The following is a 72,089-nucleotide window of genomic DNA, read 5'->3' on the forward strand; positions in this document are numbered from 1 at the left end:
AACTATATTGGGTTATCTTGTACACTATAAATACACCTCTTGTAATCTTTACTAATCAAGGAATACAAATCTCTATTGCAATGTCAACAGACTGATGCTCTTTTTCAAGGCAACAGACCAGAATCTGGGACTTGCCATAACACAAATCTTGATGTCCCACCTAAAAATGAGAAAAACCGAAGAAAGCGTTCAGTTTCAGATATATTAAAGTTCATTCCCTCACTTCAGGGGGTAGAAGACACTTCACAATTTTGTAAGAGGAGGAAAATCTCAAAATCAAATTCTAGGCATCCTCCTGCTTCACAAGCACTCAGACCATCAAAATTGATGAGTAAACCTGAGGGATTTACATATGGGAATCTTTTAGCTGAAGCAAATAAAGGGAGTGCACCTTCTAATGTATATTTTACAACTCTTCTTCATGTGGTCAGGCACTGCTCTCTCTGTATCAAGCATGCTCGACTTACTAGTCAGATGGATGCTCTTGACATTCCATATGTTGAAGAAGTGGGCCTGCGAACACCATCCTTGAATTTGTGGTTCAGGCTACCTTTTGCCAGAGAGGATTTATGGCAACACATTTGCTTGCGACTTGGGAGACCTGGAAGCTTGTATTGGGATGTCAAGATATATGATCAACACTTTAGGGACTTGTGGGAACTTCAGAAGGGAAGTACGAATACAGCATGGGGTTCAGGTGTTCGTGTTGCCAACAATACATCTGATATAGATTCCCATATACACTATGATTCAGAGGGTGTTATCCTTGGTTATAGGTCTGTTGAGGACGATAGCATTAAAAAATTAGTTGCTGATTTACAAAGACTTTCTAATGCTCGTTTGTTTGCTCTTAAGGAATGCGGAGACTTTTTGGAGTAAGAGCAGATGATAGACAGGAAGCAATCAGTGCAAACTCCGACAACATAACATCTGCTGTAGACAAAGGTGCTGCTGAGGTTGCCGAGAAGATATCAGAACAAATGAGGCAATTTAGAATAGAAGCTGTTGGTCTTATGAGTTTATGGTTTAGTTTTGTTTCTGGGGTGGTGGCTCGCTTTGTTGTTGAGTGGGAATCAGGAAAAGATGGATGCACAATGCATGTTTCTCCAGAACAGCTTTGGCCACATACAAAGGTTTGTCCCCCCCATACAAAGAACAGGACACTGGCATACAAGGAATATTAAATTTAAGTACTCCCCCCCCCCCCCTCCCGCGGCGGGAAAAAAGCTTGGTTTTCTCACAAGTGCTTCAAATATTTACTACTCATATAGATACTCATGATTGTGATTCCTTTTGTATTGTTTAGTTCCAAGGTATTGCTACTGACCCTGGCCTTCAAAGGCACCAAGGGGGTGAGGGTGTCAATTGAGTCTTCTGGATATGAGCATGTTCGCCAACCCATCTATTGGTCAAAGTTATGAACGAAGAAGTTGTAACCTTCTTTTGATTGCCCTTTGTCTTTTTTCCAAAATTCTTTTAAGTTAAGTGAAAAAAGGATATTCAAAATAATTGGAAGTGACTTACCATTATGCCATATATATATATATATATATATTTGTTGGGAAAGAGCAGGTCCAACTTCGTCAGGTTTTCGAGTTTGAAGAAGACCAAACACCACCAGAGACCAGCAATCAATCTCATTCTCGAAAATTAAGAAAACGACATAATGATGTGTCATTTTCAAATTATTTCAAAAACCCTTTTTTACCCCACTTAAAGAATTTTTTGGAATAAGACAAGGGGCAATCAAGAGAAGGTTACAACTTCTCAGTTCACCACTTTGGTTACAATAAGAAGCGCCCTATATATATATAATATAATATAATATAGTAGTATTGTATGATCTTGCTTTTTGGGCCCCATGTTAAAGAAGTTGAGAGCCTTTCTGTTAAAAACTTTATGTTTAGGAATTATAGTGTCTGTTCACTGGTGCCTAAAATATTTAGTTGCCTTCCTGTCTCTGTCCAAAGCCAATCATTGAAATTATGTAATGCAACTGATGTACGTTGCCATGTATGGCCTATAGTCCAAAATACTTGGTAGGATTGAAGGCTAGCTAATAACCTCAGAGTTGTATTCAGACACCATGATTTCTTTCAAGGCAATGTTTTAGCAGTCAAGATTGTTGGTGGAATATTCACCATTGATTTTCCTTTTCTTGATTCATTGATATTATCTGTAATAATTCCATCAACAAATTTTCATTAACTGCTCAGCAGGGCCAGCAGCACTATTATTATTAAGCAATTTCCCCCTGTTTCCTACAGTTTCTGGAAGATTTCGTTAATGGAGCTGAGGTGGCATCCCTTTTGGACTGCAGGACCATTATTTTCTCTGCTAGCAGCTGCAACTCGACCTGCGCGGGCTGGTCCTGCTACTGGTGCCCCTGGTGTAACTGCTGCACACTCTGCTATACCAAGGCAGAATGGTTTCATACCAACTCAGGGAGTGATGCCAAGCAGTTCATCTTCAAATATGTTACTCAAGCTGCATCTGCTCCGATCCTGTCGGGAATCCCATTACAAGTAAAACAGTTGTAGGTCCTCTTGGGAGTCACAACCTTCATGCAACGGCAATATTGTTGGCTGTTGCTGGGAAAGGTGGTCCTGGAATCGTTCCTAGCTCACTGTTGCCCCTTTGATGTCTCCGTTGTACTGCGTTGCGTGGTCCCTACTGGATACGCATAATATAATCTACCGTAAACACTTTGCAGTTGACATGTGCTGTTTTGCTGGAGATCAGGTTTGGCTACAGCCGGCAACACCACCAAAGGGTGGGCCTGAGATTGGAGGGGGGGGGGGGGGGGGTTTCTTTCCAATGTCCAAAGTTTCGGCCTTTCATTATGGAGCATGTAGCTCAGGAATTGAATGGCTTCTTAGAACCTAATTTCTCTGCTAGCCAACAGACAGTTGGAATTACAAACTCTAGCAATCCAAATCAAAGTCCAGGTTCACAGCTTTCAGCAACCAACGGAAGCCGGGTTAATATTACAGGTTCTGGTGTAATATCTAGATCGACTCCAATGGCGGGGAACCAGCATCTGGTATAACCCGTGTAGGCAATGCACTTTTGGCGTCTCAAAATTTAGCGTCTATCTATCGGCTCAGGATTACCTATACGTAGATCACCTGGCACAAGTGTCCCTATTCATATGAGAGGAGAATTCAACACAGCTTTCATCGGGCTTGGGGATGATGGAAGGTATGGTGGTGGATGGGTTCCCCTTGTTGCTCTTACTTAAAAAGGTTTTAAGAGGCATTCTCCAGTACTTTGGAGTACTATGGCTCTTTGCACAATTACCGAAGGAGATCCTGGGTTCAATTCTAAAAGAAAATGAAGGATCGCTTTTAAATTTGGACCAGGAACAGCCAGCCTTGCGCTTCTTTGTGGGGTAAGATCTATATCTTCTCTTTTGATTTGTTAGTGGAGTATGATGCATGCTGTATCCTCTTGTTGAAATCTACTTGACATGATAGTGAAAAATCCTATCATTTTATTAATTACTTCCTGTAGATTACAGATCCTCTGTAATTGATTTACCCTGCTGCCATAATGTTATTACTGTTGGGTGAAGGTAGTGGGTGTTGGGGAAAAAGAAATCTGCAGTGTATATTATTGGTGCCAAATCTAGCTGCATTGACGAGTCCGAGATGTTTCTTCTGTGCCCTTCCACTTAACTACTAAAAAGGTCATAAAGATGCTTGAGGTACAGCTCAAGCAGCCAATGTTCCAGGTTTCAGGTTTTGACCCTGGATGAAACCGAAACTTCCCAAGTTTTGACCAAAATCTGGGATTTTCTGGGCCAAAATCAAAACCTAGGCTTTGAGGCCCAAAAAATGGGTTTTTGACCTTTTTTTGTGCTGCATTGCTTCCTATTTTTATCATTTTATACACCTATGCCATGAATTAGTTTCACAAAAAAACCACCCAAAATGGTACTTGTGGTTTGGACCAAAGTTTGCTAGTGTACACTGAATTCTGCTTTACATAATTTAGCTATTGGAAATGCTAACATGCAATTAAAACAATCAAAACATACATTTGGTTAGAGAAATACAACACTCACCACTCAATACCACTTGGAGTTTCTTGGCGGTTCTAATCCATGAGCTGCGTATGACTGAAGATTTCATTGACCCTCCTCCGAATGCCAGCACATATGTACCCCATGACATATTTGTGCGTAGATGTTCTGATAGTCCATGACAACCCACCTATAAGTCTCATCATCAACATACCAGAGGTATCCAAGCCTAGTAATATAGTATTGAATTTGAATGATCAAAACAGTAACCAATAACAAGATCTTTTACTCAAAGGAAGATTCAGATTAGGGAGATTTTAAATATCACAAAATCAAGTGGTTGGATGGGGTTGGAAGTAAGGTCGAGTGTAGGGAATAGGAATGGGAAGTTTTGCTGAAAATCTGACCTCAATTGGATGGTTAGATCAGCAATTATGGGTGATTCCTAGAGGTGATAGGAATAGGTGTAAAACAGTAATTTAGGGACTGAAATAGGATTTGAGGGTTGAAACTAGGTTGCTGATTTCAGACATGAAACAATCTAAAATCAGTAGCCTAAACGATTCATGAAATCAGAATAGGATTCAACTATGGGATGGCCAAAATCATAGCTATAATGGAGGGTAGGGGTAGAAGAGAAAATCTGAAATATCTTAAGATCCAACTATTCTGAAGCAATTTAATTTTCTTTGACTCCTGTTTTCCAGTCTCAGAGATCCTTGATTTTCAAATTACTTTTAAGGTTAGTCATTGGACCTCTCTCATCTTTTGATGGGATCCTATTCCCTATATTTGTGTTTGATTCCAAGAGTTTGGCTCTCATCTGAGAGAGTTGAGTTTTTCGGTTAATTTTGGGTTGTTTGTGTGAGTTGGGTTTGCTTGGGGTCCTATCTGGGAGGGTTTAGGGTTCTTCCTACCTAACCCCCCATCAGATTGCCCTTGAATTTGATGTGAGGAATGGTAATAGTGGAGGTTTATTACATTGATCATGATGGTGGACACTTGAAGTCAACTCACTCAATGTCCTGGAGAGCCATTTCTACTACCGAAAATAATTGTTCTACTCAAGCCACAGCAACAAAGCCATGCCAATGCTCAAGAGGAACTAGCCCCCACTGAAATATCTGAGATATGTGACTACTTCAGTCGCTGTGTTGCTTCAGAACCCTATCATGCATCTCGAGTTGCATCCTTCATTACCCTTCTCACTTTACCCATTTCAGTTCTCCGGGGATTCTTGAAATTGATTGCTTGAAAAAAAGGATTAGCGCAGGCACAGGGTGTAGATATTAGGATTCGGCTAGCACCCCCCTGCGATTAAGACACCTGCCCATGTGATAATCTAATGGTGTTAATACATTTAACCTATTATTTTAATCTAACCCTTCCATCAACCTCTAACCCACTCGCCCATATCTCATTAGACCCGACCCGTTTTTCAGAGCGACAAACCCTATTCTAAAGCTCTCACCTCATCTCCACTGGTTGAGCGAGCGGCAGCGAGTGGTGACGAAAGGCGACGAAACCAACCGGCGACGAAAGGTAATGTAACTTCTCTCTCCTTCTCTCTCTCTCTCTCTCTCTCTCTCTCTCTCTCTCTCTCTGTCTCTCTCTCTCGGATTTGGCTGTCCCTCATTTTTGTTCTTGAAAAACCCTAATGAGGGTGATATTTGGGTCATTGCTAAGTACCCTCTCACGGGATCGTGAAATATTAATTAATGTTGGCGATGGATGTTTCTGTAAGGTGGTTTTGTTCATCCGACGTTGTATTTGTAGGTGATCGATTTTAATGATTCTCTAGTCATCATAAAAGAGATGGGGAAGGAATCATCCTCATCAGATGTTGGAGGATGTAGGCTTGTATTTTCCTATTGGTTCAAGATCTGAGATCAGTATGTTCATCTACGATGAAGAATCTGATAGATTCAGAAAGGTAAAAATTGGGAACATTTTAATTTTTCAGTCTTCTTTCTTCAAATGGTAGTTGACTTAAAACTGTTACTGCTGATTATTAGACATCAGGGGAAATGCCCAGAAATTGTTACAACAAAGCTGAAGAAAGATTGATTTCTCTTCCCAGTTCATTCTTTCCCAATGTTTGTTTGGTTTTCTGAAAGTGGTTATACAATTGAAAGAGAAAATAAAATGTCTAGATTTAAAGCTGGGATTTCCACACTGTTGGAAGTAATACTGAGGAAGAGTATATGCCGATTTCTTGAAGTTAAGCTCTTTTTAGTGGATTTGCTATCGGTTTTCGCATCGGCAATTCGATTTTCCGGCATTTTTTATTGGGGATCTACTGCTGCAGTTTCCGACAGGTACTCTCCAAGGTCTTCAATGGATGCAAGGCATGATAGATAGCTACGTAGGTAGTCCATGATTTTCGTCGCCACTCCCCGCCGCTCGCCCAACTAGTGAAGATGTGGTGAGAGCTCTGGAATAAGGTTTGTCGCTCAACGAAATGGAACTCTTATCTTCTCTCTTATTTTCGATTTGGATTTCAAAATCTGAAAAACGGGTCGGGTTTAATAGGATATGGGCGGGTGAGAGAGGTGGATGGGAGGGGTGGATTAAAATAATAGGTTAAATGTATTAACACCGTTAGATTATCACATGGCCAGGTGTTCTAATCACAGGGGGGTGCTGGATGCTCCAGCTCCCGCCACTGCAGGATAGGAGCCGAATCCGAGATATTACCCCTGCACAGAAGCTCCGCATTGAATTGTGTCTTGAGAATCATTCTGGGTCAGCCATAGACGAGAAGCATGAGAATTCTTCACTAGCAAAACGCAACATCCATTATGACCGACCTCATAATTCTGTTGATTTTGGGCTCACAGTGGTTCTTGATTCTGCTCACATACCCCACATAAATGCTGCTGGTGGAGCTGCTTGGTTGCCATATTGTGTTTCTGTGAGATTGAGATATTCATTTGGGGAGAATCCCCATGTATCTTTTCAGAGAATGGAGGGGAGCCATGGAGGCCGTGCTTGCTGGTTGCAAAGGGAAGAGTGGAAGAGGTGCAAACAGATGGTTGCTCGTACAGTGGAGGCGAATGGAAAGTCGGCAGGAGATGCTACTCAGGGAAGGTTGAGAGGAGTTGCAGATAGTGTGCAAAGAGTACTTCAATCGTGCCTTCAAGGGCTGAGGGGATGGCAGTACAGCTAGCTCTGGGGCAACATAACTGATGTTTATCTCACAGTGAGATTTAAGCATTTGGATCTCAGCAGCAGATGAAACTGGCTTTGGGCTGCTCACTTCACTGACGTGTGCCAGATGAAACCTCGTTGATTGGGCCAATGAGTGTTTGAGACTTTGAGTAGATGGTATTTGGTTGTTTGGAGAGCATGAGGAATAATCATGACCCCAAAGTCCCGTATCTACGTATCAATTGGTAGTGGTATCTAATGTTGGTATGACAATTATTTTCTCCACCAGTTCTCCGCCCGGCCTAGTTCTCCAAATGTCTGTAATATAAGACGGTGGATCCCACCTGAGCAGAGTGTTCAGGTAGGAATAGAGTGGTGAGGTGTTCATTGCGTGCTCCCTTTATTACATGCAATAGGGGAACAGGGACGGACTGGAAACTGGAAGGGATAATCCTATACCTGGTAAAATTTAAAAAAAAAATTTGTCCGATCCTGAACCGATACGGCCTGATAAACGTGACAGTATCGCTATCGTCGGAGACAGATACGGTCCTATAACCTGCAACGTGACACAGCTAGGTGATGGATTCTATGGTGAGTGGGGGTGATCCTGTACTCGACATTTCCACTTTCCAGAGCTTCAACAAGAGCAATGAGCAACGGAGAGTTCAAAGCCCATTAACAACCTGGGTTTATCGAAAACTATTGACTATGTGGTATGTACAGTCAGTCTTTCTATATATATTTTCCTTATGAAGGGACCTTTCTTAGTTTCTTTGTTCTCTGATTCTCTCTCTTCCAAAACTTAAGAGACAAATAAGGGGGGAGACTAAAGCTTTCTTTCTTTCTCCTATATTTTGCTGGGTGTTGACGAGCCAACGGTTGATACCCGCCATTTCGCTCCCATAGTGGTGAGATTCGGGGGAATTAAGAGATGCCCATGGTTTGATTTTTGTTTTACGTATCGGTGGTATTGGTTAAAAAGGTATTTTACTTTGCCTTTTCAGCATATTTGGACCTAAGGATGTCAATCAGGTCGTTTGGATCAATTTCAGCTTGGTTTCACCGATTTCGGTGTGAGAATGAGTGGGTCCTAAACACGATCCAATAAGGGTGCACTGGTTTTGATTTCTCTTAACGGTTTATTATTGGTTTGGTTTCTGCTAACCATTTATTAGTTGGTTATTTTAGTTTCAGTCCAGTTTTTATGTTTGATTTGTTTTCATCGGTTCAGGCTAGGTTTTGACACCCCTATTTGGATCAGATCCAAATCGTATCAATATCGAAACTGATACCATGCACTAAAACCCTGGATGAGGTGGAGATGGTGTTAACATGCATTATGGTAAAGTGTATGGGCTCTGGTTGTCTAGACTAGGGTCCAACCCAGCCCACAACTGAATTTTTATCGTCTACGGTTCCCTGCCTGGTACGGTTCCTACAGTCCTCTAACAAGAGGGGGTGGACCCCACCAGGGCAGAGTGTTCGATCAAGGGGTGGAATGATCATTTTGCCCCCCTTTGTTAGAGAATTGTAGAAACTATACCGGGCAGGGAACTGTAGGCGATAAAGGTCCGCCCATAACTAGTGAAATTGGATACTTTTGGGCATATATAATTTAGTATAAAAAAAATTAAAAATTACAATAAATTATTTGACATATATTATAATATTGTATCATCTTCTAACATGCTAATTGAAATCATTGCTGTGAGACACACTGAATGAAGATGGGTGGAGATGGAATTTCAAGACAATATTCTTCTTCTATTAAGCTCCCTCATTTCCTTTGTTGTTATCTTCTACATCCTTTGCTGGATCAGAGGTAGCAATTTGATCTTGATGAGCCAAGTCATAAGTTGTATGAACAGCAACAAACAAATAGTAAACCAGCATTACAATTGTACAGATACCAAACCTCACAAAAGCCTCGAAGCCAAGAGAACCCATCAGGAACAAGTTCATTGCTATAGACAAGGAAGGCAGCCAAGGAACAAGAGGAACTCCCCAGACTTTGGGAGTCCTCTGCTGAGGCACAAACAATTGAATCCCCATTGTCCCCAAAAACCAGAATGGAACAGTTATGGTGTAACCAAACCAACCATTAGGCCTTAAGCCCCAATAAGCTGAAGTACCCATTGAAGAAGCAATAATGATTAACAGAAAAGCTACCAGCTTGAAGAGGTTTCTTTGAGGAGTAATTCCTCTCACATAGTATCTCCTCACTAAGAGTGCGACTGCCATCATCGCGAATATAAAGAGTGTACTGATGGATACCATGCTTGACAGGATACCCAAGCTGGAGAAGAAAGCAATACAGGCACTTAAAATTGTGATAAAGAGAGTAGCATTGATGGGTGTACCTGTTTTAGGGTGGACAAGAGCAAACCATGGTGGGATCATGTGAGCCCTAGCAATGTGAGTAGTATAGCGCGCCTCACCAAGTGCTCTCATCAATAAAACAGTAGTCATTCCCTTAAGTGCACCTAGAGATACTAAATAGTTTGCCCATTTCATCCCCACACTCTGAAATGCAACAGAGTAGGCTGCATTTGGGTCTATATCTGTGTACTTCTGCATCATACTCAATGACAGGGCCATCAAGCAGTAAATTACTGTGATTATTGACATGGATCCGAGCAGACCCAATGGAATATCTTTCGATGGGTTTTTGGTTTCTTCAGCCATGGTGGCAACGTTATCGAATCCACCATAGGCAAAATAAACGATTGCAGCTGCTTGGAAGACTCCATTTGCTCCGTAAGGTAAGAAAGGTGTCAAGTTGGAAGAGTTAGAATGAACAAATCCTGCAATTATCACAAATAGTATCACAACTGTGTTTAATGCTGTTGAAACCCAATTGAAGACTGATGTCTTCTTAGTGCTTAACATTGCAAGTGTTGCAGAGATAAAAAGCACTGCTACTGCAATTGGGTCCAAAAGGTTGAAATTATTTGCTAAATGAGGTGTTTGTATCCGTAATGAGTTGGGAGGACGGTTCAGAAGTGTTGCAAAATAAGAAGTCCAAGCCCTGGCTACAGCTGCAGCACCAACAATGCTCTTCAAGAGTATGTTTCCTGCAGTAATGTAAGCAACAAAATCTCCTAATTCTACTCTCAGGTAAGCAAACGATCCTCCAGCTACCGGAATTTCAATTGCAAATTCTGTGTAGCAGAAGACAGAGAGCATTGCTGAAAGACCTGAAACAACATAAGACAGTACTATGGCAGGGCCTGCTTGATAATGAGCTTCTTGGCCTGTTAGGACAAAGATACCAGCACCAATGACAGCACCAAACCCAAACCATGTGAGATCCCACCAGTTTAGGCACCTTTTCATGTCATTCTCGCTTTGTTTCCGGACCTCCCCAATCTCACTGGCATCATCAGATCGGCTGATGAGTCGGTCCTTGAACCGAAAACATGTTTGTGAGAGTGCTGTTGTATAGTTGTCCCAGCTTTGAAAGGATTGTTCAGGAAAGAAATCTTGCTTGCTCCACCTCCAATAACTCCTTGGCTGGTTATCATCATTGCGCAATCCCTTTGCTGAACCCATCCGAAAGAAAGTACTTTGATCTTTCTGATCTTCAACTTAGTTTTTGGCTCAGTATATAGTTGAAGCAATTGATTGAACTGAAGTCTTAAACTTGAATGTTACTTTATATAGAATCTTCTGTGAAGGATTGATATATATTTTTTTTCAATTATTGAATGTTACTATGTACATATTCTTTTATGTATTATTGATGATTGAATATATACGACAAAAGGTTTCGTGCACGGCCATGCAACATTCATTCACGGTCAAGTACAGACCTTTGCCATTGGACAAGAGAAGATCAAAATGATGAATATATATTTATATATAACTCCAAGAAAAAGATCTTGATTAAATTTAACGATCAAGACAAAAGAAGAGGGAACTTTTTGTTTCTACTTAGAGTGGGCACATGATATGCTATTGGATATTTGTTAGAAGATTTGTCAGGTGAATGGGCACTTAGATTTGTCGGATTAGTTGTGGATTCTAATGATTTTCTATCAAATCTCTGTTGTAACTTGTCTTTATAAGCATTTATATATTCATATTGAAGAAATGTTGGATGAATCATGCTTTCTCATCCTTAATGGAGCCTTCTCAAGATCCAACCCCAACCTATGACAACAAGAAATGGAAGAATAAGGAATGACATCAACCAAGAGGATTTGGGCTTTGCAGATCCCAAGAGGTGGACAAGTCCTAGAGACTTGATTCTCTCACTCATTCACTCACTCTCTCTTATCAAAAAAATATCTCTCTCTCTCTCTCTCTCCCTCCCTCTCTCCAACCAACTCCAACTTCAAAAAACATAAAGGGAAGAAAAAGAAAGGAATGACATCAACTAAGAGGATTTGGGCTTTGAAGATCCCAAGAGGTGGATAAGTCCCAGAGACTCGATTCTCTCACACTTTTTTTTTTTGTGGGTGAAATCTCTCACACAAACTCTCTCTCTCTCTCTCTCTCTCTCTCTCTCTCTCTCTCTCTAGCCTCCTCAACAACCAACCCCAACCTCAAAAAAATAAAGGGAAAAAAAAAAGGAATGGCATCAACCAAGAGGATTTGGGTTTTGTAGATCCGAAGAGGTGGATATGATCGAGCCTCATCATTTTTTATCTTAGATGAATCTATACGACTCTTGACCGGATTTTTCAAAAATTTTTACTCGACTCGGATGACTTGTCCAAATCAAACCCAATTTTCTAACTATGATTGAAACCCAACAAAATAAGGCATTTACAGCTGTTTTCCTTTGGCCCGCCAACCAAGGGAAAAATAACCCTCTTATGGCCCTGGTATCTATTACGTGGAAGCCAAATTGATGCTTAAAATTGGATGATATTGTAGAGATTTTTTGTTCCTCTATATATGCAACAGAGATTCAAATAAGCAGAATTGGAAACATTATCAGCCTAGAAACCCAGTTTGGATTGATTGATTCGGATTGGTAGAAATCATGATCAAGCTGGGCTGATCCCCAATTTTCTAAACCGTTATATGCAACCAAGCATGTTAGAAAAGAGCCACCGAAAAGAGATTTCTTACTGACAACCCTCATGTCAAATACTTAATACGTCTAGTTATTTGTCCTTTTAATATAACATACAACTTTTTTTAATGAAAGTAATGTATACTCGAAAAATATACATGACAATGACATCTTTTAATACTGACATTGATGATATATTATTATGAAATTATTTTTAAAAACCCTTTTATACCCTTTCAATAAGAACTTATGGAAATAAGATAAGAGTCGATTAAAAGAAAGTGTGACAGTTCTAAATAAACGTATAAGACAATCTTGTCAATAGAAAACAAAGGACAGTGGATAAGTAGAATTTTTGAGAGCAAAGAACTGAGCTATTTCTCATTGAGAAGGAACAAAAGTCTGCATCTTTGAAATGCATGAATCATGATATATCCAGAGTTTTAATATTGGTTTCATAATAGCTGTATCATCCAGTCTGTATTAATATTGGTCATGACCAATACCTATTCCTAACCGATACGTATCAATGGTATCGGTTAAAAAGGTAGTTTCTTTGCATTTTCACCCTGTTAGGACCCAATCCATATCATATCGGCATCAGCAACCAATACTATGCAATAAAACCCTGGATAAATTTATAAAATATCAAAGAGTAGATGATTTGAAGAATTTGCTTAGGAGTGATATGTCATCAGGAGAAGGTGGAGGTGGTGTTAACATGCTTCATTGTAAAGTCTATGGGCTTTGGTTGTCTAAACCTGTGTCCAACCCAGCCCATAACTAAGTAAATTTGGAACGGTAAAAGTATGGTACATGATACATTTGGGCATATATAATTTGGTATAAAAATTGAAAATTACAATGAATTATTTGGCATATTATACAACATATTAATATGTTTATACATTACTATAAAATACAAGTACACCCTAAAAATGGAAAGAAAAAAAATTAATAGTACTACAGAAAAATGCAGCAAAATAAAGCCTAGGAATATATGAAACACATGAAAGAAATTTTTATTTTCTTAAGTTCTGTATAACCATGATTAAAACACAAATTTACTACCTATGATCCAGCCTTCACTTGGACAAAGGTGTGCCATGAAGGCATGAACCAAATTAAAGAGAAAAAACAAAAGGAAACAAGGGAAGTTATGTTTTCAGTTACTAGCCAGAGAGGTAAGCATGTTTTACTAGCACAACTCAGATGACATTCAATAACCCATGGAATGAATGAAGAATGACAAAACTCCAACACAACCAACCACACCCCCCCCCCCCCCACCCCCAACCCCCAACCCCTCCAAAGAAAAAATATTAAAAGATTGAAATCTTTATCCTCTGCAATGGTAAGGTTGCTCCATTGTGACCAAGTGGTCACAGACTCACGGGTTTGTCCCTAGAAACAGCATCTTTGCGAAAGCAGGGGTAAGGCTGCGTACATTATAACACTCTCCTCAGCCCCGTAGTTGCAGAAGCCTCGTGCACTGGGTATGCCTTTTTTTTTTTTTTTTTAAACCTTATCCTCTGAGTTCAATCAATTAAGGTTTCAGGTAACTTCTACTTCCATCAACATTGGCTGGGAGAAACATCCCCTAAGCAATTATAAGGTTAACACAGATGGTACCCCACACATCCTGGGTCATCTGCCATTGGTGGCCTGATAAGAGATTCAGATGGCATTGTAATTCAAGCATTTTCCTGCTTTTTTGGCAACACTACAACACTTAAATGCTGAATTATGGGCTATTTGACATGCTCTTCAAATTGCATGGCAAAGAAATATTACTGAATTTTGTCTCCCCCTACTGACTTTTTGAGAATCCTAAACAATGATGTACAATATAAGGACTACTTATTCTCCTGAAGGCCTTTAGGGCAATTTTTGTGTATATAGTTTCATTAATCTTCCTTAGTTTAGTGACCCCCAAAAAAATAGATGGTTACCTGTAGAGATCATGCTGCCCAAGGTCAACAGTATAGCTTTAATTTAAACACGCTCATACACTAAAACAACAGAGATGGATGCCACTGAACTGTTGAGAGGTTCACATATTCTCTACTGAAAATCACATGAATTTAACAGATCCATGGAACAAGAACAAAGTATCACATAAAAACAGAATGATATCATATATTAGATGCAGAAAATCATGTTAGTAACCGATACAGTGACCAAGAAGAGTCTCACATTAAAACCCAAAATTATACAGTTCGAATCTTCTAATGTCTCCTTAAGTGGCCTTCAAATGTCTCATATGCCCAATAATGCCAGGGATGTGATGGCATTGAACGCCAGAAAGGTTTCATATATTCCTTGCTTAAAATTACATGATGTATACTGACCATTGAACAATAAATATGTTACACAAAACCCACAAGGATATTCATATATTCCATTCTAAAATCAGTAAGACAATGTAATAAATGACAACTGATTAATAAGCCCTAGTCTCACTTTGCAATTTTCTAGTACATACTCAATGGAAGAGGAAGGATGTTCTAGTTTCAATTGGAAATAAGACAGGATGACAATAAATAACTCTTCAATAGACAATTATTTGACAGGTCAAGGTTGTTTCACCAACTAAAATCTTATAAAATTCTATCAAAAAGGAACTCAAATTTGGTATAAATGATTTCCCAGGTGTAAACCATTGAACCATGGTTGGATCTTGAGCCTGTTGAAATGTTTGGAGTTGTTTAAGTGTAATGCCGTGAACAAATCAACAAGGCTCCATACAAAGGTTGGAAGGTTCTTTTGCTACAAAACAGTAATGTAGAAAATCATCAACTTTTGCTTAATAGAAGTTTCAGTCTTTCAATTAAAGATACGCAGGGAAGTTAGATGATCCCCAAGTTTTTCAAGGGACAGACAAATAGTTAATACAGTTTCCTCTGAAGCAAGGATGTCCAAGAAATTTCCCGTTTAAAGGAACAGACAAGGTAAAAAAGTGCTAACTCAAGAATGACAGTCAATTATTTCCAACTAAAATGAAGTACGCTTACCTGCGTCAACTAGATCCAAGAACAAAAGGATTGCTCAAAATCAACACCTTCAGAATTCCACAATCAAAGCTACCAGAAAATATAGAAAAGAAACTTGCTTGAATTATGAAGACAACTACTTCGATGAATGCATGCTACTCCAAGGGAATTTAGCAGTCCCAGCATTGGAGTCACCACCACCACCACGACCACCACGACTTCCTTTATTGGTTGGTTGCTTCTCAGGCTTAAATCTGTTGTCGCCCTTGCCATCAAGCCAATGAGATTTCCCTTCCTTTTCCTCAACAATGCTCGACTTTGACTGCTTATTCATTCTTTGCCTCTCCTCTTCAATTACACGCATCGGAAAGAGATCTGGAGAGATGGATAATGGATTCTTTAGGGTTACATAGGCTTTCTTGTAATCTGGTTTTGCAATCAGTAGTCCGCCTCTCTTCTTCTTCTTCCCTTCCATGTTTAGGGTTTGGACCTTCTCAACTTCAAAGCCATACAATGATTCAAGAACTCTCTTGATTTCGATCTTTTTATACACATAGAGGTAAACAAAGAAGAAGCAATAATAAATAAATATATTTTAATAGTTAAGTTCAAATATAAGAGGAAAACAATTGATAGCACATTAGATCACCTTTGAAGCTGAAGGGATAGTTTTGAGTGCAATTTCTTTGATGTTGCTGAAAGTTGAGGGCATGAGAAGCTTAATGGGGAGATTAGCAAAATGGATGACCCGTCTTCCCAACCTGCTGCCCATGTTGCTTCCTTCCTTGTCGATGATCTGAATACTGCATATGAGAGTTATTGGTAAGAGTTAGATGGGAGAGTAATATGACATATCCACCTTCTGTTCCTCAAATAATGTAAAAAGGAAAAGAAAGTCAGTATACATAGGCATTCTGTGGTAGGTATAGATTCCATGTCTATAAATTATGTACCTAAGAGGGAGTCAGCTCAAAACTCAATATGGAGTTGCCACATCATCAATCTCAATCCCACTACTCTTCCTACCTTTCCTTCTATGAATTACTCGTCTGTTTCCTACTTTTCTCTTCACAACTCTCCATGGTGATCTACTTCCCCTTCCTCTCTACAAACCTCCATCCAACTCTTCCCATGTTCCTGTTTTACCTCACCTCCCTGCTAATGTTGATCTACTGCACATCCACCTTTTCCTCACTCGAGTTCTTTCTTTTCCCTGAACAAATAGAATAAAAAACTACCTTCCTGATGCAGCCGGCAGAAGAAGAAAAAGGAAATAGGCTAATCGATTTAAGTGTTAGGCCTATTTTGTTTGCGTTACAGCAGCTTCTAGAGATTTTCAGTAATTTTTGTTTTCTGGTCTTGTAACTGAGTGCCCGCTTGATAACCTTACGGGTGTTTCTGTTCTGGTTATGTGCTGGGAAACAGCAGAACAGTTTTTTCATTTTCTGTGCTGAGAAACCGTTTTTGACCCGCTTGGTAAACCTGTTCTGGAAACATTTCCAAAAGACAATTGGAACACCATTGGTGCTTAATAAAATCTGTTTCTGGGAACATGTAATGTGACCAGTTTTAATAATATTTGTCTTGAATAATGTACTTTAGATAATAAAGGTTAAAATAAACATTGTAATTAAACGTTTTATGGTCCAATAAAAGTCTACAACAAAGCAAGATGCCAAATATGCTCAAATGGGGTTCTAATTTCTTCCTTTGTTTAAATCAAGCTTCTAAACAACATCAAGGATATCTTTAAATATCCTTGACCTTTGCTCTGCGTCTTGAATTTCTCCAGTTAACATTCTTTGTCGGATCGTACTGTATCACAGGGTTTTACTACTCAATCCCTGCCTCTTATCAAAAAAAAAGTGATACATTCCCTGCCATGCATCTATTGGCTCAAATCTTACCTTCTTGAATGTGCTTAGAACCCAAGCATATAAAAGTTTAAAACTATGCTTGAAGCCTAAAACCTAAGCTGCTTATAAGACTCTTGTTATAAAAGCCCAAAGCAAAGCCCAAAGCAAAGCCCAAATCTCAGTTTGTTTGAGGGAGGGAGGGGTTGTGATAAATAAAGGTATTATCAATGCATGTTGCGACTAACTAGCCAGAGATCCCAAATGTTGTTAATAGATTGTGAGGCTTGCACCTATTTTCTGGACATCTTTGGTTTACGGTAATGAAAGGATGTATTCAGTAAATTGGGGGAAAAACTGCATTTCCTTGAAAGCAACACTACTTTAGGTTTAGTTGAAGAGGATTTCTTTCCACGAGATGATTGTGGAGTCCTCTCTCACATGAACTACCTATGACAATCCAAAGTCTTCCACGGGCAAGTCTTAGTAGATTCCAAACATTAGTAGATGGATATTCCATGTTTGAAACTGGGACCCAAATTTAACAGTCCCCACAGATCCACATTAAAGATCCATTTTCATGAACTGTACTGATCACTGGTTTCCCAGGGCAATACAGTGGAATTATGGACTTGTGGTGACTTTGATCCCCAAGCCAACCCTGTTTTGCACTAGGCTAGCTGGTCTAGGTTTCGTAGCTGTACTTATGGTGAAGAAATTAGAATGGGAGGTACAGTATAGAATTATTTGAATTTAAATGCTTGAAACACAACATGTATTGTACACTTTGACCATCACATCTTGTTACACTGTACAACCCCATTGAACATAGAGTACATGTGGTCATAGCCAAAGAAAGACATGGAATGTACATTTCTTGTTCTTATACTGTGAAAAATTCCAGTTGTTTCTTGTTATTAAATGTTCTTTGTTTTACTCCTTATTCCAACCCCAATCTACTTTCATGGATTTCCACATAGCTTCTGTGATCTTTTCTTTCTAAATGTATTTCTTGTCTAATAGTAAGGATCTAAGTTAAAAGAAATGGAAATGAAGAAGAAACTCTGTAGATTTTATACACAGTTCATACAGTTACTTCTTCTTCAGTCATTACTAGGACCTAACTTCAATACAGTGGAAAAAAAATTTTAGCAAAAAGTTAACAGAAGGAATTTTGCAGAGTTTGTTTATACAAAGTTATTACAGGATCTCTTCAATCATTTTTGGGAAAATTCTTGATGGAAATCCATAGAGTTCATCAATGATCTCATATAGAAGTTGGTCAACTATTTGTAGACCAAATTCGATACCTATCTCTTCGAACTCCTCCAACTTTGAAATCTCTTTGGAATTCTAGTTTGAACCCACCAATTCTCTTCTGCTAACTTGTAAATCTCTCCCCACTGCTCCACATATTCCTGAGTGTAGCAAACAGCTTTCTCTGATTTGCTATCTTTCCTGAGCACACACACCCCACCCCATGCTGTCCTACACCTGAGCATACACACACAGCCCAATTCCTTGCTGCCCTACACCTGAGCACACACACCCCACCCCATGCTGCCCTACACCTGAGAGCACACACAGCCCCATCCCTTGCTGCCCCATACACCTGAGCACACACACCCCCACCCCTTGCTGCCCTACAACTGAGCATACACCATACCCTTTGCTGCCCTACACCTGAGCACACAGACCCAGCCCCATCCCTTGCTGCCCCTACACCTGAGCACACCTCCAAATGATGTCAAACATTTGCATAGTACTACATATATTGAGCCAAGCATTAATGAAAAGCAGAATCTTTTCATGTTAAAGGGTACAATTATTCCTACCTGCCCTACACCTGAGGCCCTCAATCCTAGTTCTATGATTAGAGATTATTTCATTACATTAACTTAGATCATTAGTAAACTAGATACAGCAGGTCTAATACTGCATTAGCATGGAAATGGTGAGCGGAAAGTTACTTAAATGTACATGGTGAACCCCATTTCAGAGCTGTATTTCACAAAGGGTGGGCATTTTAAGAGCACTTAGAATAAAGATTCACCTCATTATAGTAACTCATGTTCAGATTCTAGTATAATGTTTTATCAACTTCCGCACAATTGAATTGCAGTATTTTCTTCCATTATAGGATTTGGAACCAAATACTAAGAAGAATAGGAAGCAAGCTACTCATAAAAATGGAACTTCATAACTTATCAATGATAACCATGATAGTATGATACAAAGACTAAAATTCTCAATGATTACAAAACGGCTCAGCATGAGAGAGAGAGAGAGAGAGATCTACCACAGCATATTGTCTACTGAAAACCATGAAAGCTGCAATTCACAGCATATAGAGAGAGATCTACCCTATACCTGAGCACACACCCCCACCCCTTGCTGCCCTACACCTGAGCACACACACCCACCCCTTGCTAAGAAAATAGGAGCCAAACAAGTTCTTTTCACACAGAATAAAATCCAGAATTAAGGAGAAAACAGATAATAGCATATCAGGTGGTAAGCAGGGAATGAAATGAGGTCGAGTTCAGTTACTGGGAAGGGGGAAGACATGCTGAAAAACTGGACCTAATTGGATGGTCAGATTTGCAGATATAGGTGAGAGATAATCAGTAAAATCAACATCAATTCAGAAAAACAAAAGGGAAAATGGGTTCTAGTCCAAATAACCCGAGATTTTTTAGATCTAGGGTTCAACGATGAGTGTAAGGAGAAGGGGAATGGGGTTTTTTTAACACATTTCGAGCCAATACTGGTTTCCACTGTCATTGTTGAACCCTAAGAGTTCCCTTACATGAAAATCACACCTTCTATGGTCGACGATCAGACCAGATCAGAGAGAGCCAGAGGCCGAGATAGAGAGAGAGACAGAGGACGAGATAGAGAGAGAGACAGATAGAGAGAGAGAGAGTGAGAGCGAGAGTACCTGGATGAGACTCTTCGACCTGGTTCTGCAGTAGTCATTGAAGGAGACGATGAGAACTTTTCGTTGAAGCGGTTATGGCTGGCCGTGAGGACGAAGAGAGTATATGAGAAGGCTCCTTTTTTTCTTTCACTCACGGTGTACCTGAACTCACGCTTGATAACATTGCCAGAAACAGTTTCGGGTGTTCTTTTATGCTGAGAAACACACCAGAGCACAAAAACTGCTTGATAACCACTGTTCTTTATAAATTGTTTTCTGGAGCATAAATCAAAATTTCTTCTCTCCAGAAGACATTTTACAGAACATGTCTTACATGTTCTGCTTGCTCAGCACAAATTGATTAAAAACTGTGCCCAATACTTTTAACCCAACCCCACCCCAAAACCTAACACTATTCTTCAACGAAGGAACTCTCTCGCTCTCGCTCTGTCACTCCCTCGATCTCTCACTCTCTCAATCTCTCGCTCTCTGTGGGTTCTCCTACAGATCAATCTCACAACTTCACGAAGGTCTCGTTCTCTCGCTCTCTCGCTGCCTGGAACTCTCTGGGGGTTCTCCTACAGATCAAAAGGGATCTCGGTGGCACAAAAAGAGCTTCTTCACGCACTCTTCTCCCTGGTCTCACTGTCTCGTCTCGCTCTCTCGCTCTGTCGTGCTCTGGGGGTTCTCGATTTGAACGGATTTCGATGGTTTTCTGCAACTCTCAAGGTAACTCTCTGTCTTTTCCATCATGCACTCTCTCTTGCTCACTCTCTCTTTCCCTCTCTGTCGCTCCCTGTTCAAGATCTTAGGGCTTTTTTTTCTTCTCATTTTCTGTTTTTTTTTATGAGATCTGTAGTGTAAATAATAAAGATAATTCATCAATTTTTAGACTAAAAAAACTGATGTTTATAGCTTTGGGGTTCTGGTGCTTGAAGTGTTGAATGGGAAAAGACCCACTGTGGCTTCGTTCATTGAGAAAGGACTGAATATTCATTGAGAAAGAGTGAAAGACCCACTGCCCACAAGTAATGATAGAGTTGATTCCCTGGTTTACTGGTGGTATCTCTTACATATTCTAACCAGTAGTCTCCAAAGTAATTTCCATTATCCATCTCTGGATACACAGAATCAGTAGTTTTTAACTTTTCCCAGTATTTGAATGTTAAATTAGTATCTTATCACTTTCCAAAAGAGTAATACATCAGAGCTATGCATATCTACTTTGCCTACCTGGGTTGCCTATATATATTTGTCAACAAACTAGCTGTCCCTTTCTCTATAAAAGCAAATTGACTCCTCCCAAAGTCTATAACAATTAATGTATCTAAACAATGTCTCTAATTTATTGCTTAACCAAATCCTCCAACAAATTGTGGTATCCTTGGTCAAGCAAGAAACAGAGACTATGCTAAAGATTAAGAAAGGTCTTTCTAATAAACCTGAAAAAGATGAGGTGGAAAACAGAACATATTCCAAGAATATGGAGAGAACACAAGAGGTTGCAGTGGACTCTTACAAATGGAGTTGAATCAGAATTTGACCCCAGAAGATTAAGGAAAAGGAAAATCTTTTTAGTGAAATGGAAAATTATTTCCTAGAATTTGAGAGAAATGGGTCCCGATGAAAAGTAGACAACATTCAAGGATTTGAGGAGTCTTTTGAAGGCTCAGAAAGGACAGGTACACAAAACAAAGCTTCCTAATATCTCCTGTGTTGATGCCTGGTTTGGTAATTAAGCTTAGTCTGTTATATTCAGAAACAACGAAGATGCCTTCTTGTGGGTTAGAAGGCACTCATAGACTCATATCTGAATTTTGAAGTCATTCTGGGATATATTGGTCTACTGGGTGCATGGTAGAGATGGAACTATATTGTGAAGTGAGATGAACTTTAAATGGTAGAGATGGAACTGTATTGTTACTGTGTCAATTAACAATTTCAAGAAGTTGTCTTTTTTTTTCTTTGTTTGGATCTTGTGCTTTATGCACTGTCACCTTGAAGACTGACTTAGTCCTTGTTATATTTTAGTATAGTGGAAACTCATGGATAGATGTGACTTCTATAGCTTGTTATTTTGCTAGGTTATGTTGGTATTTCAGATGTCATAAGATAGATTCCATTTTATTCATATTTGTAATGAGAGAGAGAGATGACTCTTTTATCTTGAATTTCATTAATCTACATTTTACCAAGTGGATAGATGTGACTTCTGTAGCTTGTTTGCTGTTTATTTTTGCATCAAGTGGATTTCCTCCTCTTCTTCTTCTTCTTTGTTTGCTGTTTTTCTGCAGTCAAAGTCTGGGGTTTGTTCCCTCATTGGAAGTCTGAACCCTTTTAAGTAAATAATGGGATTAGTTGAGGTCAACCATGCATATTTGTTTTTTTTATTTTTGTTTTAATATAACTTATATATAATGATAACCAATTGTTATATTTTTTATTTATTTATTTAGGTTTTCAAATGGCATCTAGTTCAAATCCTGCCCCAATGTTTATCAACTGGACTGTAGTTGAGACCGAAAAATTCATTACTTTAATGGTTGATAATATGAGGAATGGTCAAAAGACAAACACAAACTTTACCAAGACTGGTTGGAGTAATTAACATCAAAGCTGGATTTGAAGCTGCATTTCGATGTTCTTTTATTAAGGACTAACTCCGTAATAAAATGTACAAATTACGGGGTGATTATGATAGCTTCAAGAAACTGCTAGATACAACAGGATTTGGTTGGGACCATCAGACTAGGACTGCTACTGCTAAAGATTCCGTTTGGGAACGAGCTATACAGGTAATAAACGAAGTTTTTTTTTTTTTAGTTATATATTATATATCTAATTAAAGTTAAAAAGTTAGGTGTACTAAATCCATGGTTGTTTACCAAGAGGCAAACCCAACTTGGTCTAAATTTCGAAAGAGTGGTCTTCCATGGTGGCCTAAGTTGGAAGAGCTTTTTTCGGAACATCGTGCTCGGGGAGATAGAGGGGGAGTCAAATGACAGTGAACATTCCTCCTAGGGTCATCGATGAGCCTGAGGATGTTATTCCTCAAACCCAAATAGATTTTCCAAACTATGGAGGTTTGGATGACATAGAATCAAGTGATGGAGAGGAAGAAGTGACTCATACTGTAACCAAAAAGAGGAACCTGAATAGAACACCTCAAGATCGAAGGAAGAAGGGTACCGGCAAATCATTGATTGCTTGTACTGCAGATTTTACTGGGTATCTTAATTGGAAATTGGAAAATACTGTTTATTTTAAGCTTTGTTGTACACTTTTATTGGACCAAGGGAATCTTTATTGAAATGTTCATAGCATAGTTAGTTATGCATATTTTTAATGACATCTTTAAAATTAGACATTTTTAATTTAGTCCTTGAAAAAGGATTTTACAAGTCTTTTTTTTTGTATAATTGAAAAAGAAATGGCATTATCGTAATTAATATCAATTAGGAACTACCCATATTTTAATTACAATGTTTAAAATGCAATATTCAACATAAATATTATTAAAATACATTATTCAATATAATTATTGATCAAAATTGGTCACATTTCCAGAACAGAAACAAATTATATCAAGCACTAATGGTGTTCATTTGTGTTATGGAAATGTTTCCAGAACAGGTTTACCAAGCAGATAAAAAACAGTTTTTCAGCAAAGAAAATGAAAAAAATGTTTTCTTGTTACGCAGCACACTTCCAGAACAGAAACACCAGGTAAGGTTATCAATATTGTGTCAAGAAACGACAGAACATATCCAACATATTCTATCAAAACTCTTCCACAGCTCAAAATTTTTGATTTATCCATCCAAGAACATATTCTATGGAACACTATTTATCAAGCACTTTTTAGGTGTTTTTTCATTTCTCAAAATGAAAAAACACCAGAAACTGTTTCTGGTAAGGTTATCAAGCGGGCACTAAGCTTCTATTTTGTTGTTCTAGTTTTAGTAGGTTATTAAGAGGTAGTTGTTAGACTCAATTCCAGTTACTTCTAGTAGATTTTAAGTTAGTCTAGAAGAATTTCTATTTTTTTTTTTAAATAAAAAAGGAGGGTGGACCTCAGTGCAACGATAAGATTGCTCCATTGCAACCTAGTGGTTGCGGGTTCAAGTCGGGAAACATGCAAACCATAGTAAGTTCAGGACCGATAATAATACAGGTACGGATACGTACGGCAAATAAACGGACTAAACATAAATATACACTTTTCAGAAATCTGGCGCAATAAAACGTGTACGGGCAATTATACGACACATGTTAATACGGTTTCTCTGTACAAATCCGGGAGTAAAAATATGGGCATATATTCACTATGCAACGGACTTGAACACCTAATAAACACAATAATAAATTTACTGATTGGCCAAATTTATAGTTTGATTGGAGCTTAGAATGGTCATCAAAAGGGATGATTGATGCACATTATTATCAACTTTCAAATTACAAATTTGAACCTATGGTTTAGACCTTAGTTAGTAAGTTCGAGAACGGCAATCAAATGGATACGAATACATATGGGAATTAAATGGATCAGACGGCAATAATACTTTTCAAAAACCTGGCATAATAAACGTGTACGGCAATGATATGGTATGTGTTTAATACGGCCACTCTATAAGCAAAATACGGGCAGATATTCACTATATAACAGACATTCACAACCTAATAAATAAAATAATAGCATATAGACAATGATTTTAGAATAAAAAAAATCTATTACATTTCATAAGATAACCATTTAACATATCAACATATCAATAACAGTATCTCATCAAACATTTAAAAAAAAAGTAAGACATGATGTGTTCTAGAACCATGAAAATCCCATAAACTCAAAAGAAAACACAGAAATAGATGCACTCATACATTAGTGAATCTATATGATTTCTTAATTCCATGGAATTCGACAGCAACATAAAGAAATAAAATTTCCCACTTAGCAAAATTGATAGAATCTCCAACTTTGCAGAAGTGAATTAAGTGTCATCAACTCAAAAAAAGAAACATGGCAAAGAAAAGAAAAAGAAGAAGTGAAAGGAAAAGAACAGCATTCTTTGCGATACATCAATGAATCTAACAAATGTGTAACCTAACAGATGGGCATGCCTTAATCAACAAAATCCTATTTCAATTCCATTATTCATTCTCAGTTAGATTCACTGATGTATCACATGGGTTCCTTGTTTTAATCACAAATCCAAGGAACAAAATCCCATTTCAACCTTCTATTCCTTCCTCGGTATTCTCTATACCAAATAAAAGCAAACAAAGAAAAAAAGGAGACCATAAAGGCTGAGAAACGACTTACATATGAAGACAGAGAGGAAAGAGCCTTAAATGGAGTGTTCCCAGTTCCCACCACCGCAAATGGCCGCTGCAACCGTTTGGCTAACGGAGACAGAGAAGAAGAAGCGGAACAAAGATTGTCTGCCTCTGCAATCATGAATTGATTTTTTTTTTTAAATAATAGAGAACAGAGAGTGAGAAACCAAAAAATAAATTCATAGAGTTTTCAACCATTTACCAAAACTGGCAAAAAGGGTAGCAACTCTAAAAATGATAAGGCTCTGCAAAACTGAGCATGGAGAATCGCTAGTAAGAGAGAGAGAGAGATGCATCCATCTGGGAAAAAACTTATAGGAGAGAGGCCCTGATTGACTTGACGGAGACAGAGAAGAAAAAGGGGGCACTGGGGTAGGGGCTCGCCGGAGAAGAGGGTAGTGAGTCGCCTTCCCGCCGCTGCAATTGCCGATGGAGTTCTACAATCTGAAGCAGTGGAGCTTCAATCATCCGGGAATGGAACCTAAGAAGAAGGGGACAAGGTTGTTCGTATTGTGAACCGGCTAGGTGATTTTGGGGGTTAAGGGTTTAGGGCAAAGGTAATGGAAAATTATCACCTCCAGTTTGCTGACCGGCCCAGTTCCCCAGTTCCTCTAATAGGGGGATGGTGGACCCCACCCGGGCAGGGTGTTTGGGCATGGGTAGAGAGGTCATTTCAGCCCCTTTGTTAGAGGAACTGGGGAACTGGGCCGGTCAGCAAACTGGAGGTGATAAAGATCCCAAAGGTAATTGTTTGTGTTTCTTTTTTGGGTCAATTACACATCACCCCCTGATTTTCAAACGAAACTCAGATCACCCCCTGATTTTTAAAATAACTCAAATCACCCCCTGATTTAGACCCCAATATGATAAATTAGTCCCTATCATTAGTTTTATGTTGTTAAGTGATGATGTCAGTCAGTTAAATAAATTTAAATCCCTATACTACCCTTGACCAATGTTGAAGATGAAGGAAAGATAGTATTGTAAATTTAATTCTAATGTTTTAGTACAAGGGTAAAATAGTCATTTCATACCAATAAGTCAATAACTAACAGCAGGCTAACACCGTTACTGTAGAGGGGGTGATTTGAGCTTTTTTTTAAATCAGGGGGTGATCTGAGTTTCATTTGAAAACCAAGAGGTGACATGTAATTTACCTCTTTCTTTCTTTTTTAAACGTCCGTATATAGTTCGCATTTTATTTGTGTTTAATAATTTAGACCTTAAAATCCACGTATAAAAGCGTATTAATTGATTATATACGGAAAAATTCAATTTTTTTTTCAAATATATGTTTGGATACGCATATTATGCAAACTTCCTAACTAAGGCTTAGACTGCATTATCAACTTGGTGATATTCATCAAATCTGTTTATTGCATTCTCTATCACATTGAAAGGAATTGGATAGAATACTACATTATAATCTTATTATGTTTGATTTGAATCTATGTAGCCCACATCATTAAGTTGAGATAAGACTGAGTTTGTTTGTTGTTGCCTGTATTACAATATTAATTGAATATTGCTCATGTCCCTATTGAAGTCCAAAATTAATAATTCAAAAGAAAATATTATTTCAGCTAAATAAAATAAGGGTTGTGCTCGGTGTAACCACAATTGGTTACACTGAGCCCTGTGACCTTACTCATTTGCCCCCAACTCACATGAGTTTATGGTTATGGCTTGAATTTCACATATCGGAAAACATTATTTCAAAGGGGTGGCAGCTCGCGCAATGTTCGCCTTATCCCTGCTCGGGCAAGGTGCTTGGGTAGGGGTAAGGCGGACATTGCATGTGGCCCTCAGTCTTTTTGACGCCTTGCTGTGTCTAGGGTGCACACGATAGTAGAGGTAGCTCGACAGTAGAGTAGGACCCCGACGCTAAAAAATCATATATACAAGGAAAAGCCAAGTGAGAGCAGTAGCGGATGCCTCGTGTATTGAGACGCTCACTCTTTTTTAATAGTTAGAACTTAGAATACGATTAGTCCTTTACCTCGATAAAATAAAAAAAAAATACGACCATTCCTATTTCTACATAGTTTATTTTATAATAAAATAACTTGAAAGTTGCAAGTTGAAACGGGGCATTTTTCTTTTCTATGGTTGTTAAACGGAAAGTCAGCATTGCAATTTGTGTTATTGGAATTTAATTTCCAGTGTAGAAATTAAATTCAAGTAATAATTCCAAAGCTAATTCTTAAATTCTAAGTGAACCCATTAGTTTGTTCATCGAAAATAGTACAGGCTCTTCATCTCCCGATAAGGTTTATATATATACATCCAAGTGATGTTAATTCTCTTTTTTATGTTGCAATATGAAAAAATAGTTCCGAACTTCTACTTCGACCAAAAGCTTAGTTTGAGCAACTTGACCTCAAATGGCCGAACAAGAGGAAGGTTATGATGATGAGTCTTTCTTTGGATATGAACCTTCTTCTGATGATGAGTCTGAAGATGAGGAGGAGGAGGAGGATTGTGTGTACAATGATGGAGTTGAAGAGGATGAAGCTTCTACTAAAGATGAAAATGATCACATAAAATATGGTAATGGTGGTGGATATGGACGTTCCATAGTTGAAGGGATAGGACGTCTGGGTTTGTCGGATGATGAGTTTTATGCTCCACATCCACATCCACATCAAAAAGATTACTCTGACAATGATTGGCTGCAACTGTTTGGCTAACGTAGATGGAGACGGATAAGAAGAAGAGGAACAGAGATTGTCCACCTCTGCAATCACCTATGAATTGATTTTTTTTTTTTTTAAATAATAGAGAACAGAGAGTGAGAAACCAACAAATAAATTCATGGAGTTTTCATCCATTGACCAAAACTAGCAAAGAGGGTAGCAACTCTAAAAAAGATATGGTTCTGCAAAATTGAGCATAGAGAATCACTGGTCAAAGAGAGATGCATCCATCTGAGAAAAAACTTACAGGAGAGAGGCCCTGATTGACTTGACGGAGATAGAGAAGAAAAAGAAGGCACAGAGGCAGGAGCTAGCCAGAGAAGAGGGCAGTGAGTCGCCTTCCCGCCGCTGCAATTGCCGATGGAGTTCTACAATCTGAAGCAGTGGAGCTTCAATCATCCAGGAATGGAGCCTGAGAAGAAGGGGGCAAGGCTGGTTTCGTATTGTGAACCGGCTAGGGGTTTAGGGCAAAAGTAATCTGTAATCAATCGATAGTTTGTGTGTGTGTGTGTGTGTGTGTGTGCGTGTTTGTTTTTTTGTTTTTTTAAACGTCCGTGTATAGTTCGCGTTTTATTCGTGTTTAACATTTTGGACATTAAAATCCAAGTATAAATGCATGTGTATTAATGGATTAATACGGAAAAATATGTTTTTTTTTTTAAATATACGTTTGAATATGTGTATAATATGCAAGGCTTAGACTACTATATCAACTTGGTGATATTCATCAAATCAGTTTGTTACATTCTTTGTCACCTTGAAAGGAATTTGATAAAATACTACATTACAATCTTACCATGTTCTGTTTGGATACATGTAGTCTTTTATTTTTTTGGTAAAATTGGATACATGTAGTCGATCCCATTAAGTTGGGATAGGACTAAATTTGTTTGCTGTTGATTGCATTACAATCTTAATTGAATATTGCTCATATCCCAATTGAAATCCAAAAATAATAGTTCAAAAGAAAACATTATTTCAGATTTTCAACTAAATAAAAGAAAACATTATTTTCGGATCTCAACCAAATAAAAGAAAGCATTATTTAAACTCATATGGTATTTTTTTAATTACAAAAAAGTAAATTACATTTGAAGTGCCTTAAGTTTGCAAAAAGAATGTTTAAAGTACCTTAAATTTGAAAAGTGACGTTTGTGATTCCTTATTAACAAATTTTGTTCTAAATTAGAATTAATTTCAATTTTACCTATTGGAAACCAGAATTTGGGTATCCCAAACACCTATGTATCCATCATCTTCACCATTTACTGTTGATGAACCACAAATCATCCCAACCTATCAGAAGATGCCACGTGCCCCTGAACAACAGGAGATCCACCTAGACACCAACAGTAGGAGATCCACTCGGACACTAACAGCAGGAGATCCACCTGGACACCAGCTACACCTTGGGCGCCATCCCCTGGGGCGCCATCCACCAGGGCACCAGCCGCCCTGGGCACCACCCACCTTGGGCCAAGGACCACCTGGACATCTTTCCCTCTCAGGCCTCATCCACTGAGGTGTTGAGACCTCGACAGGGTGCAGGTACAAGCTGGACGACACCACCACCACGTTGCCAACAAGATATACACCACCGCGAGGACTCCGGGCCATCACCTACCACTTATGTAACCCAAATGGACTCAAGCACCAGAGACCTTATCTACCAATCCACCAAGAAGGACAACCCTACTGGGATACTAAGTCTCACGGGAAGACAACCAACCAGGGAGGAGCCCTACTACTCAGGACTCCTCCACCCACGAAGAAGACTCCACATCAACTAGGGCCTCTCCACTCCGCCACAGACCACTATAAACGAAGCGGTATCTCACACCCTCAACCCATCTGGAATAATCACTATTCATCTATTTACTCAGGAGATCTGACTTTGGCATTGGAGAGCCCTGGGCCGGAACCACACCGATTCTCTCTGGTGACTTCTTGGTCCTCTTGCAGGTGACGACACTCGTAGGACCGCCCGACGATTTCCTGACGCAACAGATTGGCGCCGTCTGTGAGAACGATGCTAGCCATCATACCTACTGGCTCGCGTCCATACTCATACTATGCCGCCCCGAAGGAAGACTACCTCCACCAACAATGTTGCAAGGAACAGATCACCCCCTCCAGAGTGCTCTCGACGCAGGGCCAATGGCCAGGACCATGTCCCTCTGGAGGAAGAGATCCCTCATGATGACCAAGTCGGGGTCAACGAGCCCAACAACGACCCTGCAAACGACGTAGTGGTGGAGGTGGTACTTGACCCCAATGCACCAGCCACCATGGGTCAAATTAACGACCTACAGAGACAAATCCTCGATGAACAACGACTCTTTCGAGACTACCTGAGGCAGCGGGCCACGTCCCACCACCGCAGAACATCGTCATCACTAAGAGCAGAGTCGGTACCACGACAAGAATCAAACCCTAGGAGGTCTTCTCCTAGGGGTGACAGATCGGGGAGAGTTGCAGGGCGAGTAAGTCTTGTACACTAGCAGGGGATCCTTCCCAGCATCCCAGAAGGATGGCAGACCTCCCTGTAAGGTTAGAGCGTGGGAGGACACCAACACCTAGGATAAGGGTGCCAAGCCCAAAGAGATCCATCCGGAGGTCCGTGTTCAAAGGTCGACTGGGAGGAAGTCTCATACCACCACGTAGCCAGACCTACAGGAAGGAGAGCCCCTCACCTTCGCGCCAGGGTTCGTCACAGCATGGCCACTCACCATCCCGCCAGCACTCAAGGCGGGAGGGAACTTTAAGGAGAGGACGGGAACGAGGTTGCAGTGAACGTCCTGCCAGGCATGAAGGATAGACATGAGATGAGGAGCTAGATCGAAGACTGCGTGACCTGGACAAGAAGCTGGAAGGGTTGAAGAAGCAGACCAAGGGCGAGACACGTTCCATACCAGGTCAGCATCCATTCTCCACGGAGATCATGTCCGCCACACTCCCCACCAGGTTCAGGTTGCCTACCTTTGAGCTCTACAATGGTACCATGGATCCTAATGACCACATCAACTATTTCAATGGGATGATGACCCTGTATGGCGGATCGGATGTGGTCTCTTGTCGAGCATTCCCTGCATCCCTCAAGGGTGCAGCTACTTCATGGTTCTCCAGGCTACGACCGAGGTCGATAGGTTCGTTCCCGGAGCTGTGCGAACAATTTGTCACCCGCTTCCAGAGTAGCATCAAGTAAAAGAAGACCACCGTCAAACTACTGAACGTAGTACAGAACCCTGGGGAATCTCTCAGGGAATATGTTAGTAGGTTCACCAAGGAGTCCTTGGAAGTTCGAGACTTGAACGACCAGACCCAGCATGCAGCCTTGGCAGGAGGCATCAGAGACCTGGCGCGTTATAAGACTAGGACTATGAAGGAGCTCCTGGAGCGGTGTAATGAGTTTGCCAATATGGCAGAGGTACTGCAAGCCAGGAAGAAGGTGATAGAGGCCAAGCTGCAAGATAATAAGAGGTCAGCGCCAGATGATCGTAAGGAAGGCAAAAGGTCAAGGATCGAACACCGACAGGAGAAGAGCGATCGCCCATCAAGAAGAACTGATAGTCGTCTTGAGAGAAGTGAAAAGCCAGCAACCCTGAGTTCACGCCGTTGAACACAACCAGGTCACAAATCCTTATGCAAATCTAAGATCGTGACCTAATCCGTTGGCCACGACCCATGCTGGTAGGACCCGAGAAGCGAAACCCTAACAAGTACTGTCTCTTCCACAAGGAGAATGGGCATGATACAGAGGACTGTTACCAGCTGAAGAGGGAGATAGAAAACCTTGTAAGGGCGGGGAGCTTGAATAAATACATGAAAGGAAGACGTGATGGTCATTCAGGTCAAGCAGATAGAGGTCGTGATCGGGAGAGAGAGGAATCAAGAAGAGAAGAGAGGAGGACGGACGAGAGAGAGACCGCCCAGAAGAGCGAAGAGATGCAGCAGAGCCTAGTGGCACTAAGGGAGCCCCCATCCTCACCATACTAGGAGGACCGAGGCAGGAGTCCACCAGGAAGGCCAAAGCCCATGCCCGGTTCATGGGAGTTACAGAGAAGCCAAGCAAGATAGCCAAGACTGAGACGGTGATCTCCTTCTCAGATGAAGACCTGGAAGGACTAAGCTTCCCACATGGGGATGCCCTGGTGGTACAGGTGGAGGTAGCCAATCGACCTGTACACAGGGTACTGATAGACACAGGAGCGTTTGTAGACATGCTCTCCTTGGACACCTATCGGTAGTTCGGGTTCGGGGACGATCAGCTCAAGCCAGAACCTACCTACCTCCATGGATTCTCGGGCGCGATCGCCTCCATCAGAGGCACCATAGAGTTACCAGCCACCTTCGGAGTACACCCTCAATAAGTGACGATCATGGTGAACTTTATGGTTGTCAAGTCCGTGGTGTCATTCAACGACCTCCTAGGGCGACCATCCCTAATAGCCCTTAGAGGAGTCGTATCGCCACTCCACCTAAAGATGAAGTTCCCCACCGATAATAGGGTAGGTGAGGTCCGGGGAGATCAGAAGAAAGCAAGGGATTATTATGCGACCTTCATAAAGAAGAACAATGGCAACACCCAAGGAATGGCACTCTGCCTAGAGACCCTGGTCAGCGACCAGAGAGATGAACTGACAGAGAGGAGAGGTAGATCGATGGAGGACCTCATCCCATGGCCACTCAGTAAGGACGGCCCCTCCAAGGTTATACAGATAGGCTCACTGTTGAGTAGCGACCAGAGGAATGAGCTCGGGCACCTCCTCCAAGCCAACATGGATGTCTTCGCATAGTCGACCTCTGACATGCCAGGCATACCACGCTCCATAGCAGAGCACCAGTAGCACATCGATCCGACCAGAAAGCCCGTCCACCAGAAGAGGCGTAACTTCGCCCTTAACCGACAGGCAACAATCAAGGAAGAGGTCGAGAAACTGAGTCAGTCGGGGTTCATTAAGAAGGAGAAATTCCCCACCTGGTTGGCGAACGTAGTCATGGTGCCGATGCCTAACAGGAAGTGGAGGATGTGTGTTGATTACACCAACCTGAACAAGGCCTGCCCGAAAGATGACTATCCACTGCCCAGGATCGACCTGTTGATCGATGCCATAGCAGGCCATGAGATGTTGAGCTTCATGGATGCCTACTCGGGGTACAACCAAATCCTAATGTATGAGGGCGATGAGTCCTACACGACATTCCAGACGGACCAGGAGAACTACTGCTACCGTGTCATGCCGTTCGGGTTAAAGAACGTAGGGGCCACCTACCAGAGAATGGTCAACAAAATGTTCGAAGAACAAATTGGGTGCAACATGGAGGTGTACGTGGACAACATGCTCGTGAAAAGCGTCCAAGCCCAACAGCACCTGACCTGGAGGAAGCCTTCACAGTACTGAGAAGGAACCAGATGAAGCTGAACCTTGCAAAGTGCGCCTTCGGGGTAACATCAGAAAAATTCCTGGGGTTCATGGTTTTAGTATGGGGAATAGAAGCCAACTCGTCCAAGATAAAAGCCATCCAGGAGATGGCACCCCTCGGACGGTCAGAGAGGTGCAGAGGTTGAATGGAAGGGTCGTAGCCCTTTCGAGGTTCATGTCACGGTCGGGCGACAAGTGCCTGCCGTTCTTCAAAACATTAAAGAACCTCAGAAGCCCAAAGGACTCACGTGGACAGAGGAGTGCCAGAAGGCGTTCGAAGAACTGAAGGAGTACCTGGAAAGCCCACCACTACTGGGGCGACCAGAACCCAATGAAGACCTATAGGTCTACCTGGCGGCCACCCTGGTTGCTGTAAGTGCAGTACTCCTGAAAGAAGAAGGCAGGGTCCAGAGGCCCATCTACTATGTTAGCCACGTTCTGATTGATGCAGAGACCAGATACACATGGATCGAGAAGGTCACCTATGCACTAGTAATCGCAGCTAGGAAGCTACGACCATACTTCCAAGCCCACACCATCACAGTCCTCACTGACCTACCCTTGAAGAAGGTACTCCACAAGCCAGACGTATCCAGATGACTCATAGCCTGGGCAGTGGAACTGAGTGAGCATGACATCAGGTTCCAACCCTGGACTGCCATCAAAGGTCAAGCTCTGGCAGACTTGGTCGCCGAATGCACCATATCTGAGATCGAGCCAGAGGAAGAAGAACCAGAGGAACATGACCGCGGATCATGGACGATGTTCGTGGATGGTTTGAGTAATGCAACAGGAAGTGGGGTTGGCTTCATACTCACCAGCCCCGAGGGATTCCGGATCCAGTATGCACTCCGATTCACCTTCCAAGCATCCAACAATGAAGCCGAGTACGAGGCACTGCTAGCCGGACTCCGGGTGGCCAAGGCCGTATAAATCACACACCTATCCATCCGGAGTGACTCCCAGCTTGTGGTGAACCAGGTAAATAGAGAATATGAGGCAAAGGACGAGCAAATGGTGGCATGCCTAGCACGTGCTCGATCATTGATCGAGGGGTTCATAAAGTTCGAGATGGTTCCCGTTCCCAGGATCGAGAACACCACCGTTGATGCTCTATCTAGGCTAGCCAATTATGAATTTTGAAACCTGGCAGGGGCGGTGTATATTGAAATACTACATGAACCAACATACCAAGAGAAGCAGGTCAATGCCATCGAGGAAGGGCCCAGCTGGATGGACCCTATACTTAACTGCATACAGAATGACATCTTACAAGAGGACAAGGTTGAGGCGAGGAAGGTCAGGATGAGAGCGGCAAAGTACACCATCCTGGATGGAGTACTATACAAGAGGGGGGTCACAACACCACTACTCCGGTGCCTGGGACCCAAGGGAGCCAAGTACGACCTGGTTGAAGTCCACGAGGGGATATGCGGAAGCCATATGGGAGGACAAACCCTAGCCTACAAGGTCCTCCACTAGGGACTCTACTGGTCATGAATGCAAGAAGAGGCCATACAGTATGTCAAGAAGTGCGAGCAATGTCAATTGTTCGCCCCAGTACCCCATCTACCCGCCACCAAACTGACATCGATCCTCAACCCCATACCCTCTGCCATGTGGGGGATGGACATCCTGGGTGACTTCACGGTAACATCGGGGAACAGGAAGTACTTGGTCGTCGCTATCGACTACTTCACCAAGTGGGTCGAGGCTAAGCCATTGGCTAAAATCATAGAGGCAGAAATGGAAAAGTTCATCCGCGATGACATCATCTACAAGTTTGGGGTACCAAAGATCCTAGTCTCAGACAACGGTAAACAATTTGATAACCCCAAGTTCAGGGCATTCTGTCAAAGCTACAACATCGACTATCGGCCTGTCTCGGTAGCTTACCCATAGGCCAATGGTCAGGTGGAGGTAACCAATAGAACATTACTAGAAGGGGTCAAGAAGAGGCTAGAGGGAGCTAAGGGGAAGTGGGTCGAGGAAATACCAAGTGTATTGTGGGCGTACCAGACCACAGTCAAGACACCCACAGGGGAGAGCCCATTCCGCCTGGCATATGACATGGAGGCACTGGCACCAGTTGAGGTTCTCGCTATGTCCCATCGAGGCCTATACTTCAACGAGCGCACCTATGTCGACGGACTATGGGCGAACCTGGACTTCATCGATGAAGTCTGGGAGAAAGCACTCCTAAGGAATGTAGCCTACCAGCAACGAACCGCTAAATACTACAACACCAGGGTTAGAGAGAGGTTGTTCCACCAAGGAGACCTGGTCCTGAGAAGGGCCAGTGCTTCCCAGCCAAGGAAAGAAGGCAAGCTATCAGCCAACTGGGAAGGACCTTACATAGTCTCCAAGCAGATACGTCCAGGGACCTACCACTTGAAGACTCAGGGGGGAAAGAAGATAGAGCGCACTTGGAACTCAGAACACTTGAAGAAGTACTACCAGTGAGAGAAACACTAGCAACAGTAGCAGAGTCGCCAGTCAACCAAGGTGGAGTAGCAGAGTCGCTAGTCAAAAAAGCAGCAGTAGCAGAGTCGGCAGTCAGCCATGATACACAGTAGATTTGGATTTTTAAGAGTTATTTGAAATTTATATTTGAAAATTGGGATACGCTTGTCTACTCCTGCCTGTTGGCCAACTACCACCAAGGTCTGATGACCACCAAGCCACAAGGCCACCCAGGTCCGATGACCACCAAGGCCCGTAGGCCACCAAGGTCCGATGACCACCAAGGCCCGTAGGCCACCAAGGTCTGATGACCACCAAGGCACAAGGCCACCCAGGTCCGATGACCATCAAGGCCCGTAGGCCACCCAAGTCCGATGACCACCAAGGTCCGATGACCATCAAGGCGCAAAGCCACCCAGGTCCAATGACCACAAAGGCCCATAGGCCACCAAAGTCCGATGACTACCAAGGCGTAAGGCCACCCAGGTTTGATGACCATTAAGGCCCGTAGGCCACCCAGGTCCGATGACCACCAAGGCCCGTAGGCCACCAAGGTCCGATGACCACCAAGGCGCAAGGCCACCCAGGTCGATAACCACTAAGGCCCGCAAGCCACTAAGGCTCAAGGCCACCCCGGTCCGATGACCACTAAGGCCCGTAGGCCACCAAGGCGTAAGGCCACCAAGGTCCGATGACCAATAAGGTGCAAGGCCACCCAAGTCTAATGACCACCAAGGCCCGTAGGCCACCAAGGCCCGATAGGCCACCAAAGTCCAATGACCAATAAGGCACAAGGCCTCCCGGGTCCCCAGACCGCTAGGGACCGAAGATCATCAAGGTCCTACGTAGCAAGGAGAAAAATAGAAGGAAATCATGTCACTGGGAGGAGTCACGTCGGACCCTGTAGGAGACATCATGTCACCCTCGGGGGGATGAGCCACACTCTCCTCAAGTAGGACCGCGCTCTCCTCAGGCAGAGCCACGCTCTCCACAAGCAAGGCTGTGCTCCCCACGGGCAAGACTGCTCTCTCCTCAGGCAAGACCGCACTCACCCCGGACACCACAAAACCATCCCTAGTAGGAACTCGAACCAACGCAGACAGCACCGAGGTGAACTTAGAGAATCTCGAGAAATCATAACCAGGGGTCTCCTTCAAGATGCGAACTGCCAAATCTCGAACACCCCCCTCATATACCTCCTGGGTACTCTCGTGGAAAAAGTCTAACATCGCCCGAGACTCCCGAAACTCAGCCACAGCTTGGTCCCTAGCCACGGATAGCTCAACCTCACGACTCTCCCTCAGTGCACGAACCTCCTCCTCCAAGGCGCGGACTCTGGTCGAACTCTCAGCCACCACAGCAGACGACACTCGGAGCTCCTCGAACACCACCCTGAGTCCCTCGGATGCCACCTTGAGCTCCTCAGCCATGCTCCTCTCATGAGCCGCATCCTCCTCTCGAGCCGCCTTCTGCCCCTGGAGCTCCCTCTCCAGACCCTGTAGCCGACGGAACAATTGAACCTCCCAAAAAGTGCATCTCTCAAGATGAAGTACCGCCTCTGTAGCGCAGTGTTGACCTACAAGCAACACATCCATTGAGTATACAGGGAAAGCTACAAGCACGAAAGATCAAGGGAGAGAAGAGGTAGGACTTACAGAGGCCATGTCATGATAAAGGGTCTGCGCCAAGAACGCGTCACTAAGCCCCTGCAGGGCTGAACTCTCAGCAAGGAGCCTCCCCTTATCCAACCACTCCTGTGGCATGCCATGCCCAGACAGTGTCACACCCTCCTCAAGATCCAAGGAAAGCACCAGCGACGAAGGGACTGCCGGATCGACAGCCGTGCTGACCGAAGAAGAACTCACCCCCTTCCCCATAGAGGGGGGCAAAGTAGAAGGCCCTAGGGGGCAACAGTGGGAGGCGGAGCAGGAGACCCTGAAGCAGCAACGACGGGGGGAGAAGAGTGTGGGAGGATGACACGCACGCCGGACCTCGTCACACTGAAAGAATCTGGACCACCCTTCCACTTGGTCCCAGCGGCAGCAAGAGAAGAAGGGGCAGGGACTGGGGGAACGTCGACACGAGTAGCTCCAAAACTAGAACCACTCATAGGAGGAGCTACCGAAGGGCCCTTCCTCCGCATACTGGATTGGTAAATGTTAAGGTTCAACTGTATACTCACTGCATAACAACATCAAATCGGGACCACAGGACAAGGCAGGCAGCTAGTAAAGTAGAAGATAAACATGGATGTAAGCAAAAAAGGAAAAATCTTACCAGGACTCAACTTCCAGAGGCATATGAAGGCCTCAAAATCCAACTGATGAACGTCGAACGGGTCCCGTCCCTGACATTATCGGAGGGTGTCGAGCTCAGAGTCACTCAGTGCAAGAGGGCAGTTCACCCTCTTGAGATCAATGGCCTCCCAGGTAGACCGCAATGCACATCGGGGGACCGTGGCAAAGAAGAAACGATCCCTCCAGCGCTTCACCGAGTCGGTAATCCCCACAATAGGATCAAATGCAGCAAGAGCCCCCTTGGGAGCAGGACGGGTGAAGTGGTAGCACCCGTTGTCCCCCTTCCTCAGAACGTAGAAGCACAAAAATAGGGGAACAATGGCTGCACGCCCCGCCTGGGAAAAAAACACATATACTCCTAAAATAATCCGCCAAGAGTTGGGCGCCACCTACCCAAGGGTAAGGCACCAATGCTCCAATACCAACTCCACAAAGCGGGAGACGGGAAGACGAAGATCGTAGGTGAAGAAAATGCGATAGAGGCAGACCTCGTCCGCTCGATGGGAGTAAACACGGTCGTCAGGACCAGGGACACGAAGAACGATCTCAGGAGGGATATGAAACTCACGACGGATAGAAACTAAGTTTGAGGCGGTCAGGACACTAGCAGTCTGGGCCAACGTACTACGAGGATCCCCAATCGAGGCCCGGGGAACCCTACGACCCCTACTGATACCAGAGGCGGAGCCTCTAGGAACCTCCTCCTCCCCATCACTAGCAGGAGGAGAGGGCAATGATGAGGTGGTATCCGCCAGGGAGGATGACCCAGACAAAGACTCCCAAGGATACTCAGTCGGGGCCGTGGCCGGATCGGAGTCATCAGGAGATGACATGAATAAAGAAGGAAGGATCAAACTACTTACTCGGAGCGACAATCTCCAATGCCCGAAGAGGGATGTCAACCTGCAACCGCCAACCACCAACATGTGAACTGATCAGGGAAAGTCATCTAAAAAAAAATACCAGGCGCCAACTGCCGCAAAGGCACTGATTGAAACAAGGCCAAGTACTAACCACTACACAGATGCGGACCGCAAACCGCAGGCGCCAAACGCCAAGATAGGGACACGACCAAGGCAGGTGCAACCAAGAGAAGGTGACCGGGTGCGACGTGAAGGTGACAGCGACCAAGAGAAGATGGGTGCGACGACAGGCGGGCGCGATGGGTAAGGTACGACGAACAGGCGGGCGCGACAGGCAGGAGTGACGAATAAGCGGGAGCGACAGGCAGGCTTGACGAACAAGCGGGCGCGATAGGCATGTGGGTGTGATGCCCCAAGGCAGGCATGACGACCTGGGCGGGCGTGATGCACCAAGGCAGGCGCGACGATGGCAAGCAGACATGGCACGACGATGACAGGCGGGTGCGACGACGCAAGTGTGGCTGTGGCCAAGAGTAGACGGAGCAGGCCAAAGCCAAGGCCCAAGCACGGGTGGTGGTCAGAGCACGAGCCTAGGGACAAGACCATAGGCACACCTCCAGCAGAGAAGATGCCATAAAGGCAAGCTCAAGGCAAGCCATAAGACACCAAGTCCCAAGGCTAATAGGCAAGGGAGGACATGAGAGAGGACATGTGATAAACACTTGGGGGGCACACCAAGAGAGGGACAAAAAACAAGGTAGGGGAGAAGAGCCAAAAAGCAAAGAAGTGGAAGGAAAAAGACAAGAGAAGGAGAGGAAATGGAAAGTGAATGAGAAAAAGAAGAATATATATCTCTACAAAAAAGAAAAAAGAAAAGAAAAAGGTAAAAAGATGTGAGAGGAGGGGTTTGAACCCACAGCCTCTCCCTCACCCAACAATTTGCAGACTCATCCCCTGAGAGAGATTATTTGTCGCCAACCCCCTGGGTAACATACAAGTGTATAGAGAACTCTCTTGAACACATTGTTCCAAGAGAGTGGGGGGCAAATGATGAACCACAAATCATCCCAACCTATCAGAAGATGCCATGTGTCCCTGAACAACAGGAGATCCACACAGACACCAACAGCAGGAGATCCACCCAGACACTAACAGTAGGAGATCCACCCGGACACCAGCTACACCTTGGACGCCATCACCCGCACTTGGGCGCCATCCCCTAGGGCGCCATCCACCAGGGCGCCAGCTGCCCTGGGCACCACCCACCTTGGGCTAAAGGCCACCTGGACATCTTTCCCTCTCAGGCCTCATCCAGTGAGGTGTTGAGACCTCGACAGGGTGCAGGTACAAGCTGGACGACACCACCACCATGTTGCCAACAAGATATACACCACCGCGAGGACTCTGGGCCATCACCTACCACTTACGTAACCTAGATGGACTCAAGCACCAGGGACCTTATCTACCACGTATAAGGATCTATCCACCAAGAAGGACAACCGTACTGGGATACTAAGTCTCACGGGAAGATAACCAACCAGGGAGGAGCCCTGCTACTCAGGACTCCTCCACCCACGAAGAAGACTTCACATCAACTAGGGACCCCACTCCACCACAGACCACTATAAAAGAAGAGGTATCTCACACCCTCAACCCATCTGGAATAATCACTATTTATCTGTTTGCTCAGGAGATCTGACTTTGGCATTGGAGTGCCCTAGGCCGAAACCACACCGGTTCTCTCTGGTGACTTCTTGGTCCTCTTGCAGGTGACGACACTCGCAATACCACCCGGCGATTTCCTGACGCAACAACTGTGATCGTCCCTTTATGACAACCCATCTGCAACTGCCATCACACCTCTGTTCTCGCTGCCTGTGACCTCCCATTACTACAATTGCACCACTAACCCACTGTCTCCTACAACTTCGTAGTTAGAACTTAGAATACGACGAGTTCTTTACCCAAAAAAGCAAAAAAAAAAAAAAAAAAAAAAAGAGAGAGAGAGAATACGAGGACTGCAATTTTTCTTAATTTTGGTTGTTAAACGGAAAGTCGGCATTGCAATTTGTGTTATTTGAATTTAATTTCCAGTGTTGGAATTAAATTCAATGAACAATTCCTAAGATAATACAGATTAAATTAATTTAATTTCCATTATATAAGGGAACCCATTGGTTAGTTCATCGAAAAGAGTACGTATTGGCTCTTCATCTCCCGATAAGGTTTATATATATACATCCAAGTGATGTTAATTCTCTTTTATATGTTGCAATATGAAAAAATAGTTCCGAACTTCTACTTCGACCAAAAGCTTAGTTTGAGCAGCTTGACCTTAAAGGGCAGGAAGGTTATGATGATGAGTCTTTCTTTGGATATGAACCTTCTTCTGATGATGAGTCTGAAGATGAGGAGGAGGAGGAGGATTGTGTGTATAATGATGGAGTTGAAGAGGATGAAGCTTCCTCTGAAGATGAAAATGATCACAGAAAATATGGTAATGGTAATCGTAATGGTGGTGGATATGGACGTTCCATAGTTGAAGGGATAGGATGTCTGGGTTTGTCCGATGATTAGTTTTATGCTCCACATCCACATCCACATCAAAAAGATTACCCTTACAATGATTGGCTGCAACTATTTGGCTAACGTAGACGGAGATGGATAAGAAGAAGAGGAACAGAGATTGTCCACCTCCGCAATCACCTATGAATTGATTTTTTTTTTTTTAAATAATAGAGAATAGAGAGTGAGAAACCAACAAATAAATTCATGTAGTTTTCATCCATTGACCAAAACTGGCAAAGAGGGTAGCAACTCTAAAAAAGATATGGCTCCGCAAAACTGAGCATAGAGAATCATTGGCCAGAGAGAGATTCATCCATCTGAGAAAAAACTTACAGGAGAGAGGCCCTGATTGACTTGACGGAGATAGAGAAGAAAAAGAGGGCACAGAGGCAGGAGCTAGCCGGAGAAGAGGGCAGTGAGTCGCCTTCCCGCCGCTGCAATTGCCGATGGAGTTCTACAATCCGAAGCAGTGGAGCTTCAATCATCCGGGAATGGAGCTTGAGAAGAAGGGGGCAAGGCTGGTTTCGTATTATGAACCGGCTAGGGGTTTAGGGCAAAAGTAATCTGTAATCAATCGATCAGTTTGTGTGTGTGTGCGTGCGCGCGTTTGTTTTTTTATTTTTTTAAACGTTCGTGTATAGTTCGCGTTTTATTCATGTTTAATATTTTGAACATTAAAATCCAGGTATAAATGCATGCGTATTAATGCATTAATACGGAAAAATATGTTTTTTTTTAAAATTTATGTTTGAATACGTGTATAATATGCGAGGCTTAGACTGCTTTATCAACTTGGTGATATTCATCAAATCAGTTTGTTACATTCTTTGTCACTTTGAAAGGAATTTGATAAAATACTACATTACAATCTTACTATGTTCTGTTTGGATACATGTAGTCTTTTTTTTTTTTGGTAAAATTGGATACATGTAGTCGAGCCCATTAAGTTGGGATAGGACTGAATTTGTTTGTTGTTGATTGCATTACAATCTTAATTGAATATTGCTCATATCCCAATTGAAATCCAAAAATAATAGTTCAAAAGAAAACATTATTTTCGGATTTCAACCAAATAAAAGAAAACATTATTTAAACTCATATGGTATTTTTTTAATTTCAAAAAAGTAAATTACATTTGAAGTGCCTTAAGTTTGCAAAAAGAATGTTTAAAGTACCTTAAGTTTGAAAAGTGACGTTTGTGATTCCTTATTAACAAGTTTTGTTCTAAATTAGAATTAATTTCAATTTTGCCCATTGGAAACCAGAAGTTGGGTATCCCAAACACCTATGTATCCATCATCTTTGCCATTTACTGTGATCGTTCCTCTATGACAGCCCATCTACAACTGCCATCACACCTCTGTTCTCGCTGCTTGCGACCTCCCACAACTGCAATTGCGCCACTAACCCACTGTCTCCTACAACTTCGTAGTTAGAACTTAGAATACGACGAATCCTTTATCCAAAAAAAAAAAAGAATACGAGGACTGCAATTTTCTTAATTTTGGTTGTTAAAGGGAAAGTTGGCATTGCAATTTGTGTTATTTGAATTTAATTTCCAGTGTTGGAATTAAATTCAAGGAACAATTCCTAAGAAAATATAGATTAAATTAATTTAATTTCCATTATATAAGGGAACCCATTGGTTAGTTCATCGAATTGAAAAGAGTATGTACTGGCTCTTCATCTCCCGATAAGGTTTATATATATACATCCAAGTGATGTTAATTCTCTTTTATATGTTGCAGTATGAAAAAAATAGTTCCGAACTTCTACTTCGACCAAAAGCTTAGTTTGAGCAGCTTGACCTGAAATGGTCGAACAAGAAGAAAGTTATGATGATGAGTCTTTCTTTGGATATGAACCTTCTTTTGATGATGAGTCTGAAGATGAGGAGGAGGAGGATTGTGTGTATAATGATGGAGTTGAAGAGGATGAACCTTCTTCTGAAGATGAAAATGATCACAGAAAATATGGTAATGGTGGTGGATATGGAGGTTCCATAGTTGAAGGGATAGGACGTCTGGGTTTGTCTGATGATGAGTTTTATGCTCCACGTCCAAAAGATTACTCAGACAATGATTTTGGGGATGATTTCTATGACTTCAAAGATGAAGATTATCCTGGTTCTGAATTTGATGCTAATTTTTTCACCGGCCAGTTAGCGTTTACTGTGATAATCAAGGGAAAGCTCCTCTATCTTCTCCCCCTCTCTCTCTATCTCTCTCTCTGTATATATATAAATATTTTTATGTCAACTATTTCATACTTTGATGTTCATTATAGTAACATTTGTTGTTCCTTGCTATTTTTCTTTTATATATATAATATATAGCCATCCTTGTTTAAATCGAAAAATTGATCTCTTTGAGCAATCTCTATCCATCACTCCCTTGGGTTTTAAGCGTTTTTTTAGTCAATGGTAAAATAGAGATCGACTAGGGATTGGGTTTCCACTTATACATGCATGACATAGTTGCCAGAAGGCTTATCTCCTAGATTCATCCAAGTTATCATCTAGGTTAAGTTTCAAACAAAAACATGCATGACATCTCCTAAATTCAAACAAATGGAACTCTTCTAATCCTATCTCTAGTAATAAGAGTGTGGCCCTTGCCCAACACTTACAGGGCTAATGGGAACGATTTCACAAGCATCAATAAGGATGGGATTTTCACCTTTCAAGAGGGCATGGCTGGCTGCCATTAATTTTGCGGCTATTATGTCTTGGCACAGGAGCAATGCGGATTTGGGTCCTCTGTAGCACGACACAGTGTGTAGCGTACCATCCGACAGCCCTGTGTGATCTGTCATGTAGGCCAACACACAGGCAGGGTGTTGGGCTACGTGCCCAAACACACAGGGCCGTTGGATGTGCGCTACACATTGTGTCACGCTACAGAGGAGCCCAATGCGGAGCCATACTGCCTTTCAAGGTTTTTTTTTCTCCTTATTTTATTCAAAAGCATATCTTGAACCAAAACTCTCCTATTCTTCTCCCTCTTGTTAAAAGTTCTTAGTGTAGACGTGTAGTTGGTCCACCCATAGAAGCCTCATAGATTTTTTTTTTACCACAATTGAATGTACTACAAAGAAGGACTTTGATTTAAAAAATTAAAGTGATTAATATTCAAAGCTTTATAATGAGTTAAAATTTGACAAGTAATTAGAATACGATGAGACATAGTTGTACACAAAATTTGAGCCATAATTAATACTTGATTAGATATTATGCAATGACTGTGTGTTTACTTGTTGGGAACAACCTCGTAAATAAGTTGGAAACTTGGAGTGCTAGGTGAAGATGTCGATATGTGACAGCTCGGACGTCCAACAGTCCAAGCTCATTGACCCTCTCAATACTTCACTTCATCCTTAACGGACTCTTATAAGGTTATAGTCTTTTAGTCTTTGAGTTTTCAATTAAAAGTTTAATTAATTATAGAGATAGTAGTTTGGTGGGAGTTTACATATATAGTGGTTTGGACCGTTACTCATAGAGATAGGTAGTCTATTCATTGTAGAAGTGAACTAGGATTGGGAGACTATTATAAATACTGTGGTCGATCTTTGGCCCTCTCTAGCCTATATTTAGTATTTCTCTCTTCCTCCTCCGACAAAGAAGAGTAACAAGGATATACGGTTAGGGTTTCATCCCAAGGTATTTAAAATCTAACAATCAGATCATCTACTTTTCTTTGCTTAACCTGTAATGGCTGAATCAGAAGAAGCTTCTTCGAACTACAGTGATGACTGTGAGCACTCGTCAAAAGAATCTTCTTCGAACTGTAAGGGTATTGATGTAATATCCCTTCATATGTTCTAATATAATCCTACTTGTATTAAAGCTCAGACTGTGAGGGGCAATCTAGTAATTAGCCCATTTGACCTAAACTCTAGTTTCCCTATAAATACTAGCTGGAGGCAGTAGCCTGGGTATTCCAAACTCGATACTCAGGGTGTAATGCTTTAAGCAACCATGTGCTTAAACCCCAAACCCTAACAATCTTAAAGCATTAAATATTTTGGGAAATTTACACATACCACCCCTGAGGTTTGACGAAAGGATATTTTCACCCCCCAGTTTTGAAAAATTCTGCGTAGCCCCCTGAGGTTTGCAAACGGTAACAAATAAACCCATTCCATCAATTCATGACTAACACTATTAAAAATTTGACTTGAACTGATGGAATTGCCCCTCTAAGAAGAACCCCAAAAAAATAAAAAAAAATTAAAAGAGCGGCTTCTGATTCTTTAACTTTTTGCAAAGCTTCAAAGAGCGGCTTCTGATTCTTCTTCTTCAAATACTGAAATCAATCGCACAGAAATTAAAAAAAAAAATAGCGCAATTCAGCTTCCAAGTTGCAGCAAAATGCGAAACTCTTAAAAATGAAGCAAAGGAAAAAAGAGATGGTACAGAACTCTCAGACCTCACTTGCTATCTCTGAAATTTGTGCTTTAATGGCGAACAACAATCTACCTCGAAGGATTATCAAGTCATGTCTCGATCCTGTACTTCGATCCCTCTTTTAATTTCTCTGATTGCAATCTCAATCTTGCCGTTAGTTGATTCTTGAAAATTTTCACGAAAGAAAACCTTTTCCATGATTTTTCTGTTGTTGATGATTTTCGTCGACGTTCTTCTGTTCCGTTGTTTTTTTTACTTCGATTGAGTTTTCTGATTCTAGGGTTTGGTTTATATTCTTTGGTGAATCATAAGATCGATACTATGTTACTCTTTTTGGATGATCGAGTTTGATCTCAAGAAACAAAGAATTCCATTGGCTCACTCAATAAATCACCCTCTCACTCTCTCCATTCCAAACAAACAACAGCCGAGAAGAAGAAAGAAGAAAGAAGATTCCTGCAATTCTTGGCCTCCCGTAGTTCGTTCTGTCTTCTTCTCCTCCTCCTATCGCAATCCTGTTAAAAAGGAAGAAACAAACCCTAGCGGCTTAGGAAAACCCTTCTTCAATCTGGGGCGGTTTGATCGAAAATAATGGAAGTTCAGAGTTTTAGGTAGTTGATGATCCTTTGGTCAAGAATCCTGCGGCGAAGGAGTTCTTCCGTCTCCCCTATATTATTACTCATCTTCTCCAATGTTAAAACCCACTCCTTTTATTTCTCATAATCATAATTACAGAAACAAAAGAAAAACCCTTATGATTTTGGAAACCTGCAACTCATCTTCCCCAATTCGATTGGGGAAGAAGAGTGCAGGTTTTTTTTTTTTTCCTTTAGAAGGGTAATTTTGTCCATTCATCTCTTTCTTTTTTTGGGTTCTTCTTAGAGGGGTAATTCTGTCAGTTCAAGTATAATTTTTAACAGTGTTAGCCATGAACTCACGGAATGGGCTTATTTGTTACCGTTTGCAAACCTCAGGGGGGTACGCAGAATTTTCCAAAACTAGGGGTTGAAAATATCATTTTGTCAAACCTCAGGGATGGTATGTGTAAATTTTCCAAATATTTTCTCTTGATCGGTTTTGGATTTTCGGATTCACAATTCTGGTTTTGGAGATCAGATTACGGTTGTGCGATCGGCTTTGCGATCGACTTTAGAGATCGATTTTACAATCGACTTTGGTGATCGTGCGTGGGTTCTACAGAATTTTTCTCCTCAATCGTGCGTTATTACCCACTTGGAGAATTCTGGTTTCTGTGTATTGATCGGATTCACGAAATCACGGTTAAACAAATCGGCTAGATTCATATATATTTTTTATTTCTTCGATCGATCATGCCTTCACGTTTCTGGTTTATGAGAAATCAGCTTCAGGTTTATGTTTTGTCTCCAATACCTTGACTGATTACAAAGACAAAAGGATGTTTTGTCAAAAGGTTTTCTTGATTTGATTTGATTGATTGACAAAAAAAAAAAAAAAAAAAAAAGCTTTTTTGACAGAAGCTAAGGTAGCAGCTCTACTGTTTGGTGCTTTATTCAAATAAAAAAAAAAAACGGGGGCTTTAGCTTTTGGGTTCGGTCACTACCCACGAGCAGCCATCACCCGCGCCAGTAGCCAGCACTATCGTGCATGTCATGAGTGTCGACGCCGCTGCTCCACCGCAATTTTTTCCTCCGCTGCCTAAATTCAGGGTTCTCCATCTCAGGTGTGATTGTTCCTTGGAACATTTATTTTTATTTGAATTTTTCTTTGGGCATATAAACAAATCACATAATAATGGAGAAATATGTTGTTCCAATTGAGATGATCAAATTGGAAAGCTTTAGTGGCTCTGAGTTCAGTTCTTGGCAAATGAAGACTCAGTTTGGACTGAAGTACCTCAATATTTTCTACATTGTGGTAAATATATTTTCTGATTGCACGGACCTAACTGAAGCCCAATGGATAAGTGATGAGAACTTTTGTAAAGACTACCTTTTGAACTGCCTGCCAGATAGGCTAGCAGAGGCCTATAGTAAATATGATACTGCAAAAGAGATTTGGCAAAACCTAGAAGTCCGATTCAAAAAAGAGGAGGAACTATCAAAGACCCACTTGGTTGATAATAATAAGTTCATGGATTTCAAGTTTTAAGAAGACAAAGAAATACTTCCTCAAGTAACAAACTTTGGGAACTTGAGAACATAAATGAACCAAGAAAATATTCCTGTTGTTGATGCATTCTTAGTGGGTGCAATTATTTTTAAGTTACCCTCTACCTGGCATTCCTTTAAAACTGAGATGTATAGGAAGAAAACATAAGTGGGGTTGGATGATTCCAAACGGTTCATCAAAATTGAAGATGAGAACAGAGCCAGGAACAACTTGGAGATGGTGAAACAACAACAGGCATCTGCCAATTTAGTTTCATAATCCAAGAAAAATCCTAGGCAGTCCAAGCCACCTAAGAAAACACCCCAACAGTTGGAGGCCAAAAAGACTAACTTTAAAAAGAAGGGCAAGTGCCATAATTATGGAAAGTGGGGTCACTATGCATTTGAGTGTAGGGGTCCTAAGAAAGGGAACACTGACACACCAAAGAAGGAAGTTCACATAATGGTGGACAAGACTAAGCCTACTAACTTTGTTGCCAAGGTTGGCAAGGGTAAAGGGTTGGTCAGTACATCTTCAGATTGGTGGTTAGAGTCTGGGGCGACTTGTCATGTTTACAATAGCAAGAACCTGCTAACTGATGTTGTTCAAGTAGTAGAGACTGTCACTGTTGCAAATGGAGACGTCGTGGAAGTGATTCAACAAGGGACAGCGAACTTGGTTCTATCATCGGGTAAAATACTTACTTTAAAAAAAGTTAAAGTCTTTCATGATTTTGAAAAGTATTTAATTTCAATTGGAATTTTGCTTGATGCTGACATGTCTATTATTTTTAATAGTGGTAGTATAACACTATCTAATAACTTTTTTTATTTTGGATGTGCTTACAATTTGAATGATATATTTAGGTTGAGTTTAGCTAATGAGACAATAAACCAGGTAAACCATATTTCTCTTGATCCCAAAATACTACACTGTAGGTTAGGACATGTGAACTATAGAAAAATGCTCAAACTAGCTAAAACTCATAATTTATCATTAGACACTTCAATTAGATTTAACAGATGTGAAGTGTGTGCTCAAACCAAAATAACTAAAAAACCTTTCAGACTGTAGACACCAATTTTTGTCACCACCTTCGGCGATGATGACAACAGGACACGGACAGACATCAATATCTCTCTCAAGAAGGACTCTTGTCCCTACATCTGAACCAAATCACCCTAACATCCATAAAATGACTCATAAGACCCTTTATTGAACACTAAAGGAGGTACTACTCATCCTCTCCCACCACGGCGGTCCCGCTAAATTTTCTAAAGAGTCAAAAAGGAGGGGAAAACCCGAAAAGACCAAACCCATGGGCCCAGAATGGCCCAAAATTAGGAAAAAGTGGTACTGCGCTCCCACGGCTCCGTGGGCTCCTTCCCATGGCACCGTGGGGACGTGTACTTGATTTCTACGATGCCATGAAAGGGTGTGACATCAGCCTGCTGACGTCACACACGACACCGTGGAAAAGTCCCCCATGGCGCCGTGGGCATCTCCACGGTGCCGTGGAGGACTTATCTGGCCAAGGGTGAGGGTCCTCCCTCCCCTATAAATAGGAGGGTCCCCCCTCCCTCCAAAACACTATTTTTCGGGTAGAGAGACCCTCCCAGCTCATTCTTTGGCCCCTTTTTCCCAATTCTCTCCCTCTTGAGCGTCTATTGGAGCGAGACTCCAAAGGTATGGGTAGATCCTTCGATTACCCATTCGAGTAAAGAGCGGTTCTTATCCCGCAACTTCGTTATCCCGTTAGTGTACGGATAACAAAAAATCCCCTTCATAGCCGTTATTCTGTCAGCATACAGATAACAAGAATCTCTTATATAACCGTTACTCTACCCAAAGTTTGAGTAGCGAAACCCATCTCATATAATCTTTACTCTGCCCGTCAAGAGAGAGACAAGCCGATCGTCTGTCTCCACCTGAGCCGTGGGACATCACATATTTCGCACTCGGTGCGTTTTCATTTATTTTGTGTATTTCTTGATAGGTATCTGTCTCTTTCCTTCTTATTATTTTTTGGCATAATGTAGACAATTAAAGTAACTCATTTTAGTGTACATAGTAAATGATTTTTCCTTCTTTGTCATGATTAGTGCATCATAACTTAGCCTTATATGTTAGTATAAGATATATTATTAAGGGAGAATATTCAAAAACCAGCATCTAGTAGAAAGATCGGTTTAACCGGGCGAGGTGGGTGCCTAACACCTTCCCACCCTCGTAACCTGACTACTTACCCTGAATCTCTGACCAGACGATATGGAATCACGTAGCCCTTTCCGCTAGCCCCGGATGGGGCTACACCCATTGGGTCCTAAGCCCTAATCCTAGGTGGCGACTCCATTCCTTTATAAAGCATGATCCCAATCCCCATGATGATATATCGAGACGATACACCGTTATTCATCGAAGCCAATCTTTGTCTCCATAAGGCTGAGGAATCCTCGTCCCGAGGACCACGGTACTTACACAGACCGATTTCTAAGAGCACTCAACTTCTTGGACTTATACATTCTGATATTTGTAACTTTAAAAGTTACACAACTAGATGAGGTCGGAAGTACTTTATAACATTTATAGACTATTTTTCTAGATATTGTCATTTATACCTGTTAAAATCTAAAGATGAAGCATTTGAAAATTTTAAAATTTTCAAGAATAGGATAAAAAATCAGTTGAACTTAAAAATTAAAAGATTTAGAAGTGATAGGGGAGGAGAATACAAATTGACAGAGTTCAAGGAATTTTGTGCCTCTGTAGGCATAATCTTTGAAACTACTGCTCCTTACTCACCCCAATCAAATGACATAGTTGAAAGAAAGAACATGACATTAACAGAGATGTTAAACTCCATGCTATTGACAGTTGACATGCCTTCTTGCTATTGGAGAGAAGCAGTGTTTACTACAAATCACATTCTAAATAGACTACCACATTCAAAACTGACTTCTATACCTTATGAAATATAGCATAACCATCACTGTAGATATGACACTCTTAAGGTTTGGGGCTATATAGCCTATGTTAGGATACGAGACCCTAAGAAACCTAAGGTTGGAACTAGAACAAACACTTGTGTGTATCTAAGTTTTGCAAAAGACAGTGTTGCAGACCGATTTTTGGATCTATCAACCAATGTGGTGATAGAATCTAGGGATGCTATATTCTTTGAGGACACATTCCTCAGAGATAAAGGCATGACCTTGCCTGGTCTGACTGAAGTGGTTATAGAATTACCTTTGAAATTTGAACCAATTATTTCTGACATACTCCCATAATGCTCTTTGAATCAGAATCTAGAAGAATATCTACTAGAGATCGAGTACCCAAGAATTTTGATGAGAATTTTATGAATTACCATTTAAAGGCTGGTCCATCCACCTATAAGGAAGCAATGAGATCTAGGGACTCACTACTATGGAAAGAAGCCATTGATGAGGAAATGAGCTCTTTAATGCAGAATAAGACCTGACACCTTGTTGATCTGCCTAGAGGGGCTAAGACAATAGGATGTAAGTGGGTACTGAAAAAGAAACTTAATCCGGATGGGTCTATAGCTAGGTATAAAGCACGGTTAGTAGCTAAGGGCTATACCCAGGTGAGAAGGATAGATTATTTTGACATCTACTCTCCGGTCTGCCAGTTGGCAACGATAAGGATTCTTCTTACCATAATATCTATTGAGCACTATATTGTGCATCAAATGGATGCAAAAATAGCTTTCCTTAATGGAGACCTAACAGAGAAAATCTACATGAACCAACCTGAAGGATTTGTCATAGAAGGTTTTGAAAAAAGAGTTTGTAAATTAAATAAATCTCTCTATGGTCTTAAACAAACACCTAAATTGTGACATGAGAAGTTTAACAGGATAGTAAAGAGCCTTGGTTTTTAAACTAGCAACTCGGATAAGTGCCTTTATTTTTTGTCTGAGTCAAACAAGGTCGCGATTATTTGCTTGTATGTAGACGACATGTTGATTCTAGGTTCTGATCTCTCTGTAGTGAGTGGCATTAAAGAAACCTTGTCCAAAGAATTTTACATGAAAGATCTTGGTGTGGCAGACACCATTCTTGGGATGAGAGTAAGCTTCAGTAAGCAAGGGATCACCCTTAGTCAGTCTCATTATATTAAGAAGCTACTTTCTAGTTGGGGATACAGTGATTGTAAACCAATTGAGACACCCTATGACTATAACAAATGGTTGAAACCTAACACAGGTGACACCGTGAATCAGTTAGAATATTCTAAACTGATTGGTAATCTCATGTATGCAATGAGTTGCACAAGGCCAGACATAGCCTTTACGGTAGACATGCTGAGTCGTTTCACTAGTAATCTTGGAAAAGAGCATTCGGATGCCCTAACAAGGCTGATGAGATACCTTAAGGGTACTCTAGGTTATGCTCTATGTTATACTGGACATCCTTCAACTTTGGAAGGATATTCTGATGCATCTTGGTGCTCAGATCTGGGAGACAGCAGATCCACCAGTGGTTATGTATTTATACTAGGAAGAGCAGTTGTAGCATGGAAGTCCAAGAGACAGACTGGTATTGCTCTGTCATCTATGGAATCAGAACTTTATGCTCTAGCTTTTGCGGGAGATAAAGCAGAGTGGATAAGAGATCTGATCATGGATATTTCATTGAGGAGTTTAACTTTAAACTCTATATCTATTTTCTGTGATAATCAAGCAACAAAGATAATAGTGAATAACTCACTCTTTAATGGTAAGATGAGACACATCAGGCTGAAACAGGCCATGTTGAATTATCGAACAGAACAAGGGATTATCACTTTGATTGATGTGAGATTAAAGGATAATACGGCAGATACCCTTACAAAGGGATTGAACAAAGATCGAACATTTAAAACTACGGGGGAGATGAGGTTAAAGACCATTTAGTCATGTCTTAACCTAACCCAGTATTATTTTTGAATTATTCAAATCTCATCTAGCCTTGGAAAGCATTCGGGACAGTTTACATGTTTCAGATAACTTAGTTAGGTCACTAAGTATGAGGGTTTGTGAAACCATTCAAAACTTGATGGTGTAGCAAAATTTTCATGTAAAGTTTTCTTACTTCGTTATTTCACGAAGGAATATGGAAAATGTCTGATGTGTTTCAATGATATTGTGCTAGTCTTTATGTCATTCCAAATTTGATGACATGTCTTTCATAGTATGGTGTACCATTCCAGATTTGATGATATAACATAAATCTATGACTGATATGACGAACACAATATTCCAAATGAAAACATGATATGGTTCTTATGATAAAGACTATATAGAATCGAATTCTTGTAAAGAAACTTGATGATGATGCTTATTGATTTTTTATTTATCTTTCAGCAATATATGGAATATACTAAGTTCTTATTATTGAACTAGATACTATTGTACAAATGATTGAATTCATGTTATCTTATGAAATTCATATTTGACAAATTATAGAGAATGACGAAGATGGAGGAGAACGGTTGAATCTGGATCTTGATGAAGATGACTTACTTGATGAGTAAAGTCACATGGATTGCAAGGAATTTTCCTTTTGTCTATGTCTTTTGGTTTAGCCACGTGCATGTGGAACTTCGAATTTATTGGGTTTAGTTTTGATCTAAAACCCTAGTTTATTTCTTGAAGTTTACTTACTTGATTTATTGGATTGTTGATTTTCAACTTATTCAATTTATATTGATTCAATTATTGATTGAACAATGATTTCTATACATGTGTGGTGAATATATGTAGAACACAAGAGGAGATTATAAGGGTATTGATGTAATATCCCTTCATATGTTCTAATATAATCTTACTTGTATTAGAGCTTAGGTTGTGAGGGGCAATCTAGTAACTAGCCCATCTGACCTAAACCCTAGTTTTTCTATAAATACTAGTTGGAGGCAGCAACCTGGGTATTTCAAACTCGATACTCAGGGTGTAATGCTTTAAGCAACCTTGTGCTTAAACCCTAAACCCTAAACCCTAACACGAACTACACTAGTGACTATGAGTACTCCTCAGATGAATCTTATTCGAACTACAGTGATGCCTATGAGCACTCCTCAGAAGATGCTTCTTGGAACTACATTGATGACTATGAACACTCCGAATCAGAAGAAGCTTCTTCAAACTATAGTGATGACTATAAAAATATTGATAATGATGATTCTTCTGAAGGATTTGAAGAAGGGTATGAATATGATGATGATGATTTTTCATACAACGACGAGTTTGAGTGCAATAGCGGCGATGATGATGACAGTGACGTTGACGGTGATGAGGAGGAAGAAGAAAATTGTATGTACAATGATGGAGTTGAAGAGGATGAACCTTCTACTGATGAATTCGAAGATGATGAAGAAGAGAACAGAATATATGATAATGGAGGATATAGACGTTCCATGGTTGACCGCATGGGAGGTCTGTCTGGTCTCGGTTTTTTTGATGATTCTTGGGATGATTGCTATGGCTTCAATGAGGAAGAAGATTATCCTCATGCTTCTGATGAGTTTGATTCTAATTTCTCAAACTATTATTTCCTTGATGACTACTACAAATTCTTAAATGTGTTAACAAGAGTTCTCAGACTATGATTTCCCTTTTCATACTTTGATCTATAATTTAGACATATATGTATAACCTTGTTGAAAGAATGGAATGAATCTGATTAATGCTGCATATCTGCATGTTTTAATTGAAGCCCTAGGAATTCTTTTTTTTTTTAATAGTTTGACAAAATAAAATAGATATTTTTATCAAACTCTAAGGTAGAGTTTTTACTAGGGCTGCAACAAGGTCGGGTTGGGTCGGGCTTTTTGAGACCCCTGCCCAACCCTGAATCCCCTTATCTAGGCCCATACCCGCCCTGACCCTGACTCAGGGTCTTAAAACCCTGACCCTAACCCTGACCCTGACAGGGCCAAGCCCAACCCAAGCCCGCCCTGATTGGCCCTGATTGGGCAGGGTCGGGCCGGGTTGGCCCTGATTGGCCTTGACCCTGACCCTGACCCTGACCCTAACCCTGACCCGACCCTGACCTTGTCTATAGATTAAGACTGTAACCTGATTCAATTATTATTACCAAAAAAAACCTGTGTCTATAGATTAAGACTGTAACCTGATTCAATTATTATTACCAAAAAAAACTTGATAAACAAACAGAAAGGAGAACAAGGAGTTTCCATCAGTTTAGAAAAAATTATTCAGTCTTGTGGAGAAGCACAATACTCTAAAATTATGAAGTGTGAACTAAAAGACAGGGAAAAACTTATGCCACAAGCACAGCACCTGGAAATTATGAACTAAAAGACAGGGAAGACAGAGATGAACTTATAAATGTGTGAGATTCATGGGATCATCAAGAGTCAAGACATCAAGCCTCCAAGCCTCCAACGGCTCAACCTCAACTTAGGGTTTTGGTCCTTTTGGAATTCGTCCATCTGGTGTGGACAGCTTCCTCTTCAAAGCTCCACGCCTCCACTCTCTCTGAAGGGAGATTCTCTTCCTCCTCTGGCTGAAGCTCTACTCAACCTTAGTTTCGGACTTCCTCCTCCAGTGGTCTCAGATTCTCATGGTAGGTGTGTCTTCTTCTTCTTCTGCATCTCTCCCACGAATTTTTTCCTCCTCACGAATTTTTTCCCCTTTCTTCTTCTGCTCTTCACAGTGAAGTAATCCCTGTTTTTTTCCCAAGTTGCTCGTTGCTACTTGCTATTATATATGCTGGATTTTGATTTTTGACTATACAATCTTATTAATTATTATGTCTGAGAAGGCTATAAGCCAATAATAATAGCATAATTACTTTAAGCAGAGTATTTTGGTGCTGTCCAGGGATTGGAGAAACTGGTTCACAGATTTGCAGCCCAATTATAATTAGGAGACACTGCAATAGGATCTGATGGATCATGGATGGCTTTGAATGAGTTAGGCATGTGGAGATATCATCATCTCAAGATTAGTTCTTGATTCCTTGCAACCAGATTGAACTCCTTGTTCCAGTGGATCCAGAGTGGCAAATGGTTGGATCATGAACTAGCAACTTAGCAAGAGATGGTGTTCTGAGGGATGGCTTACACAATGGAAACTGGAAAGTATCATTTACTACTGGATTAAAGGTAGACTAATAGTAATTTGTACGGTTACATTGCTATTCATATTGTCAATGATAGACTTGGATGACTTACACATTGGATAGTATAATTTATGGTTGTTTGTTTTGAATGAAGATTATTCTTACTCATTAAAAAAAATCTCAAGATGTTTAATAGCATTAACCCAGACAAGCACACACTCTTTCTTGCATTCTGCTGTTCTTTCATTTCAACCATATTTAGGGAGAACTAACACCGCAAAGTATTGTATTGCAAAAATGCATTATAGCCCTTGTGGTTGTGATCTATCTATTTTAGCAGAACACAACTTACTGTCAAGACATTTATCAAAAGAAAAAAATAATTGACAATAAGATTAAATGATGAACTTTCCTTCATCAGAGATGAGAGCTCTATGCAGTGCTATGTTAACAAACTGGTCCACTCTCAGGAATGGAACTTGTTAAGAGAAGGTATGCAGACATAAAGATTGGAGTCATTGGACTCTTAATTGTTAGATGAACTGCCTAAGCTACAATGGTAAACGGTTTGGATTGCCAAGGCAAATGCCTGGGTTTGAATCTTGAGGTGAGTCATTTTGTGCAAAAATACCAAAAATTAGGACCGACTTGGACCTGGATCCTGTCCAGGACCCACCTGTGAAATGACCACCCCACCCTTGTTTTTGCTGTGCTCCCGCCAGGACTGGATAGGATCCTTCTCTGGACCGACTCCAAACTCGCCCATCCCAGGACCCACATAGACAGGACATAATGACCCTTTTATCTAGCTTTTTCCAATAACAGTCTCTCTCTGTCTCTCTCTCATATAAAGAATTACTGCGGTTGCTAAATTGTAGTTTTCACTTCCGGCTGTTCACCACAGCATGGAGGCGATTAGGCCCCAAGTGATCATTGGCATTTTAAGATTCAGTCACAAATATTTGTGCTGTTCATAGATTCCGTGGTCGACATGCCGTGCCAGACTTCCATTAATCACAGTGTTTCTGAAAATGCTCTTCTTTTTATTATTTTTTTCACCTCACACGGCTCAATATTCTTATATTCTCAACTTCAAAGGCGCAGCCAAACCGTTGTTCTATCCCATGTGTTCTTTCAAGGGAAAAAAAAAAAACAAAAAACTCTTTCCAATAGACTTGAAATTGAACAGAGCCCAAATAATTGCACTGTAAAAGGATCAAACAGCTTATCTAATTTTCCATCAATCAAACAGGATAGCGTTTAAAGCGTCAATTAACGATGCATATGAGGATGGGGTCAGAATTGATTCCATGGCCGACAACTTTTCTCTTATTTCGTTGGTATCTATTCGAAAATCAAATGAGATGAGAATCTGAGAATATGAAAGAAAGGATTTAAAGAAAACTCGCATTTGGATCTGTATCTCTGTTTCTTTGACTTACATATTTATCACTGATGAATGATTGGACTTTTGTCTTCTAAACAGCAAAGAAGTTTGGTGTTAATGAGTTTGTGAACCCAATATATCATGACAAACCAATTGAAGAGATCCTTTTCTGACTTCTGTCTGTTGGCATTTTTTTTCTCTAATTTAGAACCATGCTTCCCTCTTAAGTTGATTGAATATGTACAAGCAGTTTTAAATTTTGTTTGACAATGTTGTGTATCAAATATCTGAATGAGGTTGTTCTTGGACTACTCTGTTAAGTTCCTTGCTGGGAAGAATGATGCAGGAGTTGGCCGAAGCATTGAATGTACAGGAAATAGTGCCGCCGTGCTCTCTGCATTTGAATGTCTTCACTCTTCATGATGTATATCCTATTATCCTTTATTCCCTTGTTCTCGTATTCATTATCCTTGTTCACTTTTTATCAGCTTATTTGAGCCATTAAACTCATCGAGGCTTACCATAAAATCTGGAGTCTCTGATATGTGATTGTAATCAATAATATAAAATGCTTGCTTGCAGGGTTGGGGAGTTGCTATACTTGTGGGTGCTCCAAGCAACGGTGCTGTTTTCAAGACCCACCCAGTGAACTTTCTGAACAGAAAGACTCTCAAGGGAACCTGCTTCTGGAACTACAAAGTACAAACCAAGAACTGATCTTCCATCAGTTGTAGAAAAGTACATGAACAAGATAATCTTTGTAAGGTTAATTCACTATCAGTATTGATGGACAAGTGTACATGGGTGTCTTGCAAACTTTTTAAACAGTTTCTTTCAGGGTCAAAATCAGGGTCAGGATCAGGGTCACAATCAGGGCCAAAACTAGGGTCAAAATCAGGGTCAGGATCAGGGTCACAATCAGGGCCAAAATCAGGGTTAAAATCAGGGTTAAAATCAGGGCCAAAATCAAGGCCAAAATCAGGGCAGAAAATCAGGGCCAAAATCAGGGTCGGGTTTACCCGAGGGCTCAACCCTGACCCGACCCGGCCCTGACTCAGGGCCAGGAATTTCTAACCCTAACCCGCCCTCAGGGCCAAAAATCCTTAGCCCAGGCCTTGTTCGGGCTCAGGGCGGGCCAGGGCGGGTTCGGGCCGACAGGGCCAAACTTGCACCCCTAGTTTTTACCATGATGATTTGAGGCTAGGATTGGACTCTTTGAACAATGACTTTCAGATCGGCTGAACGAACGAATCCACTAAGTAGGTTCCGTCCGTGAATCCGTCCCGTGTATTTTGGCTCCATGGCCTGAACGGAACTAGGAACGGAACTAGGTTGATGCTTCTATCCCTGCGTCTGTTCATGTTGTATTTTGCCAAGCTCAACATTAATGCTTGGGGCTCCTCCTGGGACCCGTCCTCACCTTCTAACACTATGTTTCACGTATCCCTAGGCTACCTAACTTATGCGGGAGAGCGTGTATCAGGGCAATCCATACCAAACACATTGAACGATATTCGAACTATTGGTGAGTGGGTTTGGATCAATTGTTTGGGTTTGTTATTATATAAGTTATTACTCATGATTCCATCATTACTAATGCATGCTACATATTGCATTTATATCTTTTATTCATGAATTGTGATATATAGTGATGTGACTTGAGATATACATGTATGTTGGGTTTCAGTGTCGGGTTATACTTCTATCGAGGCCCTATGATATAAATTGCCATTTTCTTGCCATATTGATCTGTATGTACCGTGCCGTGCTGGTACCCGGGTACTAGATGGAATGGAACGTTGATGCACCCGGAATACCTCTCGAGACGATAGGATTTGTATGTAGTATATCTGTGATTAGGTTCAGTTCCCTATGCTACGACCCTTACCAACAGGGGTTTAGGTGTTGGGTAACTAGAGCACCTGATGCTTGTGGAGAGTTAGAGAGGCCAGGCCAGGGTTAGTAATGGTTATCGGGGTCTGTCTCTGGGTGGTGATGGCTACGATCGGTGTGGGACATATGGTAATAATTGAGGTTGCATTGAGGTGAACATGGAAGGATCCACAATGTTTTCACGAGTTATTGCAGTAGCATATACCTTGACTTAGAATTATTTGTTAGGTGGCAAATCAATTAACATTTACATGCATGAATTGTGTGTATGTGCATCCCCATCCCTTTCGCTAGGCTCAGTGGAGCTTACCCCCGTTGCGCAACCCTTTTTAGTTGTATGTAGGTAGTGTTTGATGGTGCTCCTCCTTTATGTGAACCGAGTGGAGACGGTGACTTAGGACCTGGATGTTGGTGTACACTCAAGGACTATGCCATTGGTGCATCTTGTGTTATTTTGTTTATCATGAGCATTGTATAAATTTGGTAATATTATTGTTGTTTCAGTCTTCAGTAAAATTTTTGGGTCGAAATGTAAAACATTAAACTATCTATCACGTAGACTTTAAATCCTTTTGTGTTTGTAACGCTCCTGCTACTTTTGGAAATGTATAATTTCTTAGCTTTCTGCACTCTTATATTATTGTGGTTTAATATTGGTTTATGACTGTGAATTGGCCACTGCATCGAGATCCTGGTAGTAGTTTGGGATGACACCTGTTGTCCCAGTCATACCCTTTTATATTACTTTATCCCTTATCGGGATGGGGGGGTGACAAAGGCTATACAGGAAGAGAAGCAAACACAATTCACCATCTCTGATGATGGAATTATATGACTGGGAATACGGCTTTATGTGCCTGACGATGACAATATAAAGGAGTTGATTTTGAATGAAGCTCATGCAACACCTTACTCTATTCACCCCGAAAGTACCAAGTATTCACCCCGAAAGTACCAAGATGTATCGAGACTTGAAGGAACGATATTGGTGGGAGAATATGAAGCTGGATGTTGCCAGATTTGTTGAAAGATGCTTGATTTGCTAATAGGTGAAAGTTGAACATCAGAGACCTTCGGGGCAGTTACAACCGTTGGAGATTCTACAATGGAAATGAGATTTCATTGGTATGGATTTCATCACCGCACTACCCAAGACCCTAAAGGTCATGATGCTATATGGGTGGTAGTGGACCGCTTGACCAAGTCTGCTAACTTTATTGTTTACTCTATGACGTATATTATTGAGAGGATGACTCAGATGTACGTCGATCAAGTGATTCGTTTGCATGGAGTACCTTTATCTATCGTGTCGGACCGAGACGCCGGATTCACTTCTCAATTTTGGAGGGGAGTACAAGAAGCCATGGGAACGAAGTTAAACTTTAGCACTGCTTTCCATCCTCAAACTGATGGACAGATAGAGAGAGTGAATTAGATTATTGAGGACATGCTCCGTGCTTGTGTACTTAATTTGAAAGGCAGTTGAGAGAAGTACCTTCCTTTGGTTGAATTCGCCTACAACAACAGTTTCCAAGCGACCATAGGAATGATACCTTATGAGGCACTTTATGGCAAAGAGTATCCCTCACCACTGTTTTGGGACGAGGTCGGAGAAAGGAAGTTGAATAAGCCTAACTTAATCAATGATGCTCAAGAAAAGATTCAACCGATTCAGAAAAGAATTAAAATAGCTCAAAACAGATAGAAGAGTTATGCAGACACCAGAAGGAAAGAGCTGAAAATTTTTGTGGGCAATAGCGTATTCTTGAAGATTGCACCAATGAAGGGAGTAGTAAGATTCGGTAAGAAAGTGAAGCTTAGCCCCAAATTTATTGGTCCGTTTGAGATTTTACAGAAGGTTGGACCAGTAGCTTATCGACTTTCACTACCCCCCACTTTAGCTGGAGTACATGATGTCTTTCATATTACTTAGAAAATATGTGGCAGACTCATCTCACGTCTTGAGTTATGAACCATTGCAACTAAAAGAAGACCTATCCTATGAAAAAACCCTTATTCAGATTTTGGATCGTAAAGAGCAAGTCATACAGAACCACACCATAGCATATGTGAAAGTTCTTTGGAAAAAGCATAACATTCACGAGGCTTCGTGGGAAACGGAGGATTATATGCAGAGAAGGTTTCCGCAACTTTTCAAAGATCTAGGTATGTAAATTTCGAGGACTAAATTTTTATAAGGGGGAGGGATGTAATACTCGTGCCCAAAATATAAGGGTAATTTAGCCTTTTCACCTTGTGTGCAGAATCTGTACCAGTGGACTAGTGAAGGATGGAATCTTGGTCGTTAGCATACACACTTGAGGTAAGAACCTTGCTAGTATGATTAAAGTGTAAGTGCTTGGTAGGCATACTTGTAACTTAACCTGTGCATTGGTTATAAGCAACTTTTATGTAAATATATTTATTTGTAGACCTATTAATATCTAAACTAGTTAGTCTAGTGGTTAAGACTTGATAGGTAATTAAAGTGGTCTAAGGATCAAATCTTGAAGGAAGCAATCTTGGGGTGATTTTAAGAGTTAGAAAAAAAGAAGGAAACAAAGAGGTTATAGTGACTAGGAGAGATAAAAATATATTTATAGGATGATCATGAGATAATAGGATGATAAGAGAGAGAGATTGATTGAGTTAAAATATGAAAGAGGGGACATAAATCGTGAGTGAAGAGAGATAAATTGTGAAAGAAGAGAGAGAGAAACAGAAAACATGAAAGAGGAAGGAAGAGAAGGAGAGAAAGAAATCGTGAAAGGAGAAAGGAAGGAGGAACTCATACCTTCTCCTTTGCTCAAGCTTGGGAAGACAAGGCTGTGTATCTAAAGGTTTGATTGTTTATTTTGGTTCAAGAGCGATAAGTAAACATCAAACTTCAATTCTTGTATTTTATCACTTCTCCAACTAAGATTTCCAACTTGATCTTAATCCTCCTATCAATGTTGATTTTAGTTAACCTATGATCTAATTTCTTAATCCATCGATGCTAATTTTTGTTTAATCTATGATCTAATTCTTAATCCTATCAATGCTGATTTTTGCTTAATCTATGATCAAATTCTTAATTATATCAATGCTGATTTTTATCGGACCTATGATCAAATTTTTAATCCTATCAATGCTAAATTTATTTGATCTATGATCCTACTCTCTTAATGATCTTTGTTATATGTTGATTTACCAAGATCCTTTAAATCAAAGCATAATGATTATTTCAATACCATAATTTTCCTAGCATGAAATTCAATTGAGGTTTTGGCAATATGCATGATATTTTAAAAGATGGGAATAATGTTTTCACATGGATTCTTATATTTATACAAGTCTTCATATGACTATGTAATTTTAAAGAATTATGTAGTATCTACCGGAATGGGTAATGCCATATTGTTTAAGGCTGTATCACGTTATAGGTCGAATTACATTACGGCGCAATGTTGGATTTATGTGTCCATTAAACCCGGTTCGGTCCGATTCAATCCGGTTTTACTTTGTATTGAACCTTTATGCATTTTGGTTTACTATTTTCACATGCGGTATAAACTTTTTGAGCATTATGTGTCCATAAGTTTTACTTAAAATGGTAGTCACGACTAGGGTTTGGGCTGTGCACCCTTATCATATGGTCGTCACATTGGATATGCCTAGACATGTGATGTCAGGGTACGAATGCAAGTACTCACATGATAGATGTGTGTATTGGCGAAGAATTTACTTTGTTGATTCCCTCATGTATTACTGCCAGATGTAGGAAGGGATAGACATGTGTCACCGACACTCTTTACTTGAGGGAACCCTGTCGCGGCAAAGTGTGATCGCATTCTTTGGTTCATCAATGACTAAGACTCAAGTGAGTCAAAGCCAGTGTTCTGGGAATGCATGAACACTTTATGAGTGAAGGAGTTACTCAACATGGTCACCACTGTCCGATTGGGGAACACCAAGATTGAAGTTGTCTGTGTATGATCGGATAGGAATCTGGATCCAGTGCCATTTTAGAAATGGTTTTTGCAAAACCTATTTTACATAAAATATTAGATTATATGTAGTTACTTGAATAAAGTGTTTTATCGTGTTTTGCGAGACCCGATCATATGCACAGACACTCTTATATGGACATGTACTATGGAATGGGGTTTGGCAGTACAAGTGTACATGCCTTAGATTCTATAATGATGGTGTTGATTAGTGGGGGGGTTGTACATGATAATTTATTATCATGTAAGGAGTTATTTGGAATTTGCTAAAATAATTGGTTCTTTATTTAATTAATAGGTATGGTGCTAATTGTAATTATCCATAAATTAAATAAAGTAATTAATTATATCATTCCTATTAGATTCTGCTTCTTCACCAATTAGAAGCACTTTGAGTTTAAACAGAACTGCCAAACAAAGAGAGAGAGAGAGTCAAACTCTCACTGGGTTTTTTTTTATTTTCCCATCTAGGGTTTTAAAAAACCCTAGTATTATAAAAGGAGCCAAAAACGCAGAGGAGAGTGCTCCACGTTTTTACCTACCCCCCCCCTTCTTGGATGGTTTTTGGCTCCCCTTCTCTCTCTTGTGATCTCTTCTTGTCCTTCTTCTTGCTCTCTACTTGTTTGAGAGTTAGGGTTTTGGAAACTCAGTGATGAGCACATTTATGTGTGAAATCTTAGGGCATAAAGCATGCATTTTACCTCATTAGACAGAGTTACTCGGTGCTTTCTTGTGCTTTTTAGGTTTTTGGGCTATTTATTACTATTTTGGACTATCAGGAGCTACATCTCCTAATCTACACGTAAAGTCACCATTTTGCTTTCCATGGCTGTAAAGAGGACTAAATTTTGAGCAAGATGGATGTGACGGAAGTCAAGTGCGCATCCGTTTAGGCCTCCATGCAGTTGATTATTCTTTTCAGGCCAAGAAAGAATAATGGGCCAGAAATGAGCTGTAATGCAAGCCCATAGCCATTCTGCCACTTTCGAAGAGTATTTCTGACATCAAAGAAGGTATTTCAAATCAATGGTGGAGATCTACTGCAAATACAGGACTGTTTCAGTAATTTTCCAATCTTGAAGAGAGAGAAGAGTTGCCATCTACTCAGGGGGACCCACACTGTCACAAGATTCCATGATTTTTGAAGGCCCACATGCCCTCCACGATTTTTAGAGGGAGCACACAAGGCTCCACGATTTTTCTAGAGGACATGATGGGTATTGTATTATTTGTTGAGTGGAAGCCTAGTCATCACTTTCTCTCTCCTCCAACTTTTTAAGGGCATTTTAGGGATTTATTTTGGATAGATTTCTTTTGGAGAAGATTCTCTCATCCTTGGAAGGTAGAAAAGTCAAAGATGCCTTGATTCATTACTTAGAGAAGACACCTGCAAAGAAAAGGAAGCACAAGAATAAAATTAGAAAGTCCACTTTTTGAAAAATAGAAGGTTTATGTAGCTAAGATTTTTATCTCTCACTCTTTCTATTTTTTCTTTTTTCTTGGGGTTCAAGCTTTATAGTAAAGGAAGGAGAAGAGAAGATTCTCTTATCTTTGAAATTCTCTCCACCCTTCTCTCTCCCCTCCACGGTTTTAGAAGGAGAGAAGCCCCCAAAACCGTGGAGGCCTCTCTCCCTCTTCTCCCTTCTCCTCTCCTTCCCCCTATAAATACCCCTTGCTTTTGGGGATGTAAGTGTTAGTTCTAGTTCAGTTTTTAGTTCAATTTTAATGCAAGTTTGGTTCAATTGCTTAGTAAATTTCTTTTTCTTCTCCTTCTAATTTGTGATTTCTCTAGTTCTAGTTTAATTTTATGAGCTTAGTTCATGGTTGTAATAGGTTTATGCAAGCTTTACTTTCAATTAATGTCTTCAATATGGTTGTAATATCTTAATTCTAGTTTAGTTTTAAAGCTTTCTAGTCTAAGTTCCTAAGTTTGTGAGAAGACTTGGCGATTTAGAAGAGGAAGCCATGCAAGGATTATTCAAGTGTTCAAGCTTCTTCAACTACATTCATGCAAAGCTTAATTAATTCATACACTTTCAACTTTAGTAGAAGGGAGTATTAGTTCTAATTTTTATTTTTGTTGTTCTTCTTCTTCTTAACCTCTTAATTCTTCTAGTTTCTAATTTTTTCTTCTTCTTCTCTACCTCTTTCTTCTTCTATTAATTTTATTTTATTAGTATTCTCATCTCTTCTAATCCCTCCATTCTATTAGGAATTTTAATTCTCCATTATTTTTATTTTATTCTCATTCTCTACCCCCCTAGTTCAATCATGCTTTTAGGATTTTATTTTTTATTCACTATTATTATCATGCATTATGTTAGGATTTTAATTTAATTATTATTTTTTTTTAAATTTCAGATTTGTTAGTGCCATTTCAAGTGTGGTAGAGAAGCAAGCAATTTCAGTCCGGTTCAAGCACCTTCGGATTTTACCTCTCTAATCTCTTAGTCTCATTTTCCCTCTCTCATCTCTTAGCCTTATTCTTCCTTTGTTTTTTTTTTTTTTTTGTGTGGTTGTGGTGTGTGACTGCGATTTATTCCTTCCAATTTGCGTTAGTATTGATAGGTTAGATGGATGTGTGTTAGGATGCCAATTCAATTCATTAGATATGTAATTTCGCTAGATGCTTGTGAGTTAGGATACGTAAATTTAATTATCGTTAGTAGAATTCAACATTTTAATTAATTTGGTTCACTTTGCATTGCTTTTAAGTGAGTAAAATAGAGTGACGTACATCTCCTTGAGTTCGACCCGTAGCTACGATTGATCCATACGCTTGCGGTTATTATTTCTTGCGAACACTCAGATCTACTTGAAGAACTGAAGAGCATCTGGGATTGGCTTGAAGAACCTTGACTCCATTGGAGGTTCAGATCTGTTTACTTGGAGTGCTCATTGGAGGAAGAACCATTGTCTATTGGAGGAGCAACACTTGAGGCTCATCAGGTTAGCAATTCTATAATTCCTCTTGTTATTTAATTATTGATTATTCATGGGATGTGAAAGTAACCCGAATCGATTATTTTTCATTGCGCATTCGGGTGTGGGATGGATCTCCCTATCCATGAGATGGAATAGGGATGATTGGACTGGGCATTGGTTTGTCATACCAAACCCTACTAGGGTTCCTGTGGGGCACCATGGGCGACCATGGATAACCCTAAAGTTGAAAATAGGGTGCTCAAGCCAAATTAAGGTGCCCTAGGGTAACCCTAGGGTTCCCTAGGGACTACCCTGGAATTCCCAAAATCAGGGAACTCGAACTGATATTACTACTGGTTTACCATGGTGAACCATTATGATCCCATGGACTGTAGCTTGACCGACAGTGTGGTATCAGAGCCACCTTTCTCACCCATGGATATTATATGATTAATTGGATGTAATTATTGTATATGGGATGCAATATTTTTATTTAAATATTCATGGTAGAATATGGATGGATGTTTTTGCACATGGCTTATAATGGTTGTAACAACCTTCCCATATGCACATGGGTGGTTACAAGGTTGTTATTCATGTAACAACCTTGCCATGTCCACATTGGTGGTTATGGTTGTTATAACAACCTTGTCCATGTAAGATGATGGAATTTTATTTTTAAAATATTTTTATTTTTATTCCATCATAGGGTTTAAAACCCATTATTCCAGATTTAATAAAAATAAATAAATAAATAAAAATTCTTTGTACCCTAGATTCCCTGTGGTGCCAGTGGCTGCTGCCTACGGTGCCAGTGGCTGCTGCCTGAGGTGCCAGTGGCTGTTGCCTACGATGCCAGTGGCTGCTGCCTACGGTGCTAGTTGCTATTGCCTACGGTGCCAGTGGCTTCTACCAGTGGTGCCATGTGGCTGCTGCCCATGGTGCCTTGTGCGATTGCTGCCCAGTATGTTTGGCAGTGTTTTTCCCTTTAACTTTTTTTTTTATTTGTCTTATTGTTTTATGGGTTGGAAGAAGAAGATGGGTGAAGAGATTCTTCTCTACACTCACTTGGGAATAAATTGGATTCTATTGTGAATTTGGGTACATGATTTCACATGAGATGTGATGTTTTATTTCTGGAATGATCCATGTGATTGTGGGCCCCATATATAATGTTACATTGCCTATGTGATTATGGGATTGGCTATCTAATAATGTGGATGGTAATTTGATGTGTGTGATGCATTGGGATTATGGGTGGATATGATGCTTCTCTCTCTTTCTCTGTCTCCCCCTTTCTTTTTTATAAACAAATGTACTCCACCCCATGGGCAGCCCAAAATGGTGGGTTGGTTTCTCCATGTAGGGTTTCTTTATTATGGAAAGGAAAGTGTATAGAATATTTTTTCTAGGTTTCCATTATAATTTTAGAGGAGTTAGGACTCCCAGGGCATGTTGATGATGATCCACATGTGGCGCTCAAAGCTTATGGAGATGCAAGTCACCTACTTTGAAGACATGATCGGGCGGAGGAAATGATCGAGGTGTGGCATCCATGGCATGATTGATGCACCCATAATTAAAAGAAAGTTATTAGTTTTATTTTGGGTAAATTATCGATCACCCCTGGTTTTTGAAAAAACTTAAATCACCCCTGGTTTAAACCCAAAATGACAAATTAGTCCCTAATGTTAGTTTTATGCTGTTAAGTGATGATGTCAGCCAGTTAAATAAATTTAAATCCCTAAACTACCCTTGACCAGTGTTGATTTACTATTTTACCCTTTAACTAAAAAACCCCAAATTCATCCTCTTCCTCACACCTGCAACTCAATCTCAGGCAAAGTTCACTGGAGAGAAGAAAAGGCAGAAGTTTCATTCCAAGTGACAAGAAAAACCTCGACAAGAAGTTTTATCCCCTTGATTCCCATCTCTTTTAAAACCAACATAAACCCACTCTGTCTCTATCTATGCCTCTTTCTCATTCAAAAACTTTCTTTAACTTATCTCTGCATTCATGGGGTCTTTTATCTCCTTGCTCTTCTTCATCACTGTTTACGTGACATACCTCTCCCATTCGTCTTCAGAGATTGGTCTACCTCTGAGTTACTCTCTCTCAAAAACCCAATTTAAGTTTGACCACACCCACCAGCTCCTCAAATCCTCCTCTGTTCGTTCAACCACCAGGTTCCGCAACCACCATCATCATCATGGACACCTCCACCGCCGCCAAATCTCTCTCTCTCTCTCTCTCTCTCCTGGTAGCGACTACACCCTGTCCTTCTCTTTTGGCTCCGACCCAGTTCAAACCATCTCCCTTTACATGGACACCGGCAGCAACCTAGTCTGGTTCCCTTGCTCCCCTTTTAAATGCATTCTTTGCGAAGGCAAATACGACACCTCTGTCACCACCACTCCTCCTGACGTCTCTTCCTCTGCTTTCGTCGCCTACAACTCCCCTGTCTGCTCCACTATCCACTGTCCACTGTCCACTCATCCCTCCCCTCCTCTGACCTCTGCGCCATCTCTCGCTGCCCTTTGGAAACCATCAAAATCTCTGATTGCTCTTCTTTCGCTTGCCCACCTTTCTACTATGCTTTTATTGTACTTTATGTTTGATCTCTCTGTTTGACTGAACTCATTTGCAGGTTTTCTCCAGTCTGAAAGCGAAACGAGAAGAGCCCCTTTGGGACTCTTATCTGTGGAGGAGTTCTACGAACGAAACTCCGTCTCTCATTCCTCTCAGCCAACACCAGAGGCATGAAGCTCTTCACCCAATCCTGGATCCCTCTCCCAACCAACGACATCTTAGGTATGGTCGTCGTCGTCCACGGTTATACCAGCGAGACAAGCTGGTTCGTACAGCTCAACTCCATCCTCCTGGAAGAAGAAGGAAAGAAACGAGATAAAAAAAAAAAACAAAGAGATTTGGCTATACAGGTTTTTCTTTCAAGCTGGTTCATTGAATCTTCATCATTCCCCACGAAGTGCACCGACGGCGGTGGCGATGGCGGTGCTCCGAGCGGAGTTGCAGGAAAAGGGTGGGGTATTTTAGGTTGAAGATGAAGGAAGGGTAGTATTGTAAATTTATTCTAATGTTTTAGTGCAAGGGTAAAATAGTCCTTTAACACCAATAACTAACAACAGACTAACATCGTTACTGTAGAGGGACTGATTTGAGTTTTTTCAAAAATCAAGGGGTGATCTGAGTTTCGATTGAAAACTAGGGGGTGATCTGTAATTTATCCTTTTATTTTTGTTGGGAGGGTTCTTTTATTGCTTCTGATAAAAATTCCGCCACCCATAATCACTTTTAATTAATGTTGATTAATTATGTTATTTGATTTCATCTATGATATGTATATGAGAGTTGCTTAATCCCTCTTTAATCATGATACATGTATGATATGGACTAGTCTAAGTTAGTAGACATGTCCATGGCCTCCTATTGAAGAAAAATGTAGAGATTGTGTGATATGACCCCGCATACACCGACAGGACATTGGTAGGTTCGTTATCACATGATTATCTATATTTACCTCTATCTAGATACATTAGGATATAGATAGTGAGAGGGCACTGCGACAGTGGGTCATCTTTCATGATTCCATGATTCTAACTAATGCAATAGGTAAATGCATGACCTGGGTGTATGTCAACCAATAGGATCTGGGCATGACACCCAGGTGGCCAAAAATATTGGAAGCCCATAAGGCAGACAGCTTAGTCCACACTACCACGGCATGTATAATGACTCCCGACAGGGTAAGTTATGTATGCAAGGGTTGTAGGTATCCAATCCATTTTTTGGGTCATGAGGAAGACCTAAATCATGAAAGACCATTGATGTGTATGCTCAATTTTTATCAATGGTTATTAATATGCATGTGTTTTTACTTGTACATGTGTAGATTATTACTCAATGGCTGCCGTTAATTCCAACCTGTTAACACTTATTAGTAAATACAAATTAAATGGTACAAATTATGTCGATTGGTATCGGAGAATTAAATTGCTCTTGACTGCAGAAGGACTATACACAGTTCTTGATGAACAAGTTCCTCCTCAACCCGACCCAAATGATTTTGAGGCACATGAAGAGATGCAGGATTTCCTAAAGAGGGACTCCAAGGCGTCACTTTACATTCTAGGATCATTAGAAAAATCAGTTCTGGATTCAGTCAAGGATATACGCACCTCAGGCGGTAAAATGGATAAGGTTGTTGAATTGTTCAACAGGCAGTTGACACATGCACACCCTGATGTAGTGGGTCAGATCCATAATTGCAAGATGTCCCAGGGGACTCCTGTGATGGACCACGTAATGAAAATGATTAATCTGTTTGAGAAATTGGAATCCATGGGGGCTGATTTTGGCCTGCGATACAAGACTGATGTGATCTTGGAATCACTCACTTCTGCCTATGCACCCTTTAAGATGTCTTACAAGATGTCAGATAAAGAGATGGAGCTCACCGAGCTTGCTAATGCATTGGTAGAGGCATAAGCTTCCTGAGGTCAATGCAATTGATATGAAACCTTCTTCAAATGGGAAGAAGAAGAAAAAAGGAAATAAGGGTAAGCTCCTAAAACCCAAGTGTGGGAAGTCTGGCAATAAAACTAAAGGGAAGTGCTTCTATTGCAAGGAGGGTCACTGGAAAAGGAACTGTCGTGCATTCCTGCCTACTATGAAAGACAAAAAGCTAGATGAAACTAAGGCTGCTAAAGAAGGTACATGTGATGGTTACGTTCTTTAAGAGTCTAATTTGTCTTTTGAACCGACCAACTCTTGGTTGGTGGATAGTGGTTCAACTGTTCACATTTACAATGATTTGCAGGGGTTCAAGGAGATAAGGAATCTGGAAAGAAATGAGGTGCGTCTTCAGATGGGCACTGGAGCTGAACCATGGCGATGGCTGTGGGAACTTATATTTTAAATTTTAGTTTAGTTAATTTAGTTTTAAAAGATTGTTACCATGTACCCTCTTTTAAGAGGAGGATTATTTCAGTTTCAAAACTCGTTTTGGACGGGTATTGTCACACCCCAAACCACCCCCTAGGAGGATTTAGGCAAGTGACCCGGATATCCTATGACATCTACCAATCTCCAAGGATCAAAAGGCAGTTAATATAACTCAAAAACACACACACCCATAACAAGGGATAAAAAGAGATACAGAGTGTTGCGGAAGCTAATGCTTATCATTAAATATTCAAAATAAATAGTACACTCTTTATTGCTCTATTTCATCAATTGATTATGCAGTCAATGCTTTTATAACCAATGATTTTACAAAATACAGAAGAGGGCTACACATCAAGAGCCCAAGCGAGCTATACAAGATAAGGGGGGTTTAGTATATCCTATCTACCTAAAGAGAGTCTCCAAAAAGGTTAGATTAGTATGCTGCCCATCCCTTAAGGGTCGTCCTCAAGGATGACCCTGGTCACCCGCTCAAGAGGGGTAACCTCCCTCAGGGTCCGCACCCAAAAGGTCGTAATCACCATCATCCTCCTCAAAAAAATGAGTCTCTCAGCTATCGAGATGTTCACCTACAATATTATCTAAAAAGAAATACACAAGAGTGTGAGCTCCACCGAGCCCGTGAATGAAACATAACCATGCATGAACATGCAAGCACAACCAAATGAAT

General features: G+C 41.0%; 2 protein-coding genes and 1 pseudogene across 2 annotated transcripts; 1 reads left to right on the plus strand and 2 right to left on the minus strand.

The window, feature by feature from the left end:
- Positions 1-7,209, plus strand: part of LOC122655142 — a 17,297-nt pseudogene extending 10,088 nt beyond the window's left edge.
- Positions 7,210-8,944: 1,735 nt separating this feature from the next.
- LOC122655144 (cationic amino acid transporter 5-like) lies at positions 8,945-10,889 on the minus strand. The gene has a single exon (XM_043849368.1). The coding sequence runs from the start codon at positions 10,727-10,729 to the stop codon at positions 8,945-8,947; it is 1,785 nt and encodes a 594-aa protein (XP_043705303.1). The 5' UTR covers positions 10,730-10,889.
- A 4,259-nt stretch (positions 10,890-15,148) lies between these two features.
- LOC122653504 lies at positions 15,149-33,677 on the minus strand. The gene is made up of 4 exons (XM_043847357.1): positions 33,671-33,677; positions 16,432-16,435; positions 15,843-15,996; positions 15,149-15,734 (listed from the first exon to the last, which is right to left on the minus strand). The coding sequence occupies exons 3-4, from the start codon at positions 15,963-15,965 to the stop codon at positions 15,330-15,332; spliced, it is 528 nt and encodes a 175-aa protein (XP_043703292.1). The 5' UTR covers positions 15,966-15,996; positions 16,432-16,435; positions 33,671-33,677; the 3' UTR covers positions 15,149-15,329.
- Positions 33,678-72,089: the final 38,412 nt, after the last annotated feature.

The sequence above is a fragment of the Telopea speciosissima genome, chromosome 3 (genome assembly GCF_018873765.1).
Source record: "Telopea speciosissima isolate NSW1024214 ecotype Mountain lineage chromosome 3, Tspe_v1, whole genome shotgun sequence".
NCBI classification, from domain to species: Eukaryota; Viridiplantae; Streptophyta; class Magnoliopsida; order Proteales; family Proteaceae; genus Telopea; species Telopea speciosissima.

What these genes read in the sequence shown, in the direction of transcription:
- LOC122655144 (XM_043849368.1), bottom strand. Translation starts at nt 10,729, where the DNA reads ATGGGTTCAGCAAAGGGATTGCGCAATGATGATAACCAGCCAAGGAGT.
- LOC122653504 (XM_043847357.1), bottom strand. Translation starts at nt 15,965, where the DNA reads ATGGGCAGCAGGTTGGGAAGACGGGTCATCCATTTTGCTAATCTCCCC. An exon ending in CTATCCCTTCAGCTTCAAAG is followed by an intron (nt 15,735 to 15,842) that starts GTGATCTAATGT and finishes GTGTATAAAAAG; the next exon opens with ATCGAAATCAAGAGAGTTCT.